General features: G+C 41.0%; 1 protein-coding gene across 2 annotated transcripts; it reads right to left on the bottom strand.

Annotated features, from left to right (window-relative positions):
* Nucleotides 1-3,369: 3,369 nt before the first annotated feature.
* On the bottom strand, nt 3,370-41,917 carry fah (fumarylacetoacetate hydrolase (fumarylacetoacetase)). 2 transcript variants are annotated; one of them, XM_031726266.2, is made up of 14 exons: nt 41,728-41,917; nt 41,030-41,140; nt 39,812-39,933; nt 36,520-36,569; nt 21,400-21,490; nt 20,148-20,245; nt 19,373-19,425; nt 19,085-19,184; nt 11,875-12,005; nt 9,634-9,709; nt 8,547-8,593; nt 5,729-5,830; nt 5,423-5,540; nt 3,370-4,169 (listed from the first exon to the last, which is right to left on the bottom strand). In XM_031726266.2, the coding sequence occupies exons 1-14, from the start codon at nt 41,806-41,808 to the stop codon at nt 4,093-4,095; spliced, it is 1,257 nt and encodes a 418-aa protein (XP_031582126.1). In that variant the 5' UTR covers nt 41,809-41,917; the 3' UTR covers nt 3,370-4,092. The 2 variants fall into 2 exon arrangements, with proteins under 2 accessions (XP_031582126.1, XP_031582134.1); XM_031726274.2 differs by having other exon boundaries at nt 41,030-41,135; nt 41,728-41,885.
* Between the last annotated feature and the right edge of the window lie 30,172 nt (nt 41,918-72,089).

The following is a 72,089-nucleotide window of genomic DNA, read 5'->3' on the forward strand; positions in this document are numbered from 1 at the left end:
TGTATTTCTGTTAAATCAAAGTACTTTTACTACATCTTAGTACTTCTGCTCAATCATAGTATTTTGCCAAATCATGGTTTTTGTGCCAAATCATAATATTTGTGTTATGTTATAGTATTACTACTAAGTGGAGGAATTTCTGTCATGTTACAGTATATGTGCTGATTACAGTATTTCTGTATAATAGAATTTTGGCAAATCTCCTCAGACCAACAGAAAGTCTGGAAACTCTGCATAGAAAGTCAATGGAGAGCTTGTTCAAAATCACCGCTGGATTTCTCTAATGAGAGGCATTTTCAAATCGTCATATCTCCTTAACGAAGCGAAGTTAAGACATGAGGCTTGTGCCAATATATCTTCAGACACTCCTGACGCTCACAATTCAAGAATTTCTTTCTCACCTATTACCATTTGGCCATGAATGGGGTTTGTTTGAGGGTAGGAAATTCGTCCCTCGCTCAGATTTCTTCAGATTTCAAACTTTGGAAATGAGGCAATTTTTTCTCTCGTCATATCTTTTTGATGGATTTCCACACAGACCTGAAAATTTCCATGACTGTTCACCACAGCCTGCTGTCTCTTACGGTGAAAGAACGATATCGATACTCCAAATAGATTTAGAGTTAGAAAGCGTTGTTTGAGGGCAAGTCAAGGCAGTTTTTGCTTTGCCTCTACTCAGTTATGGTGCATTAGAAGTCAAATATCTTCAATAATTCATATTTTCAAGATAAATTGTCAACACCTTTAGATTCCCCCATCTCGTCTGAACAAAACGGTGTAAGAATGACTGTTCTAGCCCCTACGGTTAGGAAATTATAGCCATTTGTTTGAGGGGAATCCTGACTATGAAAAATAGACAGCACAAATCCTGTCTCTGTGCTGCATGTGTGTAAAAACAGGTGCACCTGTTTTGGCGGGAAAAAGTACACAGCCTCTCTGATTGGTGGATTCAAATTCAGGAGGTCCCAGGCTGTTTGGCTGCTGCTGCTGCTAGTGTGTGTGTGTGTGTGTGTGTGTGTGTGTGTGTGTGTGTGTGTGTGTGTGTGTGTGTGTGTGTGTGACAGAGAGAGAAAAGAGAGGCGAGAGAGAGTTTTTATGGGAGCATCTTATTGTATGATTTAAATTCAATATATTTAGACTGGTTGACTGAATTTGATCCTGTGTGTCTCTCTGTGCTTATGTGTTTCCATATGTGTCCATATTTGTGATTGTGTGACTGTTATACTTTTTTTTGCTGATTTTTTTTTCATTTAACAATTACATTTGAGGGACCCTTAGAATGTTCAGCATTTTTTCAGCTGTTCATTTTGCTTTTCCAATTTTTCTATGTAAGTTATTACTATTGTGCTAAGTCATAGCATTTCTGCTGCTTTTTAGTATTTGTGCTAAATACAGTATTTGTGCTAAATCATACTATTTCTGCCATTTTATAGTATTTGTGCTAAAACATATTTCTACTAAACGCAGTATTTCTGGGTAATCATAGTATTTCTATGTATTCCTGCCAGCTCCTCCGGGAGCCAATCCTCTGTGAGGACTGTAATTTTCAAATTGACATATCAAGTCATGCACGACTTCCCAACCAGCCAATCAAATCTGAGGGCTGAGACATTCAAATTTGCATATTGAGGCCTTCATGCCTTCCCAGCCAGCCAATCACATCTGAGGGCTTACACATTCAGATTTGCATATTGAGGCCTTCATGCCTTCCCAGCCAGCCAATCATATCTGAGGGCTGAGACATTCAAATTTGCATATTGGGGCTTTCATGGCTTCTAAGACAACCAATCATCTATGTCATATATCTATAATTATTCATATTTTCTTTTAAAAGACAACACTTGATGATTCCCCATGTCTTCTGAACAATAGAATGTTACACCTGAGACCTGAAAATTTCCATGACTGTTCACCAAAGCCTGCTGTGTCTTACGGTGAAACAATGATATCGATACTCCATATAGATTTAGAGTTACAAAGCGTTGTTTGAGCGCAAGTCAAGGCAGTTTTTGCTTTGCCTCTACTCAGTTATGGTGCATTAGAAGTCAAATATCTTCAATAATTCATATTTTAATGATAAATTGTCAACACTTTAAGATTCCCCCATCTCTTCTGAACAAAACGGTGTGAGAATGAGTAGTCAGCACAAATCCTGTCTCTGTGCTGCGTGTGTGTAAAAAACAGGTGCACCTGTTTTGGTGGGAAAAAAGTACACAGCCTCTCTGATTGGTGGATTCAAATTTAGCAGGTCCCAGGCTGCTTGACTGACCTAGAAACTTGCTTGTCTCTCCCTATATGTGTGTGTGTGTGTGTGTGTGTGTGTGTGTGTGTGTGTGTGTGTGTGTGTGTGTGTGAAAGAGAGAGAGAGAAAGGGAGGGCGAGAGAGAGTTTTTATGGGAGCATCTTATTGTATGATTTTAATTCAATATATTTAGACTGGTTGACTGAATTTGATCCTGTGTGTGTCTCTCTGTGCTTGTGTGTTTCAATATGTGTCCATATTTGTGATTGTGTGACTGTTATACTTTTTTTTTTGATTTTTTTTTTCATTTAACAATTACATTTGAGGGACCCTTAGCATGTTCAGGATTTTTTCAGCTGTCCATTTTGCTTTTCCAATTTTTCTATTTAAGTTATTACTATTGTGCTAAGTCATAGCATTTCTGCTGCTTTTCAGTATTTGTGCTAAATACAGCATTTCTGCTAAATCATACTATTTCTGCTATTTTATAAGATTTGTGCTAAATATAGTATTTCTGCCAGATATAGTATTTCTGTCAAATTACAGCATTTCTGCTATGTTGTACTGTTTCTCTAAATCATAGTATTTCTGTAATGTTTAAGAATGTTTGGCTAAATATATTCTTTGTGTTATCTTATACTATTTCTCCTGAATTCTTGTATTTTTCGAGAAGTTATCGTCTTTCTGGTAAGTTACAATTTTTCTGCTACGTTCTGCTATGCTGTTGTATTTCTGCCAAGTATTATGTTTCCTCTAAGATATTACAGTTCTGCTAAGTTACTACATTTTAGCAAAGTTCCTTTGCTTCTGCAAAGTTTTTACAATTTCTGCAACTTTTCAGCTTTTTCAGCTAGTTTCAGCAGACAGCTTCAGCTTTAAAGCATCCACACTGCATTTTCGCAGGAAATGCAAATTTTTCTAGTTTATTTAAATGTCAGAAGTCTTCTTCCTAAACTGGATTGAGTGTAACTTTGGGTGAACAAATCTGAGTCTGATATTCTTATATTACCTGAAACCTTGCTTACAAAATCAATTACTGACAAAGCAATAATGAGACAGTATGCCATGACGCCCTTTCTTCTTCACTGCACACTGATGCAAATACAGAATCACCACTTCCAGACAGCTTTTTTTTTTTTTTTACATCATTTTTTATTCAGCTTTTCAGAAATGATTGTCAGATTTTTGGAAGCATTCATTCTTGCATCATCATCTTTAATCTGTATTCAAGTTTACCAATTCATCTTTTTCCTGTTTTTTGTCATATACACATCCTGTTCCACTGGAGTTTCAGATAATAAGGTCAAAATGTTTACAAGTCCTGAGCGCCAAAAAAATCACAGTGACCTGAACATTTACGTTTAACTATTTTTTAAGTTGCTGCTCTGTAAGGTGACATAGAGAGATAATATATTCATCTCAGATCAACTCCTATTGAAGTGGGGAGTGGAAGAGCTCCAGTTGGATAATTGGATGTATTCATTCTGAATGCAGCTGTGTTCCTGAGGTGGCAGAGTAAGTCAGCATGAAAACAAGACAATAACAGAACCAAATTTAAAATGGATGATTTCATCAGAGGAGATACAAAACATCAGTAACACTGATCCTGGTACAGCAGCAACATTGTGATATGATACGGGACAATCTCTCTGCTGGATGGATATTTCATTATATATCAGTAACAAGGTCAGAGATTACATTGAGAGAAATCTGCATTCATTATTTACTAAAGCCCATAGCACCTCTTTTAAAGAGAAGAGGAGAGTGAGGGGAAAGGAGTTGTCCATGTTGCAGTTTTTCATTGTTGTCATCAAAGCCAAGTGAAATACTTCTGTAAGTAGACATCTGTTTTAGAGCGGCAAAGCTGCAAGGATTGTTCCCTGGCACGTCCCAAAGCCCACCCTGTAGCCATCTCCTTCACAGTAACCTAAGCAGAGGAAGCCATTGGACACGTGTATGATCAGTGTCATGATACTGTGTAATACTGTGTAAGCTTGAAAGCTGAATTTCTGTCAGGCAATATAAAAGTAAAACTTTAGATCTCTTCTTTAGTGAGCCATCTGTTTGTAGTCATACATTTGTTTAGGGCTGTGCGATATGACCAAAATCTCATATCCCGATATAAGACATTTATTGTCGATATATACGATATAGATCACAAAAAATTTTAGATTTTCTGCTAATTCTGTGAAGCTCGGGCAACTCGACTTGCATGAAATGTTTTCAGCTGGGTGCCGTGTACCTGGAGTCGAGTGTTTTGACCAATGCATGAAACTATACATTTTTAGACATAAGTTGTAACGACCACTTATGTCTAAAAAAAGCGAGAACTTTAGGAAATTAATAGAGCCACTACAGTGACCGTCACAACGCTGATAAAATACAGTTTATTTGCGACACCAGAAAACAAACGATAGCGTAATGTGAAACGATAGATGTTTTCATATCATCATCAGATATATATTGTTATCTCGAACAGCCCTACATTTGTTTATGTATTCTTTTATTGGTTTTTAAATGTCTTAATGGTCTTGGGCCTTCTTATCTTTCAGATCTACTTTTACCATATGAACCCTCGCGGACCCTGAGGTCCTCTGGTACTGGCCTTTTGATTGTCCCTAAAGTCAGGACACATACTGTGTGTGTGTATTCATGATCGTTTCTGTTAATGAGAGTGTGGGGAGTGAGTGGGAGGGTGGGGTGGGCTGCTTTTAACCATGTAAGGCACTTTGTGCTACAGTTTTTTTTTTGTATGAAAAGTGCTTTATAAATAAAGATTGATTGATTGATTGATTATTATTATTTAACTATTTATTTTTAACAATAATAATAAAATATTGAAATACACTTTGAAACTGAACAGATTCCTTTCATAATGTCAGCCAAATTAAATTTTCAAGTTCAACAAGTCCAAACTTCAGCTGCAAAATTAAGGTAAGAGTTTATCTGGAAATTCGGATGCCTGAAGCACACCAAGAGTCTGATAGTGCACCAGCATGTACTAGAACAGTTTTATTCTAATTCTTCAATCCTTATGTTTTGTCTGTTGTAGTTAACCTTATCTTTATGTCCATGTTGGCATTATGTAAAAGTGCAAAAATGTTATTGCTACTTCTAAAAATATTGTCACATAAATCCAAATGGTATGAAGTGGAAAGCTTACTTTTTAAACACACCAACCTGATATAGTGACTTCATCTCCATCATTCAAGAAGGTTCTAGTTTCTTCTCCTCCCAGGTCAATGTTCTTAGATCCATTCCACGACAGCTCAAGCATGGAGCCAAAGCTCTCTGGATCCTGCCATGAAACAAACCAGTTGCAATAAGGACAATGGAAAAGCAACGACTCTCAGTGTGAAAAGCCCACAAGAGAATTTGCTAATGAGTGATGTTATGTAATCTAGCTTAAAAACTAAGAACTGACAGACAAAAAGGTACACATTACAGTCATCAAGTCCTAAGCATATTGTGCATGTGGACACTCACAGGTCCACTGATGGTGCCTGAAGCGAGCAGATCTCCTGGTTTGACATTGCAACCATTGACCGTGTGATGGGTAAGCTGCTGCTTCATGGTCCAGTACATGTACTTGAGTCAGAGAGAGAGAAATAAAAATAAAACATTAGTGAATGCTGATTCAAGATGGGGACACTCATGGTATGCAGTGGCACAGCGCGCTTTTCTACTGTGCACCTTATTTTGTGTTTTTTATGCCTTTTTACTGCAGCTTCCTGCAACACACTGGTCACTTTCAGTCATCAGACATCGGCCTCAGCCTGAACCTGGACTTTACTTCAGATTCGACCGACATTATCCCACCTGAGATTGTGAGACCACCCGGTGCTCTGTGGTACATTGTTAGAAACGGCAAGAAATGCAGACAGCGGAGGGAGAGGAAACAAAAGTGGGGATGGAGAGCTGATTATCATATCCAGCTGTCAAAATAACAACACAAACCCCTCCCTTCCAGCCATCCTCATCCTCCTCATTAATGACAGATCCCTCACAAACATCCCTGATCCCTCAGTGGAGTTACCTGGCCAGACATTACACTGCCAGGACCGCAACAAAGACTCCTGTAAAGGAAGGGGGGTGCTCTGTGCTTATGTGCTTCAGCACTGGTACCATAACAATAGAATTATGGACAGTCACTACTCACTGGACTTGGAGGCCATGTCAAATTAGTGCAGGCCCTTTAATTTACTTCACAAGTAAATTAAAGGAGCAAACAGCAGAGAGAGCACCCGGAGAGTGTCCATAATCTTGCTTGGGACTTTAAAAAGTCATGTTTAAATCGGTACTCTGTACCAAATTCCAACAACATGTTAAATGTCCTTGAACTTGTCCTGCCAGTGCTCAGAATATAGCCTGAAGCTGAATGTCTATAAAACAAAAGAACTCATTATGGACTTCAGGAGGTACAGACTTCCACTCCCCTCTCATAATAAATGGAGAACGGGTGGAATCTGTCTCCACCGTCAAGTTTCTGAGCACCCACATCTCTGCTCATCTCACCTGGACCCGCAACACAAACCCATTGTTAAAGAAGGCCCAAATTGGCTGTACTTCCTCTGTGTCCTGAGAAAGAATAACCTGGACTGAAAGCTGCTGCTGGCCTTCTACAGCTCCTCAGTGGAGAGCATGTTGCACAGATGGTAATTAACACAGCCCCAAAAATCATTGGCTTTCCTCTGCCACCCCTGGAGGCCATTATCAGATCCTCCTGTCTCAGAAAAACTTGGCCCATCACAGGTGACTCCTTGCACCCCACCCACCACCTGTTTGACCCACTGCCCTGGTTGGCACCACAGTCAATCAGGTTCCACATCTCCAGACTCACAAACAGCTTCTTCCCCAGAGACATTTGGACGGTTAACAAACACTATCTGGGCAACCCTTATAACTCACGCCACACAAATATTGGCTCTATACTCAGAGCAAATCCTTTGCACTACTTCCAAGCACACGGTTCTCCAGTGTGTGCCTTCCTATTGTATGCCTTTTTCTTGTTTTGTATATATTCCTGTTGACTGTATATATTTCACCTGTTTGTTATTTATTCCTGCTGTTTTTCTATTTACCTTTTATTCCTATACAGTTAGCATCGAGCACCCATAATTTTGTTGTAGATGTACATTGGCAATAAAGGGCTATTCTATTCTATTCTATTCTATTCTATTCTATTCTATTCTATTCTAAAGGAGAGCGACTGAAACTTTATACTGATTCGCCATTCTCCTAACGAATAAAGGTCAATCCTTCCTCTGCAGTCTTCTGACCAGCTGAGAGAAACGAAGAAGTCAACAATGTCAAAATTGCTACAGCTACACTAAATAGATAAAAATGTCAGAAAACACATTTTACATTGCCATAAGTATATAAATTCCGGCACTTAGCCATACAGTGGGCCTTTATAAACATTTACAAGAGAATGGGTCTTTCTAAAGAACTCACTGACTTTGAATGTGGTATTGTAATAGGATTCCAAGTCAGTTCATAAAATTGCTTCCCTTATTCCATGTCTGGGAAGGTTCTCAGCCATCCAGGTCATTGTAGTCTAAGAGGCTTGGTAAGAACAGCGTCTGAACTTCTTTAAGTTTCCTTGAAGACGTTTCACCTCTCACCCGAGAAGCTTCTTTAGTTCTAAGAACAATTGGTGCAGAGTCACAGATTTTAAGCCCCATGGGAGTGTCCCCCCAAGAGAGACATGGACCCCCTCGGATGAGAGGTGAAACGTCTTGAAGGAAACTTGAAGTAGTCCAGACGCTTTTCTTACCAAGCTCCTTAGACTTCCCTTATTCCATGGCCAATTTTATGTCATTTCTTTGCTGCAACAATTCAAAAAAATGGAGCAATCCATGTCAGGTTAAATCAAAGGATTGCTGAGAGTCAAGGCTTTAAATGACTCAATAACTTCAAAATTCCTCTGCCATTAACATCAGCACAAAAACTGTGTGCTGAGTGCTTCACAGCATGGATTTCCATGACTGAGCATCTGTTGCATATATAATGTGTAGATGGCTTACTACATTTGTTTATACATGCTGTTTTTCTTTAGTGGTGATCACGTGCAGCCAAAAATTATAATATAATATAATCATTTAGGAAGGAATAAAAGCAACCATAAAACGCAGGCAAAACAGGCATAGCTGAGACAGCAACATGTCAAGTCCTCCAAACAGACAAAAACAGAGATCAGAGAACATCCCTTTTTTTCTTTAATCATATTTTATATAATAAGGTTTTTTTTGTTTAAAAACATGCATTAATATAGTGGGTCTGGCTCTACAACCATGAATCTTACCTTAAAATTTGATCTGCAGATGTTCACAGCTTCAGCCATGCCTTTGCCTTTAGCAACAAAACAGATATTCATTTCAAAACAAGGGTAATAAAACCAAGGGTATTATTATAGTGAACTAAAACTAAACTAAAAATGAGGGGGAAAAAATGGTTAACTGAAATAAAATCGCATCCTTCCATCCATCTTCTTCTATTTAGTAGAAATAAGAACTATACTTTAAAAAGTATACTTTATACTTTTAAAATAACTAAGTTCAAATGAAAGTATATAATAAATGAGCTTATTTTAGGGTTGTGACAGTTTGGTCAATTGTGTTACTGCATAAGGCTTTGTTGCCTGACCTGGAATGTCAATGTGTCTTTGAGCCAACAAAAGTGCTTTGTTGCAGGTTCAATTCTGAACCTCTGAAAAATTGGCCTCTGACAACTTCCTTTATGTTATAATAAGCAGAGTAGCACTGACACTTTTAAAAAGAAAACTAAAATTCATTTGGAGATTTTGTTTTCAGGCAACCACCAGTTTACAGTAAATACAGAAATAATGCTTTACACCAGCCATTCCCAAAGTCAAGAGTCCTGTGGCCCACTTAAAAACCAGAAAATCCAGTGGGGCCAACCCAATCTTAAACTTTTAAGGCCAGAAAATTCTATTTTTTTTTTTGAAAAAAATCTGATCAAACTACAAGAAAAAAATTTCTTTGAATATTTTATTCCCAAACCAAACAGCAGAAGACTGTTGTCTATTAAGTGCTAATGCTACCCAGTCATATGCAAAGTGTTTAGGCCAGTATGTGTCTCACCAGCCACTGGGACAGACTTCAGCTATACATAAACACACCCAACGACAGTAAATTTTACAACCCTGTTATGAGCATTCATTAAAGTATCTACCCAACAGTATGTAAAAGGTTGAATTAGACTCACTTAACCAGCTGCATTAGAATGCTGCCTACATATTGAAACATCACAAAAACTCTACTCTATAACTATATATTACTTAACACTGGCAGGGACAGTGCTACTCCTCATGAGAGAACTTGACCATGACTATATGTACAATTGATATCATGATAGTTTGTGGATGGTACCTTTTAGTGAAACAAACAGATTAATATTGAAAGTATACGCATCATTGTGTTGCAGGTATGGGAGGGGTTCTGGATCCTGTTGGAAGACACAAAGTACAAAGCTGAAAAGGAAAAGTGACCAAAAAAAGATGAAAAAGAACACATTTTCATTTCACAGGTTAGAATGATGAAAGAAAAGGGTTGTGAGGTGATGTTAGATGGGAAGGTCTGGCTTGTAGTCTTTGCTCTAATTCATCACAAAGGTGTTCAATCAGGTTGAGATGAGGACTCTGTGCAGGTCAAGTTCTTTCTCGTCAATCTCACTAGTCAATCCCATCGTTATGGACCTTGATTTGTGCACTGGTGCACAGTCACGTAAGAAGGGATCAAGTTGGGAACATGAAACTGAATGAAATTGAACATGAATATGTTGGAAGGTTGAAGCATTAAGAGTTCCTTTCGCTGGAAGTAAGGGGCTGATCCCAACTCCTGAAAAACAACCCCACACCATAATCCTCCCTCCTTTAAGAAAATTACACTTGGCACAATGGCAGTGAAGTACCACTCTTGTGGCAACAACCAAACCCAGACTCCTCTATCAGATTGACAGTGGGAGAATCATTATTCGTTACTTCAGAGAACACATCTCCACTGTTCTAGAGTTCACAGGAAGAACAGGACAAGCTCCTGTTCTGCTGATGGGTTAAGGACCTTTACAGCCCTGTCCAGCATTATTTTAATTATTTTTTTTTTTTGCCTGTCTGTAGCGATCAGAATTATTGTTTGAAGGCCAAGAAAAATGCCCAATCGATTTATTTTCCCTAGTGGACCATTGTGTATTTGCTATACTGGTCCACTTCATTATATTTTTCTTTATTTTAAGTTATTACGATTACAATGGACAGCACCAGGGGATGAGAAAGAAGAGAAAGAAGAAGGAAAGTGAAGTTGGGAAGAGAGTTAAACGAATGAGAGGGGAAAAAAATAAAGGAGAAGAGGGGTAGAGAGAAAGGACACTGAAAATATGCTTGACCACCTGCGGGAAAAAAAAAGAAAAAAAAAGAAAAAAACACAGCAGGGAAACCACAGCAACAACCAACATAAGCATAAGTAACAGTAAATAATAAATACTGAATGTTGAGTACCTGTTTCTACACCTGTATGAACACTTGTGCGTACACCTGTGTCAAAAAGTGGATGTGGGAAGTCATAGCCCCCCCCCAAGAAGCAGGCATTGAGGAGATCCGGGCCCTGGACATCTGGAGGCCGCCCAGAGCATGAGGACCACCGCAGGGGCAATCACTCCACCCACCCAGAAAAGAGCTGAGAAGTGTCCCAGAAAGAGGTCACCCAGCAGCACTGTACAGAAGCCACAGGGGGCCGCAGCGACGAGCCCAGAGGCTCCACTGACAGCGGGCTATGCCACCAGGAGTGAGCCAGTACACACCTGAGCACCCAGCTGTAGGCATAACCACCAATGCACCCGCAGCTGGGGGCACCAGCCACTGGCAGGGTGTGTGGTGGGAGGGGCCTGAGATGTTCCGAGAGAGGTGGAATCTGAGACCTGACCTAACACCTAGATATAGACGAACAAGCACACACAGACACAACGATCCGTTCCCACCCTCATGCACACATATACAAATACTCAGCACTTGCCCAACATGGACACACACAGAAATAAATGTAGTGCACACACTCACACTCCCCTCTAAATACTCTATACTCCCCGGTCCAGGCACAAGCACCCCCAGAGGAGTAATCCCAGACCATGGACATGGTTCCCTTTACGCTGGGATGGAGAAAAGAAGACCACCCCTGGTCCTGCAGCAGCAGGGAAGCCCACCAGCCCAGACTCAGACCAGCTCCTCCTCCCAACCCTCCACCCCAGATGGCAAACAGAGAATGGGGTGTGTGAAGAAAGGAAGCCCCTTCCTGGAGTCAGCTCAGCCCCTGACCCCCATGGGTGCCCTGTTCCCTGATATCCACCAAGGACAGTGGGTGCCTGGGCCCATCCAGACGGAGGCCCACAGCAGCAGCAGCACCAAGCTCCACAGCGCATGAGGCAGCCCCACCCGACCCAACAGCAAACTACACCCATTCAGTTAACTCCCAGACTACATAAGACAATAGACACCCAAGTTGAGTTCATCTGTTGACTTGATGCTATAGTCTGATTCAAATGTGCTCCTTAATTATTTTTGAGCAATGCACTACATGCCCCTTGTCTTTGTTGTTGTTAATTGAGAACCTTGTGTTAACCTGAATGGGGTTAGGCTCAGCAAAGGGTAACAGTGCCTCCATGGGGACGACCCAAGGTGAAATAGTTGTCCCAAAATTCTTCCCCAGGAAAGGTCCCAATGGAACATACTCCCAGGCCTGGATGTCCCTAGCTGAGAATAAACACAAGTGAGAGAAGAGAGAGTAATTAGGTAGGTTATTCTTTTTTCTTTCCAAATTACCTTGCAGATTATTCAATCCACTCTTGTGGCAAGCATTTAATTTAATAAGTTGTGTTCCTGGACACAAATTTCCAAAGTGCATAATTATCGGTTAATACAAGCTATGAGTTAAAATATGGTTTTCCATTTATAAAACATTGTGTTCTTCATTGCCAGATTGACAAGTGTATAGTGAGAATTCTTTAGAATCTATACGTTGGTCGCACATAATATACTTCCAGATTAAATATCTTTGTTTCAAAATCATGCAGAGTGTAATGATTTGTGTATTTATGTCAATGAACACAAACAAATATGTTTTGCCATTAGAATTGGTAGTAAGGGATAATTCATCAATATACCATCCTATTTATTAATGAATCAATTTGTCAAGGGACATCTCTAAAATACATGCACAAGCACATGTTTAGTCTAAGTAATGTTTTATATTTACTAAAACAAACTGTTGAGTTAAATTTAATCTTGATCTTGAAAGGTTAGTATATACAGTTCATACCTTGTACCATAATTCATTGTTGTAATCCAGAGTTTCATATTCATTTTATTTTATTCAATTTGCTGTTCCTCAGATTCCACTTCATTTAGAAACTGATTCCTTTTGATCTCATAACATTTTAATGTTTAAAATTACATCTATAACAAATCAGTGATTAGAAAATATATTTTTAATTAAATTAAGAAGACATTTTCTACGATTTAAAGCTGCAGTGGAGACTGTCTAATTAATTCGCCTAGATCTATGATCATTTGGTTCAAAGTTGCATTGGCTACTGTGGTACCAGCATGGCCGCCTACAGGTTTAGTTTTAATGAAAATGGTTCCTCTCATGAAATCTAGCTGCAGTTCATAATTAGACAGTATATATTGTTTAAGTATATTATACAACAGTATTGTGTAAGTATATATTTTCACAAACAAAGACTCAAATGGAGCTATGGTAGTGTAACAGGACTGTTACTGACAAAGAGTAACTCTCTACTTTGGGGGTGACTGTAGCTCAGGAGGTAGAGCAGGTCTGCTAACTGAAAGGCTGGTGGTTTGATCCCTGGTTGCTCCAGTCTGCATAGCAAATATCCTGTGGCAAGATACTAACCCCAATTTGCTCTCTGATGCATCTATCAGATTATAAATGTGTGTGAATGAAAGTACCTTCTTTCTCTTTTGGGGTAACTTATTCTTTAATGTTCAAAAAATGTATGGGTCCAGTTTGAAATGTTTGTTTCTTGCTGGTTTAACTCAAACAGTACTTTGACTGCAGGCATTCTTGGTTCCTGGGAGAAGTGCCTATCGTACATTTGCATTCATTTTTTCCCCCCATTGCACTATTTAGTTGTAAGTATAAGTTTGACAGTGAGTTCCATAGGAGTCAGCACCGTTCCTTTGTTTGGGGAAGGATAGAGTGCAAGCATGAGGAGGGAGGGATAGGTGATCTTTCAGGTGATGAGAAAAATATTTTCACATCTAAAGCATCTAAACCCGGATATAGTATTTTTACAAGACACACACCTGCAGGATACACATCATTTCAAGCTCAAGTACTCATGGGTTGGGGAGATCTTTCATTCAGCCTTTAAAGCCAGAGGAGTAGCTATTTTAATTAGTAAGAAGGTTCATTTTACTGTATCCAAAACAATATAAAATAAAAATGGTAGATTTCTTATAATTGCTGGATGTTTATTTTACACCCCGGTTTATTAGTTAACATTTATGCTGCAAATTTTGATAACCTAGGTTTTACAAATAACCTATTTAGCACTCTTCCTTTTCTTGATACCCATCATCTAATTCTCGCTGGGTACATACTGTGTAATGAGCCTGACATTAGACTGCTCCTCACCTCGTGTCTTTACTCAGTCCTCAATGTCAAATTCAGTCTCACACTTCATGGGTTTGTAGGACACATAATCCGTAAACAAAAACATATTCTTTTTTCTCCCAGGTACACCAATCCTATTCCTATATAGTAGATTATTTCTTTTGTTGATGGCTCTCTAACGCCTAAAGTCATGTAGCACTCAGTCATGTCTGAGTACTACCCAATCGTTATTTCAGACTATGCTCCACTAAATTTACCTAACTTGATTTGGTGTAAACTTGAAATTCAATTTCTCCACATTTTTCACCCCCCTCGGTTATCTATCTCTTATATATTCACTGCCTATTAACCCTTTCACACATAGTGGTCACTACAGTAGACAGCTATTCAAAGGCTGTTTTCTTGTATTTGTGTCAGTGTTGATGGTATACTTGCACATAAACCACTATATTGGACACTGATGTGTCACTCCATACCCTGCCACCCACTGGTCGTTTAATGTTACAATAGATGTATGACGTGTTTGATTGTAATTATTGTTATTTAACCCTGTCATGCATGAATTATAACAACCTCAATCAGGATTTTTTTCATCTTTTCATGCCTAAAGATGAATAAAAATAGTTAAGAAAAAAATCCTGATTGAGGTTGTCATAATTCATGCATGACAGGGTTAAACCATCTTCTGTTACTGACACTGACAATGACACTGACAATGAAGGCTCGTTCCAAAAACTCTACCCATAAGTGTACACCCTTTGTGGAATATCTCAAATCTTTACCTTCTCGGTACCTAGAAAAATGCAATTTACCCACGCTTTGACTGGGTTGAAAAGATGTGTTAATAATTCTTATTTAATTTAGTCACAGGATTTAAGCACCTTCCCCTTCCACTCTTTTCTTTAATTTAATTTAAAATAATTTTTTTTTAAATTTCTTTTTCTTTTTCTTATTACTTTGTTCTATATTTTAATTTGCTCTTTGTTTTAAAACAAAAGTTGGTTGGAGAAATCTAATGTCATGTAAGATGCATATAATGTGTATAAGTTTGTATAATCTCTTGATGAAAAAAAAAAAAAGCACTTAGACAGGAAAAGTGCTTGTGTGAAGTGCTATGAGTGCTCAGAGTAGAAAAGTGCTATATAAGAACCAGTCCATTGACCATTCCTCTTCCAACTTCACCAGTATAACTGCAGATATTTTTTTTTCCTCACAGATCATTTTTCAGATCAGTGAACAGGCTGACGGTTAGAAGCACTTCTGCTCAGCGAGCCTTCCGGACCACATCTGTGTTACCACAAACTGACACACAAGTATTAGTTTGAAGTACAAAGTTGAATGAATTAAAAAGTGTTAATTTTACCCAGCAGTGATCTGTGTACATCTGTGAGACTTCAAACACTAAATTAGAGCCAATTTTAATTAAACCAAAATGTTACACAGCCACGATACTGGAAGAAGTATAAAAATCCTGTGGATAAGTCAAAGTAACACTGCAAAATATCCATAATGTGAATTAGTGAATGAATTCTGCAACATTTATGAATGCAGGCCTAACCAAATGAGTGAAAAGGAATGCAAACAAATGAAAACTAAACTGCACAATGTCTATATGCATACTTTCAAACAGTACTTCTAACTGTTGGTGCCCATACTACCAGTATTGAGCCACTGATGCCAAAGGACACCTTGTGTGTACCATTTCATCCCAGCACCTTTAGACTTGCAGTATTTGACGCTCTAGGAATAACTTTGCCAAAAAAGTGTTGTTTGGCAGCACACGCAGAAGCAAAACAGTGCGCGGAGAACACAGACTTCAGCTAGCAGATGTGTTCGGATAATGTACTGCATTGCTCAAGTTCATACACCAATGGAATGCTTCAGAACTTCAGAATGCACATTACGCCATGTTGTATCGGAAAGTGATAAAATAGGGAAAACAATGTCTAGAAAAGGTCTAGAAATCCAAAGAGCAGAAACTCATTGGGGAGACATACAGGAAAAAAACAATATGACACAACAAAAAACTAAAGCAAAGACTTAAAATAAACTCAGAGATAACGAGAGAAGGGGAAGCAGGCAGGGGAAACAAACACAGCTGAAACTAATGAGACAAAGGAAGCAAATCTAAATAGAAAGCATAGGCAAAAAAGGTAATTAACAGAGACAAGCAATACAAAAGGGACCTAAGGTTATTTGTAACTAAAACTAAGAACTGAAAGGCACAAATAATTAAAACAATAAGAAACCAATACAAAGCATTGGAGGATAAACTTATAAAAGCACAAGGAAAAGAATAAATAATGACCCATCAAGGACTGAACAGAAAATGTCATGAAGCCTATCCATAGGTTCAGTAAGGAAGATCTGTAGTTGTTTGTCTGCCTGCTTTCCTGGGACTTTGGTTGCTAGTCCATTATTTACTTCACTACCCGTTTCCCTCGCTGTCAAACTCAATACTGTCATCATTACTCTATCCAGTCATCTTCTCTGAGTCAATCAGCCTCCTGGATGGTTTAAATCTGTGCTCTCCGTCATTCAGCCTCTCATTCCACCCATGAAGGTCAGTGGTTCCTTGGCTCCCCCTAGTCTGCTTGCCAAATATCCTTAGGCAAGATATTAACCCTAAGTTGCTCTCAGATGCATCCATCGGAGTAGGAATATATGTGAACGGTAGTTAGTAAGCACTTAAAATCACAGAAGAAAGTGCTTGTGTGAATGTTGCATGTTGTATTAAGCGCTTTGAGTGCGCCAGGGGAGTAGAAAAACGCTATAGAAGAATCATTCAATTTATCTTTAGCGTTCGTGCAACCCACCACCTCCCAATCTCCAACTCACAGGCACCTCAGTCAGAGCTCCAGCTAAGCCTCGGTCCTCATCTTCACCAAAACCAGGATCTAGAGTCCCGGGGTGGGGGGAGGTTTCCCTAAATCACTGGAGTCTAATTGCCAAATACATTTATTTCTCTATGTCAATAAATCATGTTCACTTCTGTCAAATCATCTCTTCTTATTGAAATAATTTCCAAAACCTAAAACCCAGAAGCATGACACAGTAACAGCAGTGTTCCTAGAGCTATCCTCTGTGAAGCTAACAAAACAACATATTGTGGCATGCAGAGGACTCTTAACAAGGAAGCTCAACACAGAGATTGAGCTTGCTGTTTGACCCCAAGCTGGTAGGAGGAGCTCTTTATTAATCACTTGCTGATGTTACACTGTGCTTCGAGTGTCAATAACAGCATAACAGAACTCACTTATGGTACTGCGTTCTTTCTATAAAACAATAACTGTCAGTGACTTTGTAATGCAGTATAAACACAACATTTAAGATAACAGTTAAAAGTAACGTAACCATAAACAATGAAACAAGGACATCTAAATAGCAGCACATGTCCCAAGGCATGATGGGAGAGAACTAGCTGCTCCCCCAACACGCCACAATATGCATGGTAATAGTTTTAATGCCAATCTTCTTTCAGAATTTTTTTCTCATCTTGCACACAGATACAATTCATTGCCTGAGCTTTCTCTACTTAAAAAATACTTTAAATAAACAAACAAGAAGAAAGCATTGAATTTAGCTTATTGTGCAGTTCTATGGGAGAAATTTTAGATGGCAAATATTCATAGAAAGTCTGTGGTGAAGTCTGTAGTCTGATCTCCTGAGGGCATCAGCAGTCATGTATAAAGTAAAAGTGACACCAGTTCACCTTCAAGCTGCATATTCAGCAGAAATGTCACAGGCTGAAAAATCTCTTACCACTGTACTGTTAGGAGGAAAACCTGGGGACTAAAGTGAAGAGTTCAGTATACACTAGTAAGACAGGATGTGCTTGAAATATCAAAAGTCCAGAGAATATGTTCCCTAACTTAAAAGACAACTCCCTACTTACTGGATATTTTAAGAGTAAATTAAAGTCAAATTCAAAGGTTTTGTACATTTAGCTTTTTATTTTTTCTAGGGCTTGTATCTCTCTGACACTCAGACACGAGAAGGCCTGGCTTACAATCTCCACTCTAATTCATCACAAATGTGTTGTATCAAGTTGAGAGGAGGACTCTGTGCAGGCTAGTCAAGTGCTTCCTCAGCAATGTCACTCAATCTCAGCATCCACTGACCTGTGATTTCACATGGCCTACCTGTCAGGGGCTGGGTCTCTGAGCCAGCATTTTGAGTTTCTTGTGTAAGGTTTGTGATTATAAGTTATAAGATTATAAGTTCTTGTGTTATTCTTATTCTTATTTAGGGTCTAGTTGAGTTTAGTTTAGCCATTACTACCATCTGTCTCCTTGGTTTTTGTGTCTTGTTTCTTGTCTAGTCTGTCATGTGTTTTAGGTCTGTGTGTTCCATACTGTCAAGCTTGTGTTGTCATGTCTATGTCTCTCCATGTTTCCTGTTTTATTTTGAAAGTCTTGTGTTTCTATGTTCAATGAACGTACTTTGAGAGAGGCTACATGAATCCCATGTGTCTAAAGTACAGGAGCAGATATTGCTGCTTTGCTTTCCAAGATGTTCATTGTTCAAGAACTACAGTAGTAGTTGTGTTGAAAAGGCACAACCTGTACTCCCTGAATAGGCCTTTGGAGTTGACGTCACAGCCGGGCAGGGCAGAAGTAACTCACCCAGTGTTGTGCAGAGGATTACAGAGTGCATACATATTAAACTAAACAGCAGACTCGGTTTGTTGCGACCGTAAAGATGTGGAGGGTGGAAGTTCATGACTTATTTTTTCACTTTACTTTAACCGGAAATAAAAAGAACTTTAAGTTACACTTTTAGTAGCTATAGCTATGAAAATATGAAAACACCTTGCAGCATTCATAGCATGTAAAATTTCATTCTATGAATATAAAAGGACAATTAGCTTTTACAACCAGATACAATGTGTCATTTGAACATAAATTATTTGAGTCTCATAGGTGTTCTTATTGAATAGCGTCACAACCATATGTGAAATGTAAAATTCTGTGAAAACCTCAGGTGTGTAGATAATTTCAGAATGAAGACAGTTTGACTATGGCATTGCAGTTAGTGGCGTACCAATATGATCTATCAACGTTTTGGGAGTCTCCCCTTCTTCTCCTGCAGATTATCTACTATAAACATGCCCATTTCTGTTGCATAGTAAAACCATCTTCAAGCATTTACAACATGAAAATGTTGGTGTGATGTATTGTTTAGAGACTCTTACCACTCCAGTCATTCATGAGTACCATTCCAAAGATGTGTTCATGGGCTTTTTGGATAGGAATTGGTTCCCCTAGCGGATTACCTCCTCCAACAAAGAATGCCTGATCACAAAGAGAAGCAGTTGTGAATATGAAAGCAACTAAATACTGATGTACCTAGACTGAAGTACAATACTGAATATTCTGACCAGAGACTGACCAGAGAAACTCATTCAGATGTTGAAATTAAATTAATACAATTACAAATAAAATACACATGGGCTGTTAGATTAAATAAACACATTAATCACCATCTCCAGTTCAATGTCCAGCTTCTTAGATGGGCCAAACACTGGAGGTTTTGCTAAGAAGAAGAACAAAGGCAACAGCTATCGTCAGCTATACGAGGTGAGACTGTGCCAAAGCTGCTCAAAGTCACAAGTACATCACGCAGAGTCATATTTGTGGACAAGTAAATGGTTTATATACAGCATATGATTGAATTTAGAGGCTAAAGATGCATTAATTGATATTCTGATTACTAATAAAACACAAATTAGTTAAGCAATATACAAACCAAAATAAAATAAAGTTCTTGAAAGTAGATCAGGAAAAGCCTTGAGGATTTTTAGCACTTATATGATGAATGTAATTTGGATCCTTTACCTCTGATTTGGTTCATCAGGGTAATATAGATCTATCTAATTTAGTTCACTTACTAGTCTCTAACTTTGCGTCTTGCTGAGCATATAGTGTAAAGTGATTTATCAAAACTTTTTTACTATTTGCTGCTGCTGTAAATTCCTTAGCATTAGATATCACTGCTGATTCATTAAATCCGCATTGATTTAATTTACTTATCCTATTTGATGAGTAAAGGTTTACATGAAATCTTAAGATGTAAATGGTTTGATTTCACAAGACTTGAGACTACTTTATTACTTATTACTTGTTATTTTGTTCTCTTTTTTATTCTGTTTCTTTCGCTGCGGGACCATGTGGACGTAATTTCATTCCACCTCATGTAAACATGTGATGCGAATGACAATAAAGAATCCTCTAATCCTTGAATTATAAGGATCTTACTCTGATCAGGCCTCATCTGGCCTGAAGGGCGGCGGATGGGAGTCCCAGAAACAACCACTGATGATGCCCGACCATGGTATCCCACAGGAAGCCTCAACCTGTATAATACAGAACCCAAGTTACTACAACAAGCTGCTGTGCCACTTTAAGTCTTCAATGTGTAAAATGGATAGGAAATTGATTTCTGCAATGACTGGCAAATAAGCTGCATTATTTCCAGTTATCTTCGAAATGTACAGTTAGTGACAACAAGAAGAAGAAGGGTAAAGGCATAAACTACAGAAATGAGACAAAGGTAGTTGAAGATGAAATATTAACCATAGTAAATAATGACTCATTTAATTATGTAGAAAAGCTCAATGTATGCAAGTGTGTGGGTAATTCTTCAAAAAATATTCCAAAAACAAGCATTTTTAGGCATGTAAATAATGTTGAATACTAAGAAATTTCAAATCACATATGTTGCCAAAAAGTGCCAAATAGCAAAACGTCTGACTTTGAGATTATAAAACCCACTGTAACATTTCTGTTTCAGTTCAGCAGCATCGTTGGTCATGTTCATATTTTGATTGCTGGTTTTCTGGACTTAAATGTCTTCCAAATCATATTTTCAAAGTGTTTATATGCAATAAAATCCAAAAATAAATTATGCGAGGAAAAAATCAACTTTTTCTATGTTTCAGCCTCGGTAACTTTTACACAGTGACATCTGCTGTAATATTTACACAGATTACTGTGGTTTACAGAAATACTCTATTCATTTTGGGCATGTCATATTACTGTATGGGTGTTTAGTTTGGCAGGTCTTTTGGTAGCAACCAGGGACCCTATACAATATATGACATGTTGTGGTTTACCATTTGCCCTTTGGAGCTTTTAAATTGCTTCATTTTATAAATGAACTGTTAAAATGAAGGTTAGTGCAACCTTCACTGCCTGAGATTAAATTATCCAATATCCAGTACAGTGTGTCAGATTCAGAGGGGCACACACTTATACTTAGCATTATTCCCATGAGAGCTCACTTTATGACTGAGGGATTCAGTGGGGATTCCTGCAAGTCCACACCAATGCTCTGAAGTACAAATTAATTAGGCGAACCTTGTAGTGGCCCTGAGTATACCACAGTTTGTGAACAGTTTGAAATGATCTCTTTCAGCCTATCTTTTAATATTACTACACATTAAGGCCTCCCAGTCAGCATTTTCTTCATTGTATGAAGTGTTTACTGTTGGTTGGATTCACAGTGTACCAGTTTGGCATGAGAGCGTTCTCCTTTCCCCGGAACATGATCCCAACATTATTGGCATGATCTCTGGAGGAGTAGAAGTCCGTGTAGTCGCCTATAAAAAACAGACAGTTCATGAATGGCATGGATGTGTTCTTTAACAAATATTTGAGTGGTCTGCATGCCTAGGCACTTGATTCAGTGTACCATTTCGAGATCAAGTATAAAAAAGCTTATTTTTGTTTGTACTCTCTGCCTCCTGCATTCTGGGTCCACTATATGATTCTCCACACAGTTACATTTGCTCTGTCACAGCTGACGTAGGCTCATTATTTTCAGCACAGTAAAAATGTGTTGTGCTGAATTTTGAAAGTGTCTTGAGCCACTCCTATAGAACGCAATGTCCTTGTCAAAGAAAAACCATTATTTGATGTGTGTGTGGCGGGGGATGGTTTACGATTGATCGACCTGCGCGGCATCTGCAATCACGCCTCTCCTGCTTAAAAGTTTGGAGATTTGGTTAACAATGTGGTTGGCGGTGTGTTGAGCTGTCAGCGGGCTAGCTGCAGCTGTGTGTGGATGTACAGCAACCGTGTGAGTGTTAATAAAGTATGTTGAAAAGCATGTTTATGCCATCGGATCTGCTGTGGTCATTTACACTGTTGCCGAAACCCAGGATGGGGGGCACGGCAGACCCACAACCAGGCCGGCACGGCGAGGAGCTGGCCCGAATGGTGGCCGAACTGGCGACCACCCAGCGGGAGCAGGCGGTGGTGGCATGCCGCAGGCAGGAAGAAGTGCGGGCCTGGCTGCCCAGCTCCGGACCTGGCTGTTACCACCGCCAACCCCACCAGTGTGCTCCGACGGCGCGGGAGTGGTGGAAGACTGGATCCGGCCCCTGTGCCAGCACGCAGCCTGCCTCAGCGCCCATTCCCACCCCTCGCGTGGGAGCCGGTGGGGCTCGGCAGGGACCGGTGCCTGTTCCTGCGCACCAGAAGAAGGCTGAGGAACAACCGCGGAGCCCACCAACTCAGCCCGAGCCGAAGTGCAGAGCGGCGGAGGCACCGTGTGGGGAGCTGCTTCAGGCGGAAGCGGCGGGGGGTGCCGCGGGAGGAGGTGCCGCAATCGTCTGAGGCGGCGGAGGCGCAGTGCAGGGAGCTGCTCCAGCCGGGAGCGCCGGAGGCGGTGGAGGAGTCGTGTGGGGAGCTGCTCCAGCCGGGAGCGGTGGAGAAGCCACGGGATAAGTCGGAGGTTCCCGTGCTAGGGGAGTCCGCACGACCGAAGCCTGAGGTCTGCGGGCTGAGCAGAGCAGCCTCCCCTCCACCAGAGGCCGGCGCGTGGAGTGGTCCGGCATGCTGGATGCCTGCCCAGCCGCCCGTCACCCCCGGCTCACTGCCACGCCTGCTGCGCCGCTGCTTGCCACATGGGTGGCCCTCGGTCCAGCGCCGGGGCTGCCATTGGATGCGCGGGCGACCCCTGGACGCACCTTATCACTGGTGCCGCTGGATGCATGGGGGCCGCCAGAACGGACACCTCCCTGCTGCTGGCCCAGGGGCTGGGGGCGCTGACGGGGTGGGCCGGTTCCCGCTCCTGGGGGAAGGGGAGGATTAGGTTCGGCCGTGTGGTGTCCCCGGAAACCACACGGCCGGAAACTGTCCCGCGGCCTCAGTCAGGCGATGGGGGTGTGTGGTGGGGCGTGGTTTACGATACTGCTGCAGGTGCGATTGATCCACCTGCGCGGCATCTGCAATCACGCCTCGCTTGCTTAAAAGTTTGGAGATTTGGTTAACAGTGTGGTTGTTAACCAAATCTCTAAGCAAAGTGCAGGTGTGCAGAGCTGGCAGCGGGCTAGCTGCAGCTGTGTGTGGATGTACAGCAACCGTGTGAGTGTTAGTAAAGTATGCTGAAAAGCATGTTTATGCTATCGGCCATGTTCATTTACAGTGTGAAATTAATCAAAAAAGGCTTTATACACAGGTATATGTATATATATATGTGTGTGTGTGTGTGTGTGTGTGTGTGTGTGTGTGTGTGTATATATGTATTATATATATATATATGTGTATATATATAGGTATATAAATAATGCAGTGGTTCTTAACCTTGTCGGAGGTACCGAACCCCACCAGTTTCATATGCGCATTCACTGAACCCCTCTTTAGTGAAAAATAAAATATGATTTTTTTCAAATTCAAGACCTAGATATGTTTTTTTACTGGTGCACAAAATGAGCCGTGCATGTCACGGCAGAGGCTCTACTGAACCCCTGAGACCGACTCACCGAATCCCTAGGGTTTGATCGAACCCAGGTTAAGAACCACTGATATATATATATATATATACATATATATATATATATACATATATATATATATATATATACATATATATATATATATATATATATATATATATATATATATATATATATATATATATATATATATATATATATATATATATATATATATATATATATATATATATATATATATATATATATATATATATATATATATATATATATATATATATATATATATATATATACATATATATATATATATATATATATATATATATATATATATATATATATATATATATATATGTATACATACATATTAGGGGTGCAACAATACCGTATTGATATTGAACCGCTTTGATACAGTGCTTTCGGTTCGGTACGCATATGTATCGAACAATACAAAATTTTTAATTTATTTTATCAACTTTTCTTCTAACGATGCTGTCTGTGTTGAGGGCTCAGTGGATCTGCGTTCGACTACTCCGCCTAGGCTGCACTGTCGAGTGCAGATCCACTGAGCGCAGCGCAAGCTAGCAAGACAGAAGCTAAGCTTGTTGCAACATGGCAACTGCCTCAACGCTACCCGAAATTGAACCTCCCCCACCCTCATTCAGATCCGGCGTTTGGAACTATTTTGGTTTTCATGTGAAGCATGACCCTGATGGTAAGCGCGTCATGGACAAAAGTAAAACGGTATGTCGGATGTGCCACGCGATCCTCAATTACATTGATGGGAACTAGTGCGTTAGCGCAGTTAGCTCGTTAACGTGTTGACGCCGTCCAGCCTCAGGCACGGGCGATCTGCTGTGTAACTCGTTAACGGAGATTTGCCGCGTTATGGCGTTAGTGTCATTTTAACGAGATTAACGCTGACAGCACTAGTGGGAATACAACAAATATGACTGCATATTAGCGCCGACATCATCCTAGTGCAAAGACAAGTGGAAGCAGACAAAAACAACAAACACGCATGCTACAAACTTTACCCGAGTCATTTAGACAGCCGTTAGCACATGATTCTACTTATATATGTATGTTATATATATATATGTTTAATGTGCTGCTGAGACTATACCCCAGAAGAAGCGTATAGTATAGCTTTTATTTTGGAAAGAGCCCTTTCTCTGTAATAAACTCTCTTTTCCAAAGATGAGTGATTTCTCGATCTGATAGATTTATTTATGTTTTTTTATTATTTTGTTGTTTCAGCAACATTAAATTTAAAAACTGTACTTTTGAGTTAAAATATATATTTATAATTTTAATAAATGACAAATTAAAAAGGCATGAACATTTTTTTGTATCGAAGAAATATCGAACCGTGACACCAAAGTATCGAACCGAACCGTGAATTTTGTGTGTCATTGCACCCCTAATACACACACACACACACATATATATGTATATATATATATATACATATACATATACATATATATATATATACATGTCGAAGCGGTTAACACGTGAGGAGCGGATCGAAATCGTGTTGATATCTGATGAACGCAGTAACCGGGTCATTGCAGCAGATTTCAATGCAAGACACCCTACGAGACCACCCATCTCCCATGCTACAATCAGCAAACTGCTTGCTAAGTTTTGTGGAACTGGTTCAGTGTTGGATTTGCCAAAATGTGGATGCAAGAAAACTGTCACTAATGAAAAAACATCAGTGGCTGTCCTAGCTTCATTCACCAAGAGCCCACAGCGTAGCAAGAGCCCACAGCGTAGCACTCACCGCATGTCACTGGAGAGTGGCATTAGTCGAACATCCCTTCGGCGGATATTAGCTACTCACAAATGGCACCCTTACAAACTCCAGCTACTGCAGCATCTCAACGAGGATGACCCAGATCGGCGCACAGAATTTGCAGAATGGGCAAAACAAAAATTGGAACAGGACCCTCAGTTCATGCAGAAGATTTTGTTCAGTGATGAGGCAAACTTTTATGCCTTTTAAGTTAACTTTTAAGTTAACAAACAAAACCACCGCTATTGGTCTGACACTAACCCACACTGGATGGATCCCTCCAAGACTGTTGGAACAACAAAAGTGATAGTTTGGTGTGGTATATTGGGTACAACCTTAGTGGGTCCATTCTTCATCAATGGAAACCTCAAGGCCACTGGATGTTTGAAATTGCTACATGATGATGTGTTTCCCTCTTTATGCACTGAAGCTGGCACGTTCCCTGAGTTTTTCCAACAAGATGGTGCACCACCACATTATGGGTGCCAGGTCCGAGCATTCCTAGATGAACAGTTTCCTGGAAAGTGGATTGGTCGTCGTGGGCCAGCTGAATGGCCCCCAAGGTCTCCCGATCTGACCCCCTTAGACTTTTATCTTTGGGGTCATCTGAAGGCAATTGTCTATGGTGTGAAGTTACGAGATGTGCAGCACCTGAAACTACGGATACCGGATGCCTGTGCTGGCATTTCTCCTGCGGTGTTGCTATCAGTGTGTGAAGAGTGGGAGAAGAGGGTTGCATTGACAATCCAACACAATGGGCAGCACATTGAACACATTTTATAAGTGGTCAGAAACTTGTAAATAACTCATGAAAGAATAAAGTTACGTTGAAACCAAGCACACCATTGTTTTTCTTGTGACATTACCAATAAGTTTGATGTGTCACATGGCCCTCTTCCTATTGAAAAAACAAAGTTGTATCCAAGATGGCCGACTTCCAAATGGCCACCATGGTCACCACCATCTTGAGGAGTTTGCCCCTCACATATACTAATGTGCCACAAACAGGACTTTAATATCACCAACCATTCCCATGTTATTACAGTGTATCCATATAAATGGCCCACCCTGTCTGCATATATATATATATATATATATATATATATATATGTATCGATATATACAGTGTTGGGCAAGTTACTTTGAAATAGTAATTCAATTATAGTTACTAGTTACTTCTTCAAAAAAGTAACCGAGTTAGTAACTGAGTTACAATATTCTAAAAGTAATTAATTACTTGGAAAAGTAACTATTATGCGTTACTTAAAAAAAACAAACAAAGAACGTTTAACCTCTGGCGTCCAGGGTATAATTGGCCATTTTTTACTACTCTTGATTTTCTCTCCACATTTTACCTTTAAAAACTATTTACTTTGCCTTGTTTGGTATCATTCCTTTTAGCGCAACCTCACGTGCCTGAATTTACAGTTATGTTCTCATTTTGTCATACTGTATAACCAGAATTGATCTAAAATCAGACAAAAAACATAAAATCACAGTAGAAAAAGTTATATTTTTACTGTGACAACCATAAACATGTTTAATGAATCATATTTCATAACTTCAAATGCAAATATTAATTGTCAATTTTAAAATCCTATGCACAAGTTTTGCAAACAACAAAGTTATTTGCATCCATTTACCTTTTACCCTTTTTTAAAATAACCATTTCAAACTATTTAAAGAACAATCAGCTGTTCTTTAATAAGATGCCACACAAATTATTTGTGCCACTCCAAAAAAATCATTTCCCAGTCTTACTTGTTATCATATATCGTCCACCTGGGCCTTACACAGAGTTTCTCTCTGATTTCTCAGACTATCTGATTTAGTGCTCAGCTCAGATAAAAAAATTATTGTGGGTGATTTTAACATCCATGTAGATGCTAAAAATGACAGCCTCAACATCGCATTTAATCTGTTATTAGACTCAATTGGCTTCTCTCAAAATGTAAAAGAACCCACCCACCACTTTAATCACACTCTAGATCTTGTTTTAACATATGGCATACAGGGAGTGCAGAATTATTAGGCAAGTTGTATTTTTGAGGAATAATTTTATTATTGAACAACAACCATGTTCTCAATGAACCCAAAAGACACATTAATATCAAAGCTGAATGTTTTTGGAAGTAGTTTTCAGTTTGTTTTTAGTTTTAGCTATTTTAGGGGGATATCTGTGTGTGCAAGTGACTATTACTGTGCATAATTATTAGGCAACTTAACAAAAAAACAAATATATACCCATTTCAATTATTTATTTTTACCAGTGAAACCAATATAACATCTCCACATTCACAAATATACATTTCTGACATTCAAAAACAAAACAAAAACAAATCAGCGACCAATATAGCCACCTTTCTTTGCAAGGACACTCAAAAGCCTGCCATCCATGGATTCTGTCAGTGTTTTGATCTGTTCACCATCAACATTGCGTGCAGCAGCAACCACAGCCTCCCAGACACTGTTCAGAGAGGTGTACTGTTTTCCTCCTTGTAAATCTCACATTTGATGATGGACCACAGGTTCTCAATGGGGTTCAGATCAGGTGAACAAGGAGGCCATGTCATTAGTTTTTCTTCTTTTATACCCTTTCTTGCCAGCCACGCTGTGGAGTACTTGGACGCGTGTGATGGAGCATTGTCCTGCATGAAAATCATGTTTTTCTTGAAGGATGCAGACTTCTTCCTGTACCACTGCTTGAAGAAGGTGTCTTCCAGAAACTGGCAGTAGGACTGGGAGTTGAGCTTGACTCCATCCTCAACCCGAAAAGGCCCCACAAGCTCATCTTTGATGATACCAGCCCAAACCAGTACTCCACCTCCACCTTGCTGGCGTCTGAGTCGGACTGGAGCTCTCTGCCCTTTACCAATCCAGCCACGGGCCCATCCATCTGGCCCATAAAGACTCACTCTCATTTCATCAGTCCATAAAACCTTAGCAAAATCAGTCTTGAGATATTTCTTGGCCCAGTCTTGACGTTTCAGCTTGTGTGTCTTGTTCAGTGGTGGTCGTCTTTCAGCCTTTCTTTCTTGGCCATGTCTCTGAGTATTGCACACCTTGTGCTTTTGGGCACTCCAGTGATGTTGCAGCTCTAAAATATGGCCAAACTGGTGGCAAGTGGCATCTTGGCAGCTGCACGCTTGACTTTTCTCAGTTCATGGGCAGTTATTTTGCGCCTTGGTTTTTCCACACGCTTCTTGCGACCCTGTTGACTATTTTGAATGAAACACTTGATTGTTCGATGATCACGCTTCAGAAGCTTTGCAATTTTAAGACTGCTGCATCCCTCTGCAAGATATCTCACTATTTTTGACTTTTCTGAGCCTGTCAAGTCCTTCTTTTGACCCATTTTGCCAAAGGAAAGGAAGTTGCCTAATAATTATGCACACCTGAAATAGGGTGTTGATGTCATTAGACCACACCCCTTCTCATTACAGAGATGCACATCACCTAATATGCTTAATTGGTAGTGGGCTTTCGAGCCTATACAGCTTGGAGTAAGACAACATGCATGAAGAAGATGATGTGGACAAAATACTCATTTGCCTAATAATTCTGCACTCCCTGTAGAAACTGGACATTTAACAGTGTTTCCTGAAAACCCTCTGCTGTCTGATCATTTCCTGATAACATTCACATTTACAATAATTGATTACACAGCAGTGGAGAGTAGACTTTATCAAAGTAGATGTCTTTCTGAAAGTGCTGTAACTAAGTTTAAGAATATAATCCACCCACTGTTATCATCTTCAATGCCCTGTACCAACATAGAGCAGAGCAGCTATCTGAACGCTACTCCAACAGAGGTCGATTATCTTGTTAATAATTTTACCTCCTCACTACGTACGACTCTGGATACTGTAGCTCCTGTGAAAACTAAGGTCTCAAATCAGAAGTACCTGACTCCGTGGTATAATTCTCAAACACGTAGCCTAAAGCAGATAACTCGTAAGCTGGAGAGGAAATGGCGTGTCACAAATTTAGAGGATCATCATTTAGCCTGGAGAAATAGTTTGCTGCTTTATAAGAAAGCCCTCCATAAAAGCCAGAACATCTTACTATTCGTCACTGATTGAAGAAAATAAGAACAACCCCAGGTTTCTCTTCAGCACTGTAGCCAGGCTGACAAAAGTCAGAGCTCTACTGAGCCAACAATCCCTTTAACGTTAACTAGTAATGACTTCATGAACTTCTTCACAAATAAAATTTTTATCATTAGAGAAAAAATTACCAGTAATCATCCCACAGATGTAATATTATCTACAGCTACTTTTAGTACCATTGATGTTAAGTTAGACTCTTTTTCTCCAATTGATCTTTCTGAGTTAACTTCAATAATTAATTCCTCCAAACCATCAACGTGTCTTTTAGACCCCATTCCTACAAAACTGCTCAAAGAAGTCCTGCCATTAATTAATTCTTCGATCTTAAATATGATCAACCTATCTCTAATAATCGGCTATGTACCACAGGCCTTCAAGGTGGCTGTAGTTAAACCTTTACTCAAAAAGCCATCTCTAGACCCAACTGTCTTAGCTAATTATAGGCCAATCTCCAACCTTCCTTTCATATCAGAAATCCTTGAAAGAGTAGTTGTCAAACAGCTAACAGATCATCTGCAGAGGAATGGCTTATTTGAAGAGTTTCAGTCAGGTTTCAGAGCTCATCACAGCACAGAAACAGCTTTAGTGAAGGTTACAAATGATCTTCTTATGGCCTCTGACAGTGGACTCATCTCTGTGCTTGTCCTGCTAGACCTTAGTGCTGCGTTTGATACTGTTGACCATAATATCCTATTAGAGCGATTAGAACATGCTGTAGGTATTACAGGTACTGCACTGCAGTGGTTTGTATCATATCTATCTAATAGACTCCAATTTGTTCAAGTAAATGGAGAGTCCTCTTCACACACCAAGGTCAATTATGGTGTTCCACAGGGTTCAGTGCTAGGACCAATTCTATATACACTAGAAAAATTTGCATTTCCTGCGAAAATGCTGTGTGGATGCCTTAACGCTGAAGCTGTCTGCTGAAAAGCTGAAAAAGCTGAAAAGTTGCATGGTGGTGAAAAAAAACATGTCACCCTGAGCAGGATTCGAACCTGGCCCTCCTGGTCTCAAGACAGCTACTCATCTCACTGAGCCAAACTCATTCTCTCAAGAAGAGGAGGAGAGACCGACAATTCTGCTAAAATGAGCAGAAGCTGCTGAGAAGAGGTGAAAAGGCTGAAAATTTTGCAGAAAAGAGGTAAATCAGCAGAATTTCTGCAGAAAAGAGGCAAAGGAGCAGAAACTTGCGCTGAAAAGAGATGAATCAGCAGAGTTTCTGCTGAAAAGAGTTTTTTTTCTGAAAACAGCCCAAAAAATGGAATTTGTGCTGAAAAGGGTGAAAGAAATGAAAATTTTGCTGAAAAGGGGTGAAGAAGCTAAAGTATACCAAATCAAAGTATTTGTGCCAAAACATAGTGTTTCTGCCATATTGTGGTATTTGTGCCACAAAAGTTACTACATTACAACATGAATACGGATTAAAGATGAAAGAAACTGGCAACAAATTCCTCCACTACAAACCAGTCTGATACCACTTCTTTGCAGTGTTCACGTTTAAAAGGCACTACCCAAAAGCGCCACAAGAGGGCACTCCAACACAAGAGAAGAGGTGAATGAGCAGAATTTCTGCTGAAAAGAGGCAGAAGGTTCTGTATGTAGAAAAAGAAACACTGTTGAACCATGTGTGAAATAAATAAAGAAATGAAATGAAAGAACAACCTGGTTCTGCTCAAATTCACCAATCAGAGGTACTGCCTCAGTCTGCTTCATCAGGCTGTGTACTTGTTTCTGCCATGGAGCGTTAACAAGAATCTGAGGTCCATATTAGAAAAGCTGCTAAAATCATAAAACTTTGCAGAATTGTAATAAATTAGCAATATAAATTACAGGTCTGTGATAGTGTATAAATTTGTAGTGAAAAAAAAAACGTGGACCAAGGTGGGATTGAACCCACGACCTTTGAGCTGCAGAGCCGTGTCATTACTGATTGCGCCACCAGGAAAGGGGGCGGCGGCGGTCTGAAAGACAGATACTTGGGCAGTCAGAAAATAGATCGCGGTGAGAGGCGAAAAACGCCGTTTTTTGGAGTTACAAAACGTCGTGTAACTCAAAAACTAGGAGGGCTAGCAGCATAATTCTTGTACTGGGTGAATCAGCGGACTTTGGTGTATTTTGACAGCGATTTTCATAGCTCGTTCTACCTCCGTCGCGGAGATATGACGAGAGAAGAAACGGCTTCATTTCCAGAGTTTGAAGACTGAGAGAAGGACAGATTTCCACCCCTCAAACAAACGTAATTCATTGCTCAACGGTAAGATAATTGTAAAAACTGCTTGCACTGTGAGTGTCAGCAGTGTCTGAAGATATATTGGCACAAGCCTCATGTCCTAACTTTGCTTTGTTAAAGAGATATGGCGATTTTAAAATGCCTCCCGTTACAGAATTTCAGCTCTGAATTTCAAAACCTCCCCATAGACTTTGAATGGGGAGTATTGAGACCTTGTGTCACTCCAAGGCAAATTGCGAAAAAACGGTAAATCTCACAATAAACATAGTGACATTGTCTGAAAGCCAGCAAAAATACCTACGTTTTGATGTATAATTTGTGGGGGTTGAGTGCAAATTGAGCCAGTAGCAAGAAGTTGTTTAGACATGAAGAGAAAATTCAGAAAGGACCAGCCCTCACTCTGACTTAATTGCATAGCAACCATAGCAACGCATGTATTTTGTGAAAAATCACAATGTTGCAACTGAAAACTTAAAGAGGTATAAGATTAAAACGGCAGAAGATCTGAAAAAGCTGAATCAGACAGGAATAGCCCAATAATCTGAGAACATTTTAAAGTTTGAATGGAGTTTCTAGGTGAAAGTATGACAAAGTAGTTGAGTTTCAAAGACAAGCAAGTTTTAGCAGAATTGTGGAAGTTTTCCATTCATTTCAATGGGACAAATTAAAGGAAAAAAGTGTAATATTTTAAAAAGTATAACAGTAATAAACACCAAAAGATATAGCCGGCATTAGCAGAAAGAGCAGAACAGTTTAGAGTTTGAACGGAGAAAATCGGCTGAAAACTGTGGGAGTAGATCCACGGCGAAAAACGTACGGAAGCGACAGGAATAATAAAGAATAAAGAGAAACAGGAACTCAATAGTGTGGAAGCCCTTGAGGGCATCCACACAATTACGCAAGTAACCCTGGCGGAAGGGGTTACATGAATAGGATGAATAGGATGAGGGACCTATGGATTCTTCGATACCCAACATCCACAATGACGGCGAAACAACTAGTAGCTCAGTGTTCCAACATTCGAAAGAAGGGACTGCTCTCACAGCTAGAGATTGACGAGGTACAACATAAATGCTACGGCAAGGAGGAGTCAGGACGCCAGGTCAGGGGGGAGATATCATCACCCCCACACAGATTGGGTACATAGCCCCAAGTGCGATAGGAGAAGGATCGTTGAGTGCATAGGAGAAGGATCGTTGAGTGCGAGAGGAACTGACCTGAAAGATAGGATCATGGCCAAGCTTGAAACCTGGATCCCCGTGAAGTACCCTCAGAAGGTCTGCTAGATGATGTTAATGCAGCACTACGGACGATACCTACAACCACGATTACCGACACTAACAAGCTGATCTACACTACAGCAGCAGTGATCAGTGAGATGCTTGGCTACAAGTTGAACAGCCACAAGGGGCAGTACCCTCCATGGAGAAGGAGGCTAGAGGGCAAGATCAAAGTAGCACGGAGGGAGGTTAGCCAACTAACGGAGTTGCAGAAAGGTGCGACAAAGAAGAAATACAAGAAGAAGAAATACAGCAAGCTATACCTGAGGCCTTGGAAACTGCCAAGCAAAGACTCACAGCCTTGGCTTGGCCACCCGCTTGAGGAGGTACACCAGAGAGAGAGAAGGCAGGAGAATAAACCAGCTGTTCTCCACAGAACCAGCAAAGGTGTACTCTCAGTGGCAAGGGAACAATAACAGAACAGCACCACCAAGGCTGGAGACGGAGCAATACTGGAAGAGCATATGGGAGAAGGACGCAACCCATAACGGCAATGCTCAGTGGCTAGTGGATCTGAGGGCAGACCATAGCGACCTGAACAGGGTCCAGTAACCATCACAGTGGCAGATATCCAAGAAAGGGTCTCCAGTATGAAGAGTTGGACAGCACCAGGGCCTGACATGGTTCACGCCTACTGGCTGAAGAAGTTGACTGCACTCCACGAGCGTCTTGCAGCACAAATGAACCAGCTGCTAGTTAACGAGAGACACCCGGAATGGCTAACCGAAGGTCGGACGGTCCTGATCCCCAAGGACCCCAAGAAGGGACCGGTCCCATCCAACTACCGACCAATAACCTGCCTCAGTACTACATGGAAGCTCCTGTCAGGCATCATATCGGCTAAGATGAACAGGCACATGGGTCAATACATGAGCGGGGCACAGAAAGGGATTGGCAAGAATACCAGAGGCGCAAAACACCAGCTACTGGTAGACAGAACAGTCAGCCGAGACTGCAAGACCAGACTGACCAACCTGTGCACTGCCTGGATTGATTACAAGAAGGCCTATGACTCAATGGCCCACAGCTGGATACTGGAATGCCTAGAATTGTACAAGATCAACAGGACCCTAAGAGCCTTCATCAGGAACTCAATGAGGATGTGGCGTACAACACTAGAGGCCAACTCCAAGCCCATAGCACAAGTCACCATCAAGTGCGGGATCTACCAAGGAGATGCTCTGTCCCCACTGCTGTTCTGCATAGGCCTGAACCCCTCAGTGAGATCATTAACAAGACTGGCTACGGATACCGACTACGAACGGAGCGGTTGTCAGCCACCTCCTGTACATGGATGACATCAAGCTGTATGCCAAGAGTGAACGAGACATCGATTCACTGATACACACTACCAGGCTATACAGCAATGACATTGGAATGTCGTTCGGACTGGAGAAGTGTAGTCGGATGGTAACAAAGAGAGGGAAGGTAGTCAGAACTGAGGGGATTGAACTACCAGAAGGCAACATTTGAGACATAGAGGACAGCTACAAGTACTTGGGGATCCCCCAGGCGAATGGGAACCATGTAACGGTGGTCCCCGTGGTAATCGGAGCACTAGGTGCAGTGACTCCCAAGCTAGGCGAGTGGCTCCAGCAGATCCCGGGAACAACATCGGAGATCTCTGTCCAGAAGAGCGCAGTCCTGGGAACAGCTAAGATACTCTGGGAACAGCTAAGATACTGCGCAGGACCCTCAAGCTCCCAGGCCTCTGGTAGAGGACCCGAGCTTGAAGGATAAACCGCCCGCAGGGGCGAGATGGGTGTTTTTTTTTTTTTAGATATATATATATATGAATGACATCAGAACAATGCAGGAGGTTCTTACAGGCACCATTCTTGCCATTTTCTTTGGAAATAATGATATTTCTACATGACCTTGAGATTTTGAGTGGAAGTTTATATAAATTCGTCAGACACACCATTAAAATCAGACAGGTCAAGTACAATGACATTAAATCACATTAACTCAAGTTTGATAAGTGTTAAGAAAATGTATTTATGAATTACTGGTATATACAAGTGTGTTTGTGTAGTCTGAAGTTCTTTGGGCAGTCAGTAAGATTTAAAGACTAGAAAAGTGCTACAGTCAAGAAATTCTAAATAACAATAATAATAATAAAAATAATACATTTTATTTATAGGCGCCTTTCAGACCCTCAAGGTCACCTTACAGTAGCACATAAACAATACCATAAAAAACATTTAAAAAAATGTATATATAGCAAACATGGTAGATAAAATTTAGACATAAACAATCATAAAAGCAAATATAAAAACTGAGCAAGGTAAAAATGGCCTAAGACAGATCAGGTGTATGCAATTCTGAACAGATGGGTTTTGAGTAGTGATTTAAAAGAGGTGAGACAGTGTGTGGTCTGTAGAGCAAGTGGAAGTGCATTCCAAAGTCTCGGGGCAGAACAACTAAAGGCTCTGAGTCCCATGGTAGTCAGGCGAGCAGGTGGAACTGACAGAAGGGAAGCTGAAGAAGAGCGGAGTGTATGAAGGGGTGAGTATGTATGGAGAAGATCGGATAGATATGGAGGAGCGAGGTTATGAAGTGCTTTGAAAGTGAGAAGCAGGATCTTGAAATTGACACGGAGGTGAATTGGGAGCCAATGGAGCTGTTTAAGAACAGGTGTTATATGTTCAGTGGATCTAGTTCTGGAAATAATACAAGCAGCTGTATTTTGAACCAACTGCAGTTTATGGAGGGATTTATGAAGTAGACCATAGAGAAGACAGTTACAGTAATCCAGACGAGATGTGACAAGAGCATTGACAAGTATGGCGGTACTGTGTGGTGTGAGTGAGGGACGAAGACGGTTAATATTAGGGAGATGAAAGTAGGAAGACCGAGTGATATTATTTATATGTGCTGTGAAGGACAGAGTGCTATCGAGAATGACACCAAGACTCTTAACCTGAGGGGAGGATGTGACAACAGAGTTATCAATGGATAATGAAGGACTGGTTGGAACTGTAGTCAGTTTTGATCTGGTGCCTATTAATGACTCTCTTACTGCGTCCAAACTCAGCAGCTATGGCACGCTGCAAGAGACCCTGCTTATGCAGTTTAACAACCGGTTTTTTGCCTTTGCTATTAGAACATCATGATAGTGTGATTACCTGACAGAAAATGACAATGAATCCACATTTTTGCACAGATTTGGCATGTGGTCCTAAACTTTTGATCAGCTGTAAAACAGCCTGTTTCAATTAAATGGGTTGTTTTCAATAAATTGCATGCTCAAAAAATGTTTTGTCTCACTCCCATTTGTTCTTGTTGCATGTTGAAGCTCTACTTGGAAACTTGTTTTACAATTCCATCTCTTCAATAATCATGCAAAATATCGGGGCGGCATTTTTCAAGTGGTCTTTAACTTTTAATCGTGACTGTATATAAAAGCAAGTCCATTTTCACACAACAAAATCTCCGATAAGAGAAGTTTAGGTGAGGCTTACCAATGTTTGCAGGAAGGTGCATGGTGACTGCACTTTGATGGATAAATGCTCTGCACAGACAAAGGAAAGAGGTAGATATTAGCAAAATAAGCTTTCTCAAAAGAGGATACACACACTTATGGACATAAAATCTCCTGAAGACTAAATAATACAAAGATAAGAACATTTCAAGGGCATTTCCAGCAACTTTATATGTGGCTCAAAGGGGATTAAACAATACAAAACTGCATTTACAAATACAGAGACACTTGTAGAGTGCTAAAAAAAATCCAGGAAAAAAACCCCTTAATATTCTGGCAGCTTGGGCACCAGAAAAATATCTGAAAATAACAAAATTTACCATCACATAAAACTATGGAAGTTTTCTGTAATTTAAATACAATAAATGTGTGTGACCTTGTGGGATACTAAATTAGATTGCAGTTGTTTTAGCTTTAAATTTACTAGAATCACAGACTTTGTATATTAAAAATAAATGTAGTAGTAATAATAAATAATGTAGTAGTAGTATTAAAAACAATGACATTACCTATTAATATGGTAAAACACTGTTCTAATACAATTAATCAGCCCTCTAACAGCAGAAAAGTATTGTTATTAGTTGGGCTTTATTATGTAATTTTATGTGAACATTTTTGTACTTTTTATCCATAATTAATGCAATAATATTCTGTATCGCCCATTAAACAAAAGTCACAATATTTTTATTAAACTGGTACATTGGGTTTAAAAACACAGCAATCTACTGTTTATTTTTATATGGACTGTATAATAGGTTTTTACAAGTATTCTAGCATAAAGTTAATGGATTTACCCTTTAAAAAATATCAAAAAATTGTTATTGTAATTATAATATATTGTTAATTACGGATATTATAATACACATACTGATTGATATGAATATCGAAAGAGCTTAAACAAACACTAGCTTTACTTTGTGTAATAATATTTGGTCTTAAAACATTTTAAAGTAAAAGACAAAACTCAAAAAAGAAGAAATTTGCTGCTGTAAGACCATTTCATCACCTTATATAATTTTTTCAAAAATTAGAGAATGATGAGATTTTGTTTTACAATGCCATCTCTTCAATAATTAGGACACAATTACTTGCTTTGCCTCAGCACTTAATTCTGTTAACAAACAGACCACAACAGAAAACTTCTAACAACCATGTCATAAAAAAACAAAAGTGCTTTGTTCAAATGGCTGTTAATGAGCCATAAAAAACAGCAAGCAATTAAACCAAGGGTACACTAAATTTAGAATCACACTGAACATGGCAAGTTTTCCTGGTGCTGCAGACACCTAAAGATATTTAGACACTTGCAGACAGCAAAATTATTTTTCAGTCTAGTTGACAACAGGCATAGTTTCTATGCTTGCTGTGAAACAGTGCAGAGGTAGTCTAGCTCTATCACTAGAAATAAACCACTACAAACTTCACTGGTGGTGGATAGCTATATTCTGAGTACACCACATCTCCAACTTCCTCACCTAAACTGTTGAAACTGGAGGGCAAATATTCTAAATATCATTAGCCACATTATATTATCTCTATATATCTCTATATAGCTCTAGATAGATAGATAGATGCATGAGTGGGGCACAGAAAGGAATGGGCAAGAATACCAGAGGCACAAAACAACAGCTCCTGGTAGACAGAGTAGTGGCCCAAGACTGCAAGACCAGGCTGACCAACCTGTACATTGCCTCGATTGAATACAAGAAGGCCAATGACTCGATGCCCCACACCTGGATCCTGGGATGCATCGAACTGTACAATATCAACAGGACCCTAAGAGCCTTCATCAGGAACTCAGGTTTTTAGAACACGGTAGTTTACTTGATCATACTAACTTTAGCTACTTACCTACCTTTACCTACTCTGTCAGGGGTATTAATAGTTAGTCATAGTTAATAGTATGTGGTATAAGTTAATATCTACAAGAGACAGTCCTAAATATAATGTATGAAATAAAAAAGGTTTTAGCTACCTTGCAGTCCTTAGCAGTAGCTAGAATGTGAGGTTTGCTGCTGTTAAAATCCATTGGTTTATGTAAGCATGGTTCTATGAGGCAAGCCAAAAAGGAGGAAAATGGTGGCTAAAGTCAACTGTTGGTGCCTCAATTCTTTTCCTTCATGCTGGGCTATAATAGAAAATGCAGACTCCCAATAAGCAGCAGTCTGCCACCTACTGGCAGCTGGGTCTTTGCTACAGTGTCTAGTATTGAAGTGGCAATTTAAAGGGATGCACACTGACTGTTGCCCTAATTAACATAATTTCATCTTAATGTTAATAAACCAAAATAATCTGTGTCCTTTCTTTTTTACTGCCGCAGAAGACGGTGGTGTTGCAAACCCCACAACCCTGAATTGGACAACTGGGAAAACATGGATGGTATCTTATTTTTGTGTACTGGAAATTTTAAACAGGTGTTCCCCCTTCTTTCCTACCTGAAATACTTTTACCATATTATGTATTGTCATCCAGATGCTGTGAAAGAGGGTCCTCAACATGCCTATGCAAATCTAATATATTCATGTGTATAATTCTTTTAAACCTAATTATTAGCATTTTGCACGTGTTTCCAGTTTATTCCAGACTTCCTGATTCTTTCTGATTCGTGTTTTATTCAGTTATCATTGCCATGGTATTAAATTGCTGCTTGTTACACCAAAACTGCCACAGTTGTTTCCTGGTCATCACTATCTTTAAGTTTGTTTTAAAAGCTTATTAAAATGGATATTAATATGTTATTAAATAGAAACAGGCAGTTTTGGATTTTGTAACTGTTTCCGACTTGTTACATAGAAACTACCACAGTTGTTTCCAGGTAATAATCGCACACTTTTCAAGTTTGTTTTAACACGTTATTAAAACGGCAGTTTTGCGGTTTCTTTCATTTTGTTACTTAACTATTACCACTTTATCACCGAGCTGTATTTCCACATTGTTACCCCCAGTTTTTGGGCACTTATTATCCAGTTACATAAATTTATGTGTAATATTACTCAACTGTAACCACTGTTGCTACCATTATATTACTTGGATATTAAGTGGTTATTACTTTGGTAATTAAGTGGTAATAACTTAGAAATCACCACATTATTACGTTCATGTTTCTGCCTTGTTACCCTACTATTACTACTTCATTACAGAGCTGTAATAGAAAGTGCTACCAAAAATATATGTATTTTCTAAGAGAAAAATAACACAGTAGCCTGAGAACGAAGATGCAATGTACACTATGCTTTGTACTGTACACTCCTGTAAACTGTAAACAGACTGACCTGCTCCGAAGGCTCATATCATCTCTCAGTGTGCTCTCATTGGCTGACAGCAGCATTTGCACTGTCCTTCTGGCTTCCCTCCAGGCCTCATAACCAAGAGCCATGAATGCATTCAGTGTAGGCTTATAGGGGACACAGATAAACGTTAGTATATGATCCACCAAGTAGCCTTTCCCACTAAGTTTTGGTACATTTCTTCAATGGAAAATGAAACAAATAAAACTTTGGCTGATGCACAATACATTAGAAGGCTAGATCACAATCCAAGTGTAGGGGTTCTGTGTGACTAAATGTACACAGGAACCACTTGATCACTTCCAGCTTTGTCTATTGTACTGTGAACATATCAAAAAGTAGAACAAGTAATGACAATCCTTTTGTTCTAATGAAAGCTGCTTAATAAATGAATATACTTAAAAATATTTCTACTGTCCTGTAATTTAGGATATGTAAACTATATCATCAACAGAGTTCAGAATGTGATTCTTCCTGACTGATCTGTATACATGAAAAGATAAATATTTACATTGCTTTGAAAAAATATTTGCTCCCCTTTCTGTTTGTCATATTTGTCCCACTAACATGTTTCAGATCAAATAGATTTTAATATTTTAATAAATTTTAATATTATAGAAAGACAACCCTAGTAAATACAAAATAGTTTTTAAATGATGATTTAACTTATTTAAGAACTGCCACCAATGGCAGCATTTAAAAAACACCATCACCATTTGAAAGGTCCATTAACAAATTTCATTATTAGACAAAGATATCCTATCAAAGAAAACATGAAGGGGGAAAATGTTTTCAAGAGCACTGTATAAATCTTTTTTTTTTTTTTTTTTTTACTTTTTTCAAAATTTAGTAGAGGTACTATTTAAAATTATTAGGTTTAAAGAATGCATATTTGTCTTTCTAAAGGATGTTTAGACAGAGACTTGCAGTCTGTCATGTTACAGAGAATGCCAAATTTGTAAATTTTGTAGCTGCACTATTCCTGGAATCTTTATTTTCATGCCTTTTTTAAGGCATAAGATTGTCAATTAAAGATCTAATCTTTAACTGACACAAAAAATTAACTCGCTGGACTGTATTGATATTCTACTGTATGATGAAGAGACATGTAGTATGGCAGTAATATTTCGTTTACTGAAATTTTGTTTAGCTAATGTCAGATTAAACAGGTAACCTGTGTTATTGGTTAATGTTTAGACTCACCTGGTCAAAGACACCTTGATATTTGGAAAGCACAGGTCCTTTAAACAGAGACTTCACTGCACTGAGGTCTAGGATCTGGTCCCCAATCGCAACACCAATGCGATGTCTGGGCTTGGGAAGTACATACATCCACAGAAATACACGTGACTAAATATTATCTACTATGCTTTCACATACACCATACTTCCACCACCAGTTTTCCAGTGCTATGTACATCAGGGCAAAAGGCTCCCTTTAATGCAAATAATAATTCCCTACTAATACCACTGTTCTCTCTTCACATTAATTTAATTCTCATTGTGTCCTGTAGATGGAAGCATTGTCATCCAACCACCCCATCAGGCCAAAAACATTTCTTTATAGGATAAAAGTGATCACACAGTACTAGTTTGTATTAATTTGCAGTGATCATTATTTGTAAAGGGACAAGTGGACCCATACCAGGCAAGAAAACAAAGACATTGAATGTATGTATGTATGTGTGTATGTACGTATGGGGGGAAGGGTTGAGGTTTTTCATTCAATTTTAATCAACTCTCTTTGTCTGTGTGATTAAACTAGTGTTGGTGAGCAGAAAATTCCCATGGATAAGGTTTTTACTTAGAGAAAAAGAGGCTCTGCTGTCATCTCTATCTGTTACTGAAAAGTTATGCAATATTCCTTCATTATAATAATAGTAAAAAGCAAACTACACTTACATTGTCAGATGTAGAGAATATTCCATAAGGAAGGTTGTGGAAGGAGAAGTCAGAAGTTGGATCTACTGTTATAAAGGACATCTTCTCTTTGGCAGCTGGATTCAACTGAAGCTTACTGACTAACCAAAAGACTGAGCAGTAAGCTCTTCCAGATGTTTAACTTTAGAAAGGCCCCACCTTCTACTGGACAGCCAATCACATGTTGCCTAGAGTATCCACCTCTAGCTAAGGTCTCTGGAAGTTAATGCAAAACAGCCACATAAATGACTCAGCAAAACTGTAGCCTCATCTCTTGGCGGAGTATGGAGAGAGGGAAAGTTTATGCACCTTAGTAGAAAATGTTAAAGAATGTCAAAAAAGGGCGATGGTCATTTTAAAAAGAGAATTACCGCTTGCTCCAAAAGGTAGCATGTGAAAGATAAACTAAGTGGGATGACGTGAAAGCCAGACAAGCAAAATCCTGTTAAGAAACAATCAAAATAATTAATGCTGCCAATGATCACAGTGATAATTATGATATCAGTGTAGTCACTGGCAGTCTTTTTAGGAGTCAAGATATGTATCTTATGTACATGTTAGCTTCAGGTATTATCAGGTTTTTACCATTATATTACCATTACACATTTTGGCTCACAATGGCTGACATTCATGATTATGGTGTGCATCTAGCCATTTCACCATTTTCAGGTGTTAACGTTAAAAATTACCTAATTAACTTTGAATGAAAAAGCCACAAGTAAGTAAGTAACACTTGTATGATTGTGACAGATGCCATCGTTATGATATTGTTTTAGTATTATTGATAGAAAATGTGCTGTCAGTCTTATAGAATTTAACTAAAGTGTTACCAAATTTTTTTAGTTCAATAAAGTTCAACACATAATTTGCCTTTGATGTCTATGCTTTCCATCAGGAAGATAAATGAATGAGTTTGAATGAGTGGCACTTCACAGAGGCAATTACTTTTTGTGTTTAAAAAATCTAGTCCCAAAAATTGATAGAAGTGATGTGTGTAGTTCTGTGATGTAGTGGGTCAAAAAATATACTGAAACACACAATGATAGTCTAATACAGTGAAAATATAACAGATAACAGATAACACCAAATCCATTCTTACCCTTATTAAAACTGAGGTTTTGTGTAATCATACGTGCATTTTGATTTTTCTTCTCCATGAACTCTCCCTTTCACTCATCTGTTGTATTTATTGCTGAACTATCATGAGTTTCAGCCCAAAGGGAAGCAAACATTTTGGGCTTCATCACAGCCTGTGGATACAGGCTGTTGGCCATTCTGGACGTTCTGGCCTGTATGGACCTGTACCTTCTCCCTGAGGGCAGCAGGTGGAAAAGGTGGTGCGCAGGGTGATGTTGGTCCCGCAGGATACTGTGCACCCTCCTCAGACAGCGAGTGGGGAAGATGTTGCTAATCTCTGGCAGAGTCGTTCCAATAATTCTGCCAGCTTCTTTCATCACCCGCTGGAGTGCTTGCTGGTCGGCCTTGGTGCAGCTGGGGAACCACACTAGAAATCCGTACGTCAGAACGCTGCTGATGGCACAGTTGCAGAAGTTCAACATCAGAGGTCTGGGAATGTGTGTGCTCCGCAGTCTCCTCAGGTAGTAGAGGCGCTGTTGGGCCTTCCGTACAGCTGAGGTGATGTGGTTGCCCCAGGACAAGTCCTCAGTCACAGTTACCCCCAAGAATTTAAAACTGCTCACCCTCTCCACCGCCTCACTGCCAATGAAGAGAGGCAGGTGGTTGTTGTGACCTTTCCTCCGAAATCTACAATAATCTCCTTGGTCTTTTGGTGTTTAAGACCAAGTTATTGTCGCGCACCATGACTCTAGTTGTTGCACCTCTGTCCTGTAGTTTGTCTCATCGTTGTTGGATATGAGTCCGAGCACTGTAGTGTCGTCGGCAAACTTAACAATGAGATTAGACGCGCAGGAGGAAATACAGTCATGAGTGAAGAGAGTGTATAGCAGAGGGCTCAGAACACACCCCTGAGGGGCACCGGTGTTGACCACAAGGGTGGAAGAGGTGTTCTTACCCACTCTGACGCTCTGTCTACGGTTAGTGAGGAAGTCCACAATCCAGTTGCACAGGGAGGAGTTGAGTCCCAGTTGATGGAGTTTGGGACGGAGTTTGTATGGCCGGATGGTATTAAAAGCTGAGCTGTAGTCTACAAAGAGGAGCCGTGCATAGGTGTTCTTGTGCTCCAGGTGCTCCAGTAGTGTATGCAGCACTATGGCGATCGCGTCCTCAGTTGACCGGTTCTCCCTGTATGCAAACTGGTGCGGGTCCAGAGGTGGTGGAAGGGCAGCTCTGATGTGTTTAATGACCAGTCTCTCCAGGCATTTGGCGGAATGGGGTGAGTGCCACAGGTCTGAAATCGTTCAGACATGTGACATTTGACTGTTTGGGGATGGGAACGATGGTTGCTGCTTTGAAACAGGATGGTACCAGTGAACAGGACAGCGAGGTGTTATATATAGAGGTGAAGACATCCGCCAGGTCCGCAGCACAGTCCTTTAGCACCCGGCCCAGCACTCCATCTGGTCCGGCCGCCTTCCTGGTGTTAATGCTGCGGAACACCCGCCTCAGCTCATGAGCGCTCAGGACTGGAGCAGGGTCGGTTGAGGGGAGTGGGGACAGGACAGGGTCGGTGTTATCCCTATCAAAACGGGCATAAAAGAGGTTTAGGTCCTCAGCCAGAGTAGGACTGTCGGCTGAGGGTGGTGGTGTTCTCCTCTTGTAGTCCGTGATAGCCCTGATGCCCTCCCAGACCTGTCTTGGGTTTGTGCTGTTCTCAAACCTGGCCTCGATGCGCCTCCTGTGCTGCTGCTTGGCAGTCTTGATGCCTCTTCTCAGGTTAGCCCTGGCAGCACTGTATGGCTCCAGGTCCCCGGAATGGAAAGCGTTGTTCCTCGTTCGGATAAGTTGTTGAACTCCGTGTGTCATCCAGGGTGGATTATTAGGGAACACACGGAGTCGTTTCCAGGTTGTTACATTGTCCACACAGAAACAGATGTAGTCCAAGACAGTGGAGGTGTAACTGTCCAATGCGACATGATTGTCAGTGTCCTGCTCCTTGAATACTTCCCAGTCTGTGCGGTAGAAACAGTCCTGGAGCATCGGAATAGCATCCTGCGGCCATGTTCTCACGGTTTTGGTTGTAATCCCAGTGCTCTTGATCTTTGGTGTGTATATTGGGTGTAGCAGAAGAGAGAGATGGTCTGACAGACCCAGGTGGGGATAGGCCTGGGCTCTGTATGCGTTCGCCATGTTGGTGTACACCTGGTCCAAAGTTCTATCTCCTCTGGTAGCACACTTCACATTTCGGTGGAAATTGTGAAGTACAGATTTCAGGTCCGTGTGGTTAAAATCCCCAGCCACAATGAAGACACTGTCCGGGTGTGCTACCAGGCTGTTATTGATGCTGCTGCTCAATTGTGCTAACGCTAGCTTAGCATTAGCATCTGGTGGAATGTAAACAGCGCAGATGTAAACGGCAGAAAATTCCCGAGGGAGATAGAATGGACGGCACTTTAACACCAACAGTTCTGCCTCTGTACTGCACAGTCTGTCCGTTACCGTGACATTCGTGCACCAAAAGTTGTTGATATAGATGCACAGCCCCCCGCCGGTCTTCTTACCAGAGTCCGCAGACCTGTCGGCTCGGTAGGCGGTGCGGCCTGCTAGCTCAATAGCCGCGTCGGGAATGGCGCTGTCCAGCCAGGTTTCAGTGAAGAGCATGCACGAACAGTTGTTGAAAGTCCGTCGAGTGGCGATCTGCAGTCGTATTTCATCCAGTTTGTAACGAATTGAGCGAGCATTGGAGAGGAATATGGTCGGGAGTGGTGGTTTGAACGGACTAGCCTTTAGCCGTGCCCACAGGCCTCCCCGCCTGCCTCTCTTCTGCCTCCGCTCGCAGCGTCTCCTCCTGGGGCTCGCTGTTGCGGGTAGCCCCGGGGGTTGCTTGACGATCTCCGGGGGGATGAGATACTCGGATGTTAGTTGAAGATCTCCACGGCTTAGTTGTAATAGTTGTAGTAGATCATCTCTGTTGTACTGAAGTAAACCCAGACTGTGTGAAATGATACACAGTGCCACCAAAAGTGCAAAAATGTAGGAGCTCCGGGCCGCTGCGTCTGTGCGCGCCGCCATCTCTGGTGGTCAAGACTTCTGCTCTTAAACCTTTCAATTCCCCCTTCCTCTCACAAACACACTGTCACACATTTCCCTTTTAAGGGTTTGACAAATTAATTGACACACTCAAACAGAGAGCCTTTTCTTAATGATGAATTGAAAACAAAGTGAAATTTATACTAATACAGTACATTTGCTGATGAAAGACTGAAGCGAGGAGTAGTAAAAAATTCAATTCAATTTCTCTACAAACAAAAACACATTGGTTTGATTGCTGAATCAAAACACCTGATACGCTGTGGACAAAGGCATGCCTGAGGTTGACTTTGACAATATACCATGCTTTATGTTCTTTGGGTGCAACATTTTTCACTGAGCGTATTAGGTGACTTAAAACAAAAACCATGTTTCTTAAAACGGACCCAGGTTGTAACAATGATCATAAAAAATTAATTAAAAAAACAGTGAAGGGAATTTCATAACCCTTTCATGCATAGTGGTCACTACAGTGGACAGCTATTCAAAAGCTGTTTTCTTGTATTTGTGTCAGTGCTGATTGAATACTTGCACATAAACCACTACATTGGACGCTGTGTGTCACTCCATACCCTGCCTCCCACTGGTCGTTTAATGTTACTATAGATGTATAGTAGAGGACCACATGACCTGCTAAAAGCCTCCAATCCCTGACTACACTCACGGGCAGAATATATGAAATCAGAAATCAGTATCATTAGATTACTTTTGTGCTCAGCAGCACTTTTCAGAGAATTCCTTTTGCTGTCTGAATGTGCGCTCTTATCACTGAGCAGAGCATCTGAGACTGTCAAAGAAGGCAAGATGGCGAACGCAGCTACAGCCAGATTGGCGTCTCAGAATAGGTTGTGTGATTAATTCTAAGTCAAATATATTTAGCTTGAAACAAAACACAAACAAACAAAAAGGAGAAAATGGCAAAGATGAGAAAAACTGAAGAAGATTTGGAGGAGATTAAGCTGTCGCTTAAATCGTTGTCAACAGATGTCAAAAGAATAGTTAAGCAACAAGGAATGTTAACGACTTTAATGGACCAAATCAAAGAATTAAAAAGCTTGATTAAGGAAAAGGATAAAACAATCCAGCTCTTAGAAAGGAGAGTGGAGGATTTAGAACAGCATGCATGACTGGAGGACGTGATTATTACCGGTTTGGAAACCAAACACAGGAGCTACGCAAGAGTTACTGAGACTGGGATATGGGCAGAAATCTGTGCCATCAGAAACTGAATTTGAATAAGTTAAATTTGAATTTGAATTGCTCAGATTGAATCTGAATTGTAACTTGAATAAAAGCTTTTGAAAACTGAATTTGAATTAGTCTAATTTGAAATTGAATTTATGGTTTGAAAATGATCATCACTAAATTGAAATTGAATTTTAGATATTGAAAATGAATTCATTTGCTTTGAAACTGCATTTTATCCTTTAAAAATTCAGCTCTCGAATAATGTCAGTTTCACTCTCACCATTCAATTTCAGTTCCAAAATTCAGTTTTTTGGAACTTACATCCGGTTCCGGTTCAAGAGTAAACGAGCGCAGATTAATAGAACTACGTTTTACTAGCGGACCGAAAGTGTTACTGACGGGAATCTACAGCGTCTTGAGCTGAATTAAGACTTCAGAAGTCATTCGTCATGTCGAATGACCAGCGGATAAACTCTCAGGTTGGTAATAAATCTATTACATGTATAAGAACAAGCGTCATGTTAACAATTGATAGCCGTACAGTAACTTTTATGCTTATTGTAGCTGTTAGCTAAAAACGCTAATTTAACCTAGTTTGCCCTGGATTCAGCTTTGACAAACAAATATGATCGACTGTTTCTAGTAGAATTCCAAAGTTGTCATCTTGTACCCTGTCAGAGCCCTGTATGCTTGCAGAGACCCCTACAGTAGGGAAACATGCAAAACAGTGTCCAAACCTTTGTATTTTAGCTTTATTTATGTCTTACACAGCATCCCAACTCTTTAGCTAACTTAATAACTTTAGCTAAAGTGAATAGTTAGTCTAATTCATTAGTGCAGCATTACTGGATCACGAAGTGATATAACATGATATACAACTATCACTGAAACAGCAAACTTTGTAAATAAACAACACTAATCATTCTCTAAACGTTTGGCCACAGCTGTAGATTACACTATCAGTGCTTTTTCACTCTTGACAATAATTACATTTCTAAATTCTCTTTGTGCATTTACAGGTAAACAATATCTAATATTTTATCTAAATGACTGCTTTGTCCTTGAAAAGGTGAAGAGCCTGAGGCCGGTGACAGTCCAGTTCTACTCCAAGTACATCCTTACGGTGGCTCACAGGACAAGGCTACATACCTGTCCTGCCAGAAGAGAAGAGAAACTTCAGCGTCTTCATGCAGTTCAACCACACCTGTCATATTCCGTATGACAGGGGTCTCAAACTCAGTCCTCGAGGGCGGTGTCATGCAACTTTTCCATGTGTCCCTGGTGCAACACACCTGAATACAATTAGTAGGTTATTAGCAAGAGTATAGAACTTGACTGCATGCTGAGGTGGCAACCCCTAACCCTACCTACTCAAGTAAATTTAAGTAAATATATGTATTTGGAAACATATACTTCTAAAATACTTTTATTGCACCATGTTCATTCACTCATGAGCTGCTGTAACGTGAATCAAATGGCTGAATTGCCAACTCAGCATGCAGTCAAGTTCTATACTCTTGCTAATGACCTACTAGGTGTGTTGCAACAGGGACACATGGAAAAGTTGCAGGACAGCGGCCCTCGAGGACTGGAGTTTGAGACCCCTTCCATATGGTGTTCATGCAGTTTTCTACCCCACAGTTACAGCATGTCTGACTGCCTGTTCAGCATATGCAAAAATACATGAGTTTAAGCATGTGATGACAAAGGCCTTCCATTATGGTGTTTGTCATCACATGTCACAGACATCTGGATGATCATTTGGAATAAACAAAAACTAAAAACTTGTTACTTCATCTTTTATCTTTATTATTATTATTGTTCTTATTTTACATTTTTTCATTGTTAGGCATTAGGTTTATTTATAGTAGTCCTTTCCAACTTCTTTCCTCTTCCATGTTACTGTGTCAGCATCTATTTGGGGTTGGGAGTGGAAAAGAAAGTAAGGAAATCCAAAGTGCCATTAAAACCAGGAGAGGTTCTTATATTTCAGAAGAAGGATTAATTCAAAAGAAATGACCTCAATGCCATATTTTATTTAGGAACCCTAGAGAGCACTTTGCAAAATAACACATTCTTATAATTTCACCCTCAGATGAGCCAAGCTACGACTGTCAGGGAAGGTGATGTAGGTACAGAGCATGTGAGAGTGGTTAAGTTGATGTCTCTTGTCTAGATGAAGGCACAAGAGGGATCAATGGCAAGGCGTAGAGATTCAGTATCTTCAGTCTTCAGTGGACACTCCATTTCTGGCACAAAACACCTGTAAAAGACGGTTGATTTAGGAGGTGACCCGACAACTTCAGCCTGTCAAACATAGCAATGGAGCAGTATGTTAAAAAAAAACAACTAATTAAGCATGCACTCAGTACCCTAAGAATTATTATGATAGTTAAACACAGTGATAGTCACATATCATATCACTTCAAATGGAGGTGATCCAGTAATGCTGTACTAATGAATTAGACTAACTATTCACTTTAGCTAAAGTTATTAAGTTAGCTAAAGAGTTGGGATGCTGTGTAAGACATAAATAAAGCTAAAATACAAAGGTTTGGACACTGTTTTGCATGTTTCCCTACTGTAGGGTCTCTGCAAGCATACAGGGCTCTGACAGGGTACAAGATGACAACTTTGGAATTCTACTAGAAACAGTCGATCATATTTGTTTGTCAAAGCTGAATCCAGGGCAAACTAGGCTAAATTAGCGTTTTTAGCTAACAGCTACAATAAGCTTAAAAGTTACTGTACGGCTATCAATTGTTAACATGACGCTTGTTCTTATACATGTAATAGATTTATTACCAACCTGAGAGTTTATCCGCTGGTCATTCGACATGACGAATGACTTCTGAAGTCTTAATTCAGCTCAAGACGCTGTAGATTCCGTCAGTAACACTTTCGGTCCGCTAGTAAAACGTAGTTCTATTAATCTGCGCTCGTTTACTCTTGAACCGGAACCGGATGTAAGTTCCAAAAAACTGAATTTTGGAACTGAAATTGAATTGTAGAACTGAAACTGAATGGTGAGAGTGAAACTGACATTATTCGAGAGCTGAATTTTTAAAGGATAAAATGCAGTTTCAAAGCAAATGAATTCATTTTCAATATCTAAAATTCAATTTCAATTTAGTGATGATCATTTTCAAACCATAAATTCAATTTCAAATTAGACTAATTCAAATTCAGTTTTCAAAAGCATTTATTCAAGTTACAATTCAGATTCAATCCGAGCAATTCAAATTCAAATTTAACTTATTCAAATTCAGTTTCTGATGGCACAGATTTCTGCCCATACTGGGAGTGGTGTAAGATCTGGCGGAGATGAGCCCCTGGTGGAGGAGCAACAAACACTAGAGCGTCAGGTAGTGGAGTTTTTTGCGTATTCCAAGATGGCGCCGGTGTCTATGGCTGGCCGTCTTTACTCTCGCTCTCGCCTGCATCTGCCCCTTTGCTCTTTACCCTCTCTATCCCGGCTTCTGGATTTTGGCATAGTACTTTTTATTTTCTTAATATTATGCTCATCAGGTGGCTGTGCATTATTAACATACGACCAGCAAACACTCCTAGACCTCCGTTTCTCCTATTCACATCGCTTCGATCCACACTGGACTTTGGGACTTGCTGCCCCGCCACTACGACCAGACCCCCCCCACTAGCTTTCCCTGCCTACCCCCTTTTAATCTGTATAAGAAACGATACAGGAGACGCGGTAAAAGGAGTGGCTTCCATGTGCGTATGAAAGCTTACCTTGAAGCACAGGCTACGGTTTACCCATATGCCTCTGGGGACTCGCTACGCTCTCTCCATGCAGTCTCCAGTGATCGCCCCGTCGCTAAACTGCTTGGCCACCGGTGGATTTGCTCCGTCTCACAGCAAGCTTACCCAGCCCTTCCAGCGGCATGCCTCCCTGCCCGGACCTGGATCGCCTCGTACAGACGTGGTGTCAACCACAGCAACCTCAGAGCCCTGCGACGTGCTACTCGTGCGGATGCTGCGCCCTGGACACGGATGGCTCTTTTCAACGTCAGGTCGCTGGTAAATAAGACCTTTGTGTTAAACGACTTTTTCTCCACCACGAGCCTCGATGCTCTCTTTCTGACGGAGACCTGGATTCGCCCTGGTGAGTCGCTTCCTTTTTCTGAGCTTCTCCCCCCGGACTGTGTCTTTTTTAGCTCTCCGAGGCTTACCGGTAGAGGCGGCGGCTTAGCCTCGGTCTCTAAATGTAAATACAAAGTCCGACAGCTACTCTGTTCTTCCTATATCAGTTACAAGGCTCAACTTCTGGAGATGACCGCCTCGCGAACTTCTCTGATTGTCTTGGTTTACCGGCCACCTAAATATAATAAGACTTTTATTCACGAATTTGCTGACCGTCTTGGTTCAATTATTTTTAAATATGACTGTGTGCTTATTATGGGTGATTTTAACATTCATATCTGCTGTAATGAAGATCCGTTAGCCAAAGACTTCCTTGCATTAACGGACTCTTTTAATCTTGCCCAGTGGGTTAACCAACCAACCCACGCTAGGGGCCACACCCTTGACCTGGTAATTTCATATGGCTTGGACATTAGCATTAAGGATATAAGCAATGTTGGGATTTCTGATCACTTTCCTGTTATCTTTGATGTTAACTTATGTACTTCTGAACTTCACCCTGATGCTCTCCTACGCCCTACACGTATAATTAATTCTGGAACTGTGGAGAATTTTTCAGTGTCTTTTTTGAAACTTGCCTCTTCCATTCCTGACTGGTCCCTGGCTTCCACGATTGATGACTTTGCTAGCACCTTTTTTTCCACATGCTCCTCCATCCTCAATACTGTTGCCCCTGTTAAAATGAAGCACCCTAGATCCTTTTCCCGATGCTGGCTAAACGATTCTACACGTGCCTTGCGACGTGTGTGCCGCCGGGATGAGAGAAGATGGAAGAAAGATGGACTCCAGGTTTCTTATGATATCTTGCGTGCCAGCCGGTTGCAATTTCAACTTGCTGCTAAAATGGCCAAAGCTGCCTTCCTATCTAAAATTATTCTTACTCATGGTCACAACCCCCGATCTCTCTTTAATGTTTTCAATTCATTGGTTAACCCCTGTCCTGAAATGCCACTGGCGTGCTCTCCTTCTCTCTGTGAAAATTTTTTAACTCATTTTATTCGTAAAGTTTCACATCTTAAGTCCTCGCTCCCTTCAGTGTCGAGTTTTACTCCCACCCCTGGTTGTTCATCATCATTTCAACAGTTTGAGCCGGTGTCACTCCATACTCTCAAGCGATTTATTGACCAATCAAAGAACACCTCTCCTGCTCATGATATCCTTCCATCTAGTTTAGTTAAGGATTGCTTCAGCGTAATTGGACCCAGCGTCCTATCTCTAATGAATATATCTCTACTTGCAGGCTCTGTTCCTTTAGCCTTGAAACACGCTGTTGTCCAGCCCGTTCTTAAAAAAAGGAACCTTGATCATAACGATCTTGGGAACTATAGGCCGATTTCTAAGCTTCCATTCCTGTCCAAAATACTGGAGGGGATCGTTCTTTCACAACTCCAGCCGTATTTGGATACGAATGCCATCTATGATAAATTTCAGTCTGCTTACAAACCCTGTTAAAGTACTGAAACGGCCTTGCTCAGAGTCCTCAATGATCTCCTTCTGATTGCTGACTCCGGACGCTCTTCAGTCTTGGTCCTACTAGATCTATCCTCGGCCTTTGATATGGTAGATCATAACATCCTATTAGCGAGGCTTGAACACACAGTTGGCATTGGAGGTGCCGCCCTAGATTGGTTTAAGTCATACCTCTCTAATAGGTCCTTCTCGATCAATTTTGGCCCTTATTTCTCCTCTGCTGCACCTGTCTCCTGCGGCATGCCTCAAGGATCTGTCCTTGACCCCTTGCTCTTCTCACTGTATATGCTCCCCTTAGGCACAATCTTTGAGAAGTATAACATTGCACATCATTGTTATGCCGACGACATACAGATGTATTTCGAGCTAACTGATGATCCCTCTACGTCTTTGTACGGCTTTCGCGAGTGCATGCGTGAGGTCAAAAATTGGCTCGCAGGTAACTTTCTTATTCTAAACGACAGGAAAACGGAAATTATCGTGCTTGACAGTAGAGTCCCCGTGGCCAACTCCGTGACACCCTCGGTTCCTTTAACAGTTTCCTCACTGACACTCTGAGTGACCTGGGTGTATTTTTGGATAGCTCTTTTAAGTTCGATAAACAAGTGTCTTCTGTTGTTAAATCTTGTTTCCATCAATTGCGTCTTATTAGCAAGGCCAGACATTATGTTCCACATAAGGACCTTGGAAAGCTTATCCACGCCTTTGTGACATCTAGGTTGGATTATTGCAACTCACTTTACCTCGGTCTTAACTCTACTCTGATCCATAGACTCCAAATTGTTCAGAATGCAGCTGCTCGTCTCCTTACTGGTAGTGGGTGGCGTGTCTCTATTACCCCTGTCCTTGCTGATCTGCATTGGCTTCCCGTTAAGTACCGCATTCAATTCAAAATCTTGCTGTTTACCTTCCGAATTATTAACAATATAGCGCCAAGCTACCTCATTGAGCTACTTAGATCATACACCCCTACTAGAGCATTAAGATCATCTTCCCAGTCACTCTTGGTACTGCCGAGATCTCGGCTGAAGACTAGAGGTGACCGCGCTGCGTTGTTTGGCTGCACCCGATTTATGGAATAACCTCCCCATCGCTATACGCGAGTCTGATTCCATCCATTCCTTCAAATCGCGGTTAAAAACCCACTTATTTAGCCTTGCCTTTTCTACCAGTTAACGCCTGCTTGATAGTTAGCTTAACGCTTATTCTTATCTTCGGCTTATTCTTAATTACTTTTAATTCATTTTTAATTTTTTTTGACTGTTTTATCCTCTACGCTTAGCTTTCTTTTATGCTTTTATATGCAATTCTTTTGCCTTCGTGTATTTTAATGCCATTCAACCTGCTAGCACGTTTTGGTACCTTGCCATAGCCCTCATCCTTCCCTGTTACTTCATCTCATCCTCTTGAATGTTAAGCACTTTGGTACACCACTGGTTTTTAAATGTGCTATATAAATAAAGTTTGTTGTTGTTGTTGTAAAAAACTTACCCTGCATAGCAACAACATCGCGGCGTGTTATACCCTCCCCAGAAAGAATGCCAGGGCACCTCCAGCAGTAAAATTTGTGAATCGAAAACACAAAATTGAGCTACTGAGGCAATCCAGACAACTGAAAGGGAGTGGAGTATATGTGAATGAACATCTCACGAAAAAGAACGCCGATATTGCCAGACAAGCCCGTATCATGCGTAAAGAAAAAAAAATCCAAGCAACATGGACAAGAAATTGCAAAGTGATGATAAAGCTCAACGGAACACCAGAAGAAGCCAAGGTTGTAATGATCAGGGATCTTCATGATTTGGACAACTACGGGGGATGATTACACTGTTGCGGTCGGACGGCAGAAGGTCTGTTATGATGTGTTTGCTAACAACTAGCCGAACTTATTCAATGAAAGACACTATTTCCGACTGTCGGAGGGGGAAAATGGCAGGGTATGAGACAGTCGACTGGAAGAGTATTAGTGTGAAGCTGCAGGTGGATATGGAACTGGGATCGATGGTGTTACCATTATATGCGGAGACGACATATAGATCTGAGCCGCAGTTATGTATGGGTCAGAAAGAACTGTATAGGTATGAGTGGTATCTCAAAATATGTTGTGAAATACTTGTACGGATGTTAATGGGTATTTCATAAGGATAACAGACATTTAAAGAATATCCAATCACAATGACTGAAGATTCGGATTACAAATTACGTGATTTTGAAAATAATATCAATCCAGAAAGGAATGTGCTTAATGCAATTAATGTTACATGCGAGTATTATACTGAGAATCAATTTAGGGATAATGTTGACATAGGCAATACATTTTCATTAATCCAATTCAACTGTAGAAGCATCTATAAAAGTTTTGTTCTGATCAAGGATTTTTTGAATAATCTGAAAGGCAAGTTTAAAGTGATAGCACTATCAGAAACATGGATAGATGAGGAAAGAGGTTGGAACTTTCACATTGATGGGTATGAATTATATCATATAAATAGATCTAATAAGAAGGCAGGAGGTGTGGCACTTTTTGTTGATAGTGATTTGAAATGTAAACAGGTTGAATATATGTCTGTGGCTATTGATGATTTAATGGAGTGTGTGACAGTAGAAATGGAAAGAAACAGTAATATAATTGTTACTTGTATGTATAGGAGGCCTGGGACACTGATAGAAACATTCACAGGTGTAGTAGAAGATTTACTGAGCAAGGTAAAGGGAAATAAGACATTCTGTATTTGCAGTGATTATAATATTGATTTTTTAAAAAAAATATCCAATCATAAGGTATCATCAGATTTTTTTGAGTTATTATTTGGAAGAGGGCTTTACCCTCTGATTACTAAACCTAGTAGAATAACTGAAAAGTCAGCTACTTTAATTGATCATATTTTCATTAATTGCTTGGAAAGCAACATTATAAGTGGTCTTGTCATAAATGACATAAATGATCATTTACCTGTTTTTGTTACTTTAGATTATAAAATGACACGAAAGGAGGAAGTGTGTGTGGACAGATATATAAGAATTATATAAATATAAGAATAAAAAATGATGATGCAATAAATGAGTTCAGGCAAGATCTTATGAAAGAAGATTGGAATGAGGTTTATGTAAATGACGTCAATGCTGCATACGAGGCATTCTTAAATACTTATTTGGTTTTGTATGAAAAGCACTGTCCACTGGTATTATATAAGAAAAAGAAAAAGAAAACTACTGGTAAACCATGGATAACAAAAGGACTAGAAAATGCATGAAAAAAGAAAAAGAAACTGTATAGAGATTATATAAAACTTAGAATAAAGCCTGCTGAAATGAAATATAAAGTTTATAAAAATAAGTTAGTATTAATTATCAGAAAGGCTAAGAAAGAGTATTATAATAAATTATTTTACAAAAACAAAAATAATATTAAGGGTACGTGGAATATCTTAAAAAACGTATTGGGTAATAAATATACATCCTTAAATTTACCTACTTACTTTAATAAGAAAAATAAGGTTGTAAGTGATATGAATGAAGTGGTAAATGAATTTAATTATTTTTTTGTAAATATTGGGCCTAACCTGGCAAACTTAATTAGAAAACAGGATGATTCAGAATGGAATGACGAATGGAAAGGAGATAGCAGAGTGGTACAGTCTATGTTTTTAGGGGAAATCACTGAAAAAGAAATCGTAGCTATTGTAGCAAAATCTAAAAACAAGACATCCACTGACTGTGATGGGTTAGACATGGTCATCGTAAAAAAGACCTTGGATTGTATAATCAAACCTCTCTGTTATATTTTTAATTTCTCATTTTATACGGGTGTATTTCCTGACCGAATGAAAGTGGCAAAAGTTATCCCTCTTTATAAATCAGGAGACAGACATAGTTTTAATAATTATAGACCAGTATCATTGCTATCCCAGTTTTCTAAAGTGCTTGAAAAACTCTTTGCACAAAGATTTGATAGTTTCATTGAAAAACATCAACTGTTAAGCGAAAGTCAGTACGGATTTCGACGGAACAGATCAACAGCAATAGCATTAATGAATACTATTGAAGACATTTCATCAGCAACACATCATAATAAATATACTATAGGGGTATTCATTGATTTAAAAAAAGCTTTCGACACTCTGCAACACTCCATCTTGATTTCTAAGTTAACCCTTGTATGGTGTTCGGGTCTGTGAGACCCATGCCATTTAGAGGCCGTTGCCCCTTTAGGCAGTATATAGGCAGTATATACCATCAAAACCTGCAAAATATGGTATAAGGATATGTACACTTGATTAGAACTGATTTTATTTTTTTTATAACATTTTATTGACAAAAAACTAGAAGCACATTAATTCATAAATGTGATCGAACAAAGGTAAAAGGAAAAAATTAACCATGTTTGCTGTTCACATGGCTCGTAATTGGGATAAAGTAAACATCTGTTGAGTAATTTAACATAAAATTGTTTGATAGTGTTAATTGGAAAGCCATAACTCTAGCGGGTCCACCAGACCCATGAACACTGGCTGAGTAACAAAAATACGAACACCATACAAGGGTTAAGTACTTATGGTGTGAGAGGAATAGTACTGAACTGGTTAAGCAGTTATTTAGATAATTAAAGCTGCAAGCAGCGATATGAGGGCCCTCGCACCCCCGGCGCGTCGAGCCAAGCCCAACACCTAAAACCAGCGCTTCCGATCTGATGTCACATTGATGGAATTCATACATTTAACCACCAGCTAAAATTTCATCTCATTCAACCATTATTATAGTCGTCCCACTAGGTGGCGCTCTAACCATTACTGACAAATGGCATAACAAACATTTCCGAGCTCGAGTCTCATCACGCCTGCGACCTTTGGGAGAGATTGGACATTGTGTGTTTTGAGCGACAGCAGATTACTGCTTTTGGCGAGTGATTGAAACTCCACGTGCCGCCATGACCACCCCGTTTCCCTGAACGTAAAAAGCTTCGCAATTTAACATCACAAAGGTCTTTACATTCCACACACAGGAGATCGCGTAAATCTAATGAAATCCCTTGGAGGAGTTCGTAAAAGTATGAGGCCTGAAAAGAGGGAAAATGTCGCCAAATTTACACATTAATTTTAAAATGGCTGACTTCCTGTTGGATTTGGGATATTGCTCCAAGAGACTTTTTGTACATCTTGATATCTCCAATAAGCTTGCCAGGTTTCAAACTCATACATAAAACACAGAGCAGGGGCTGTTGTTTTGAAATATTGTAGGGGGCGCTGTGGAGCCATTTTGCGCTATTCAAGGAAAATGATCACATAACAACAAAGCCTTCATGACATTGGAGGTGTGTGCCAAATTTCAAGACTTTTTAAACTTTCCAAGCCCCTTAAAAGCCACTTCATTGTTCATGGTGAACTGCGTTGCCACCAGGGTGCGCCGTTCAGTTTAAACTCACAATTTTCTCACTGAAGCATCATGAGGGACTGATGGTGATATTCACCGCTTTTGAGGGTGGCCACGATGAACCTGTGAAAATCAGTAGAAGAAAATGAAAGCCATGGCATTTCCTGGTGCCACTAGGTGGCGCTCTACCTATTCCTGACAATGGGCACATCATTCTGTTCAGGGCGGGTGTGACATCATTCCTGTAAAGTCTGGTACTGATCAGACCAGATTTCATTGAGTTATACTAATTTGTTTCTTAATGGCGAGACATCAATAATCGCCATGCTGCTGGGGTCACACCCTTTCGCGAAAACTCACAGTTTTCACTGTAACCCAAGACCAACTCCTTAAGGCTTTCCTGGAGAAATTTGAGGCTGCAGATGTCAACCATAACAATACTGTACACCAAAGTGTAAAACATGACATTTCCTGTTCCCACTAGGTGGCGCTGTCCCTGGTGTCAAATATGGCAGTTGAAATATGTTCAGGGGTGGAGCCTTATCGTATGTGTTCTCTTTGGTCCAGGTCAGAACATGTATGACAGAATGAGAGGCAATAAGATTTTCATGGCGAGTCATCGAAATTCGCCATGGCGCCACGGCCTCACTGTATCCCGAAAACTCAAAAGCTCCGCAATTTAACATGGCCCAGGTGTGTAGTTGACACTGACCAAATATGAAGCTTATGCAATCAAATCCCAAGGAGGAGTTCGCAAAAGTTCGAGGCATGGAAATGGCAAAATTAGAGCCAAAATGTCACGTTCACTTCCAAATGGCGGACTTCCTGTTGGGTTGAGGACATGGCCATAATAGACTTTTTTGTGCGTCTCCAAACGTTAGATATGTGTTCCGAGTTTCATACATGTAGGTCATACCCATCTCGGGGGCTCGCGTTTCCCATTTTCTAGGTGGCGCTACTGAGCCAATTTTCCCTGGACATGTCTACGGACATTAAAATACGTAAATTTTCACCAGACCTGATGCGTGTGCAAAATTTCATGAGTTTTTGAGCATGTTTAGGCCCTCAAAAGGCCGATTCATTTGCCGTAATAATAATAATAATAATAATAACTAGAAAGCGAAAATTTCAGAAGAAATTTTATGTGTGCCTATGCCGCTGCTAATCACTGTAGTTTGCCATTCATACGGCTACAGAGAGCAAAACTCAGAAGAGCAGCCATTCTCCACCATGAACTATGGTAAAACAAACACCGCTCACGCTTCACAGATGACAGCTTACAGTTTTGTGTAAAGATGAAGTTACTTTGTACAGCGCCGATTTGCAGACGCTGTGCACACAGGTTCATGAGCAGAAGTCCCATTGTACCACGGCAGACCCGACAATGTTTGCATGAACACACTTTGAAGCATTACATTATAGACCACTTTTCACACATGCATTCACTTTTTGTTTTTGTTATTTTTACACAGTGTTCTGAATTATGAACAATGGTCTACAGCAGGGGTGGGCAATTCCAGGCCCGAGGGCGGTGTCCTGCAGGTTTTAGATCTCACCTTGGGTCAACACACCTGAATCACATGATTAGTTCGTTATCAGGCCTTTGGAGAACAGGACATGTTGAGGAGCTAATTTAGCCATTTAAATCAGCTGTGTTGGTTCAAGGACACATCTAAAACCTGCAGGGACACCGCCCTCGGGCCTGGAATTGCCCACCCTGGTCTACAGCCAATCCTGTGTATTATTATACAAACTTTGGTTGTGAGATTCAGATAACTATTTAATAAAAGCTAAATATTTTATATGAGAGTAAGAAAAGAAAAGTATATCTTTGTGTCCACCTTTCTCTGTTAATGCCCCCCTAAAAGCTTTGCTAGATCCGCCCCTGCACAGTTACCAGCTGTCAGCTACACAAAAAGGAGCTTGGTCTTTGTCTCTCAGAAACAACTCATAACTTCCCTTCAACTCATTCATGTCACCTAAAGTGTAAACCTGTTTCTCCATCACCAGTTCAGCTCTGATGATTCAGTAAGGACATCTCCTGATTTCATCTTCATGCTCCAGCAAACATCAGCTGATACTAGAAATTAAAATCAAAAGAATTCTAACAACAGCTGATCAAGCTTAAACGTGCTGCTGTTGTTTAGCGCGATAAATAAGAGCGAACAGCCGATCATTGATCAGTTTCATGATTGACGTTTCAACACGCGAGAATGACAGGGAGGCTTCAGTAACGACAGAATAAATCATAATGTTTTCTCTGAATGTGGGACGATTCCGTTTGTACAGCACGGCAACTCTATGAACTAACCCTAATGAATAAAATAAAGTCCAACGTCAGTAACTTAGTGCGCACACAGCTGTATATAAACTCCCGTGGCATTACGATTGTAAAAGGTCAACGAAAATAAATTACACCTAAACTCGGTTTATATCTGACCCAAATAGAGAGCGACCGGTGCTGACACGAGTTTCACCCGCCTCAATATAAGCCAAGCCTGGGTGCTTTTTCACGAAGGGTTGCTAGCGGCGCGAGCTAACTATGCTAGCGGCGCTAGCTAGCTAGCCGACTATCAGCAACACATAAGAGAACTGCTGCTAAATAAACTACACCTAAACTCGGTTTATATCTGACCCAAATAGAGAGCGACCGGTGCTGACACGAGTTTCACCCGCCTCAATATAAGCCAAGCCTGGGTGCTTTTTCACCAAGGGTTGCTAGCGGCGCTAGCTAACTATGCTAGCGGCGCTAGCTAGCTAGCCGGCTATCAGCAACACATAAGAGAACTGCTGCTAAATAAACTACACCTAAACTCGGTTTATATCTGACCCAAATAGAGTGCAGGTCATAACTTCTTACCTGAAATTCAGTTCACCTCACGCTCCTGCCTTCGCTTTCCCTGATCCACGATTGACCTCCGCGTTAGCAAACACGGTCGATCGGCGGTAGCCTCACCGCCTTTTATGTCTCGTTCAGCGGCATGTCCTTTCTGTCACACACCGGTGGATAGCTGCCCTCTGTTGTAGCTCCACCACCAAACAACTCAGTTATTTTTTCCACATCGACATCAGCTGATACTAGAATTTAGAAGCAAATGAATTCTAACAACAGCTGATCAAGCTTAAACGTGCAGCTGTTGTTTAGGCGATAAACAAACAAGAGCGAAAAGCCGATCATTGATCAGTTTCATGATTGAAGTTGCAACAGGCAGAGAATGACAGGGAGGCTTCAGTAGCGACAGAATAAATCGTAATATTTTCTCTGAATGTGGCACGATTCCGTTTGTACGGCAACTCTACGAACTAACCATTATGAATAAAATAAAGTCCAACGTCAGTAACTTAGCGCGCACACAGCTGTATATAAACTCCCGTCGTGCTAGCTAGCACGCAGTACGATTATAAAAAGTCAGCACAACGAAAATAAACTACACCTAAACTCAGTTTATATCTGACCCAAATAGAGTGCAGTTCATAACTTCTTACCTGAAATTCAGTTCACCTCACGCTCCTGCCTTCGCTTTCCCTGATCCATGATTGACCACCGCGTTAGCAATCGCCTGCCCGGCCTCATATGTCTCGTTGGCGGCATGTCCTTTCTGTCACACACCGGTGGGTAGCTGCCCTCTGTAGCTCCACCACCAAACAACTCAGTTATTTTTTCCACATCCAGCTGTAACTCCGATTCTATGCGAGCATTTGCGAGAGACCGGGGAGGTGAAAGGAGAGAGAGAGAGTCCCCTCGCTATCCATTTGCAGCCAAGTGCGGCAGCTAGCTAGGTAGCCGGCTAGCTGTCAGGCAGGACCGACGTAGTCAGAGCACTGTCGCTAAATATGGGATGTCTTGATAAAACAAGCAGATATTTGAAGTTTACACACCTACATTCTCGCCTGAAAATATCTTAAAAGCTTATTTTGTGACCTAGAAACACGAATAAAAGACATATAAAACGAAGTGGTGGCCGCCATTGTTCACTCTGTAGAGGCGTGCTATGAATTGTGGATATTGAGTTTTCCACCAAGCATTACCGTAACTTTTGAATGATTTGCGCAACCTTAAAAATTCCAATGGCTCCTGAAAGCAGCGACGCTGTGCGCACCGTTGAAATTGTCATCATTACGGTAATCCAAATAAGGGTAGACAGGCTGTACCACTCCCGGCATACCACTAGAGAGAGCCAACACACCACAAATGAAGTCTGTTTATTTGGCGCCAAAAGATGAATTGGCCCAAATTTGCACTAAAATCTAAATATTTCAAAACTATATAAAGTTATAAACACCAAAAGTCAGACCATACTAGTCCAGCTTCAGCCGCACAAAATGATGTAACATATGTAACCCTATTGTCAAAGCTGTTTGGCAGAGGAGCGCGGGAAAATTTTCACTAAAATATTAATATTTAAAAAACTATAAAATTCATAAACACCAAAAGTCATAGCACACCATTCCAGATCCAGCCGCACAAAATGAGGTAACATATATGAAGCTTGTCTCAAAACTGCGGGTCGAGATACACTGAAAAATTTCAGGCGGAAAAAGGAAAATAATAATAATAATAAGAACTAGAAAGCGAAAATTTCAGAAGAAATTTTATGTGTGCCTATGCCGCTGCTAATCACTGTAGTTTGCCATTCATACGGCTACAGAGAGCAAAACTCAGAAGAGCAGCCATTCTCCACCATGAACTATGGTAAAAACAAACACCGCTCACGCTTCACAGATGACAGCTTACAGTTTTGTGTAAAGATGAAGTTACTTCGTACAGCGCCGATTTGCAGACGCTGTGCACACAGGTTCATGAGCAGAAGTCCCATTGTACCACGGCAGACCCGACAATGTTTGCATGAACACGCTTTGAAGCATTACATTATGGCCCACTTTTCACACATGCATTCACTTTTTGTTTTTTGTTATTTTTAGACAGTGTTCTGAATTATGAACAATGGTCTACAGCCAATCTTGTGTATTATTATACAAACTTTGGTTGTGAGATTCAGATAACTATTTAATAAAAGCTAAATATTTTATATGAGAGTAAGAAAGAAAAGTATATCTTTGTGTCCACCTTTCTCTGTTAATGCCCTAGCTGCCCCTGCACAGTTACCAGCTGTCAGCTACACAAAAAAGGAGCTTGGTCTTTGTCTCTCAGAAACAACTCATAACTTCCCTTCAACTCATTCATGTCACCTAAAGTGTAAACCTGTTTCTCCATCACCAGTTCAGCTCTGATGATTCAGTAAGGACATCTCCTGATTTCATCTTCATGCTCCAGCAAACATCAGCTGATACTAGAAATTAAAATCAAAAGAATTCTAACAACAGCTGATCAAGCTTAAACGTGCTGCTGTTGTTTAGCGCGATAAATAAGAGCGAACAGCCGATCATTGATCAGTTTCATGATTGACGTTTCAACACGCGAGAGAATGACAGGGAGGCTTCGTAACGACAGAATAAATCATAATGTTTTCTCTGAATGTGGGGACGATTCCGTTTTTACGGCACGGCAACTCTATGAACTAACCCTAATGAATAAAATAAAGTCCAACGTCAGTAACTTAGTGCGCACACAGCTGTATATAAACTCCGTGGCAGTACGATTGTAAAGGTCAACGAAAATAAATTACACCTAAACTCGGTTTATATCTGACCCACATAGAGAGCGACCGGTGCTGACACGAGTTTCACCCGCCTCAATATAAGCCAAGCCTGGGTGCTTTTTCACGAAGGGTTGCTAGCAGCGAGCTAACTATGCTAGCGGCGCGAGCTAACTATGCTAGCGGCGCTAGCTAGCTAGCTAGCCGACTATCAGCAACACATAAGAGAACTGCTGCTAAATAAACTACACCTAAACTCGGTTTATATCTGACCCAAATAGAGTGCAGTTCATAACTTCTTACCTGAAATTCAGTTCACCTCACGCTCCTGCCTTCGCTTTCCCTGATCCATGATTGACCACCGCGTTAGCAATCGCCTGCCCGGCCTCATATGTCTCGTTGGCGGCATGTCCTTTCTGTCACACACCGGTGGGTAGCTGCCCTCTGTTGTAGCTCCACCACCAAACAACTCAGTTATTTTTCCACATCCAGCTGTAACTCCGATTCTATGCGAGCATTTGCGAGAGACCGGGAGGTGAAACGACAGAGAGTCCCTCGCTATCCATTTGCAGCCAAGTGCGGCAGCTAGCTAGGTAGCCGGCTAGCTGTCAGGCAGGAGCGACGTAGTCAGAGCACTGTCGCTAAATATGGGATGTCTTGATAAAACAAGCAGATATTTGAAGTTTACACACCTACATTCTCGCCTGAAAATATCTTAAAAGCTTATTTTGTGACCTAGAAACAAGAATAAAAGACATATAAAACGAAGTGGTGGCCGCCATTGTTCACTCTGTAGAGGCGTGCTATGAATTGTGGGATATTGAGTTTTCCACCAAGCATTACCGTAACTTTTGAATGATTTGCGCAACCTTAAAAATTCCAATGGCTCCTGAAAGCAGCGACGCTGTGCGCACCGTTGAAATTGTCATCATTACGGTAATCCAAACAAGGGTACACAGGCTGTACCACTCCCGGCATACCACTAGAGAGAGCCAACACACCACAAATGAAGTCTGTTTATTTGGCGCCAAAAGATGAATTGGCCTAAATTTGCACTAAAATATTAATATTTAAAAAACTATAAAAGTTATGAACACCAAAAGTCATGACATAATAGTCCAGCTCCAGCCGCACAAAATGATCTAACATATGTAACCCTAATGTCAAAACTGTTCGGCAGAGGAGCGCGGGAAAATTTTCACTAAAATATTAATATTTAAAAAACTATAAAATTCATAAAGACCAAAAGTCATAGCACACCATTCCAGATCCGGCCGCACAAAATGAGGTAACATATATGAAGCTTGTCTCAAAACTGCGGGGCGAGATTCGCTGCAAAATTTCAGGCGGAAACTGGAGAATAATAATAATAATAATAATAATAATAATAATAATAAATCCGAGGAATAGTAATATGTGTGCCTCTTGGCATAGGCACACATAATAATAAATCCGAGGAATAGTAATATGTGTGCCTCTTGGCATAGGCACACATAATAAGAAGAAGAAGAAGAAGAAGAAGAAACGGAGCAGATACAATAGGGCCTTCGCACTCTCAGTGCTCGGGCCCTAATAAGTTTCAGTATGTGCAGTGTTTAGGCAATTCATCTCATAGAATGAAAATAGAATGTGGGGTCCCTCAAGGTTCTGTTTTAGGACCAAAACTTTTAAATTTATATATAAACGACATTTGTGATGTGTCAAAAATGTTAAATTTTGTTTTGTTTGCAGACGATACAAATTTTTATTGTTCCGGAGAAAACTTGAAAGAATTGGCTAAAATTATGGTTATTGAAATGAAAAAAATAAAAAAATGATTTGATGTAAATAAGTTATCGCTGAATTTGGAAAAAACAAAGTTTATGATATTCGGAAACCGTGTAAAGGAGGAAGAGATAGTATTATCTATAGAGGGAGTATTAATTGAAAGAGTGAGAGAATTCCGTTTTCTGGGTGTAATAGTGGATGACAAGTTAACATGGAAATCTCATATTGAACATGTTAAAAAAAAGTTGGCTAAAAGTATTTATATCCTGGGTAATGTATGATATATATTAGATTACAAGACAATGAGAATATTATATTTTTCACTGTTTCTACCCTATCTGAGTTATTGTGTTGAAGTATGGGGGAATACCATCCATCCATCCATCCTCATCCGCTTTATCCAAGGTCGGGTCGCGGGGGCAGCAGCCTAAGCAGAGAAGCCCAGACCTCCCTCTCCCCAGCCACCTCCTCCAGCTCATCCGGGGAACACCAAGCGTTCCCAGGCCAGCCGAGAGATATAATCTCTCCAGCGCGTCCTGGGTCTGCCCTGGGGCCTCCTCCCGTGGGACATGCCCGAACACCTCACCCAGGAGGCGCCCAGGGGCATCCTTGTCAGATGCCCGAACCACCTCAACTGGCTCCTTTCGAGTGGAGGAGCAGCGGCTCTACTCTGAGCCCCTCCCGGATGGCCGAACTTCTCACCCTATCTCTAAGGGAGAGGCCAGCCACCCTTCGCAGGAAGCTCATTTCTGCCGCTTGTATCCGCGATCTCGTTCTTTTCGGTCACTACCCACAGCTCGTGGCCATAGGTGAGGGTCGGGACGTAGATCGACCGGTAAATTGAGAGCTTAAGCTTTTACACTCAGCTCCCTCTTCACCACGACGGACCGGTGCAGCGTCCGCATCACTGCAGCCGCAGCACCAATCCGTCTGTCGATCTCCGGCTCCCTTCTCCCATCACTCGCGAACAAGACCCCGAGATACTTAAACTCCTCCACTTGGGGCAGGAACTCATCCCGACCCGGAGTGGGCACTCCACCCTTTTTCCGGCTGAGGACCATGGCCTCAGATTTGGAGGTGCTGATCCTCATTCCCGCCGCTTCACACTCGGCTGCGAACCGTTCCAGTGCGAGCTGGAGGCCTTCACCCGACGAAGCCAACAGAACCACATCATCCGCAAAAAGCAGAGATGAGATTCTGAGGCCACTGAAGTGAAAGCCCTCCGCCACTTGGCTGCGCCTAGAAATCCTGTCCATAAAAATTATGAACAGAATCGGTGATAAAGGGCAGCCCTGGCGGAGCCCATCACCCACCGGAAACAAGTCCGACTTATTGCCGGCAATGCGAACCAAACTCTTACAATGGTTGTATAGGGATCGAATGGCCCGTAGCAATGGGCCAGACACCCCATACTCCCAAACACACCTCCCACAGGACACCCGAGGGACACGGTCGAATGCCTTCTCCAAGTCCACAAAACACATGTAGACTGGTTGGGCAAACTCCCATGCACCCTCAAGTATCCTTGAGAGGATAAAGAGCTGGTCCAGTGTTCCGCGACCAGGACGAAAACCGCATTGTTCCTACTGTATCCGAGGTTCGACTAACGGACGAACTCTCCTTTCCAGCACCCTGGCATAGACTTTCCCAGGAGGCTGAGGAGTGTGATCCCCTGTAGTTGGAACACACCCTCTGGTCTCCCTTCTTAAAGATGGGGACCACCATCCCGGTCTGCCAGTCCAGGGTACTGCCCTGATCTCCACGCAACATTGCAGAGGCGTGTCAACCAGGACAGCCCTACAACGTCCAGAGCCTTCAGGAACTCGGGCGGACCTCATCAACACCAGGGGCTCTGCCACCGAGGAGTTGTTTAACTGCCTCAGTGACCTCGACCCCAGAGATTGGCGGGTCATTCCCCTCATCCCCAGACTCTGCTTCCGTGTCAGTGGGATTAAGGAGGTCCTCGAAGTATTCCTTCCACCGCCTGACAATTTTCTCAGTCGACGTCAGCAGCGCACCGCCAGCACTATACACAGTGCAGGTAGAGCACCGCTTTCCCCTCCTGAGACGCCTGACGGTTTGCCAGAATCTCTTCGAGGCAGTCCGAAAGTCTTTTTCCATGGCCTCTCCGAACTCCTCCCACACCCGAGTTTTTGCTTCAGCCACTGCCCGAGCCGCATTCTGCTTGGCCTGTCGATACCTGTTAGCTGCCTCTGGAGTCCCACAGGCTAACCAAGCCCGATAGGACTCCTTCTTCAGCCTGGTGGCTCCCTTCACCTCTGGGGTCCACCATTTGGTTCGGGATTACCACCACGGCAGGCACCAACCACCTTGCGGCGCAGCTCAATGCAGCAACCCGGCAATGGAGACGCTGAACATGGTCCATTCGGACTCAATGTCCCCAGTCTCCCTCGGAATGCTGTTGAAGCTGTGCCGGAGGTGTGCGTTGAAGATCTCGCGGACTGGGGCCTCTGCTAGACGTTCCCAACACACCCTCACTACGCGTTTAGGTGCACCGGGTCTGTCCAGCGTCCTCCCCCGCCACCTGATCCAACTCACCACCAGGTGGTGATCAGTTGACAGCTCAGCCCCTCTCTTTACCCGAGTGTCCAGAACATATGGTCGCAGGTCTGGTGATACGATTACAAAATCGATCATCGACCTGCGGCCTAGAGCATCCTGGTGCCACGTGCACTTATGGACACTCTTATGTTCGAACAAGGTGTTCGTTATGGCCAAACTGTGATTTGCACAGAAGTCCAATAACAAAACACCACTGGGTTCAGATCAGGAGGCCGTTCCTCCCAATCACGCCCCTCCAGGTCTCGCTGTCGTTGCCCACGTGAGCATTGAAGTCTCCCAGCAGGACAACAGAGTCTCCAGGTGGGGCACCTTCCAGCACCCCGCCCAGGGACTCTAAGAAGGCTGGGTACTCTGAACTGCCACTCGGCGCATAAGCGCAGATGACAGTCAGGACCCGTTCCCCGACCCTAAGGTGCAGGGAACAAACCCTCTCATCCACCGGGAAAAACCCCAACGTACCGGCAGCAAGCCGAGGGGATATTAGAATACCCACCCCAGCCCGCCGCCTCTCACCAGGGGCAACTCCAGACTGAGACAGAGTCCAGCCCCTCTCCAGGAGACTAGTTCCAGAGCCCAAGCCATGCGCAGAGGTGAGCCCGACTATATCTAGCCGGTACCTCTCAACCTCACGCACTAACTCAGGCTCCTTCCCCACCAGAGAGGTGACATTCCATGTCCCTATTGCCAGTCTTGGCAGCCGGGGATCGGTCCACCAGGGCCTCCGCTCCTGGCCGCCGCCCGACACACAATGCACCCGACCCCTATGACGCCTCCTGCGGGTGGTGGGCCTGCGGGAGGATGGGCCCATGTCTCCTCTTCGGGCTGTGCCCGGCCGGGCCCCATGGACTAAGGCCCGCCACCAGGCGCTCGCCCTGGGCACCCTCCCGGGCCTGGCTCCAGGCGGGGCCCCGTAACCCTATCCCGGGCAGGGTAAACTGTTCCCTCGATGTTCTTTTCATAAGGGTCTTCTGAATCGCTCTTTGTCTGGTCCCTCACCCAGGACCAATTTGCCATGGGAGACCCTACCAGGGGGCAAAAGCCCCCAGACAACATAGCCCCTGGGATCCCTGTGACACACAAACCCCTCCACCACGATATGGTAGCGATTCACGGAGAGGGGGGAATACATATGTGACTAATATGAAACCATTATATTTATTACAGAAGAGAGCGATTCGAATTATGCATAATGTTAAATATAGAGAACACACTAATAGTTTGTTTATAAAATCGAAATTATTAAAACTAGAAGATATAGTGAAATTACAGACATTAATTATTATGTTTAGGGGAAAAAATAAAACACTACCTCTTAAGTTACAAAGTTTATTTGTATTGTGTTCAGAAAATGGGGATGGCAGAAGGAAGTTTTATTTTAAGCTCCGGTTTGCTCGAACCACACAAAGGCAAATGTGTCCAACAGTCATAGGCATAAGAAACTGGAATTCTCTCAGTGATCATCTTAAGTGTTGTACAAATGTTTCTCAATTTAAAATCTGCTATAAGAATAAAATGATAAACCAATATGAAGAAGTTGAAAATAACAGAATTTAATTGTAGAAAAATTATCCTTTTAGTTTGATATTTAGTGGTATTGCTCATTGTTGAGTATATTGTTCTGTTTGGTTTGTTTTGTTTCGTTATGTGCAGAATATGTCAGAGTGTAATTTTGGTTGCCTACTTGTATTATCACAGATAGGGGGCAGGTGTCAATAAGAATTTATTTTTCTTCCTGCTCCTTTTCATACATGGAAACAGTGTTACTTTAATTGAAAGGAAGGTTGTGTATGGGAAATGAATTACTGCTGTACCATGTGTGAAACACAAAATAAATAAATAAATTGTAATGATTGTTATTTAACCCTTTCATGCATGAATTATGACAACCTCAATCAGGTTTTTTTTTCTTAAGTATTTTTTATTAATCTTTTCATGCCTAAAGATGAATAAAAATACTTAAGAAAAAATCCTGATTGAGGTTGTCATAGTTCATGCATGAAAGGGTTAAGATTCATGTACGTAGGAATCTCTGTATAACTGTCTAAAAAAATCAACAACAAAAAACAAAAACAACATCAGTCCAGCAAACAAGTACTGCATACTCCAGTGCTCAAAATCTTTAGTCCAGCGGCTGTTTTGAAGCCTAATCTCTTCTCTCTGTAACAGCCAAACCCACAGCTGACTAGCAGATACCTTCAGGTATGCTCCACCAGCGACTCTTGGACAAGGACAAAAATTCTGGTTCAAAGGCAGTCTGGCTGCTCTAAAGCCGGTACAGCCATAACCAGTATTTAATGCCCCTCTGGAACTCAGGCTACTCACAGGATTGGGCCCAATTGTCATCATAAGTAGCAATGTCAACTTGTGTCCTTTCCTGGACAGTAATATATAACAGGTAGTAGTGGTGACAGCAGCACAGCTCCTGATCTAGCGTTTCCCACATATGTGCTTCCTGTTCTCCCGTCACCAGTCCTGTGCAGGCCTATAACTATATTAACAAACATGTAGCTCCACATAAAGACTGCTTATTGGCCCTCAGCAACCTGCTCCCAAGCACTGACTCTTCCAGTTTCCCATCAGACTACTCAATTGTGTCTATTAATCACAGTTGTCTTGTCACTCAATTGTCTCGACAAAATCTGTTTTGCATTTATGGTAAACTAGTTGGAAAAGATGGTATGAGTTTACAGTCATGTACAACATGGTACATGTTGTACCATGTTGCTCTGGTACAACATGGTGGTATAAGTCCAAAAAATATCTGCCCCAGAGCAGATACTGTATTTATCCCATTGAAAAAAGACTGAGCACTCGCTTCAAAATCAGCTTAAAAGTTGTGTAAGTGCCAAGAACTCAACAAATTTACTACAATAATGGTCAAACATCCAGCCAGAATTATGAAAGAAAGTGGTGTGTGGATGAGGTGCAACTTACTAAGAGGCATTTAACCAAGTATTAGTGAGGAGGTAGGTATATATTCAACCTGCATGTATAATTTTGACCCTTGGGACTAGAGAAAAACTCAAATAAATTTTAATTTGTGCACCCAATTCTTGTTTTTTTCCCTAAGTCATTAAAGATGTATGCTGTACAATCATTCCAACATGGAAAGATTCAACATGGAAAATGATTCAAAGAAATTATTAAAACCCTCAAATTACCATGAATGTCGTGGTCCTGAGTCTTCTGACTCAGTGTTTCTGGTTTTTGAGTATTTATATTCTTTCTTTCCATTTATTAGACTAGGTTAGGTTTTGCACTGTGCCTCCATGTGTCATGACTAGTCAGTTATGTTTTCTTGTCTACGTTCATGTGTCTCCCCAGTGAGTCGTGTCTCCACGTCACAGTTTGTCACTCTTGTCACTGTTCACACCGTTTTCCCTGTCAGATGTATCCCTTTGTCAAGTCCGTGTCTCTGTTTTGCTTCCTGTTTTACTTTGACAGTCTATGTCCTGTGTCAAATGTATTCTGCTTTATTTCCTTTGTCTCGTTATGTCAAATTAGCCCCAGCTGTGCTTACTTCCTGTTTTCCATTCTCTTGTTACTCCCTGGTGTATTTTAGCCCTGCGTCTTCCGCCATTTGTTGCTTGTTCGTCTGTGTTTTATCCATGTCATTTCTCCATGTTATATATACCCTTTCAGGTTTTTGGTTGTATTACTTTCTGTAATTTAGTTTTGGCACGTTCTGCTTCTGTTTGTATCTCATCCACTGTAAATAAAGCTCACTCGGAGTAAAGGCAGTGCTTGCACTTGGTCCTTTTTTCACCACTCCGCACACCTGCCACCGCAGCCGTGAAAATGACATTCATGCTCATGATGAGTGTATTTAAACTTTTGATCACAAATAGTTCCATTAGTCTCTGATTTAACTTTCAGTCTAACAGGCAGAAAGATCTTCCTGATTTCTCTCATTGTGAAATGACGATCAGAACAGCAGCTCCCTGCACACAAATGACAGCATGTGTTGTATGCAGAGATGCTGATGTGAACGTTTAATGAGACAGATAATATTTCATATGAATCTCATAACAATAAAAATAA

This window comes from Oreochromis aureus, linkage group 1 (assembly GCF_013358895.1).
Source record: "Oreochromis aureus strain Israel breed Guangdong linkage group 1, ZZ_aureus, whole genome shotgun sequence".
Taxonomy (NCBI): Eukaryota; Metazoa; Chordata; class Actinopteri; order Cichliformes; family Cichlidae; genus Oreochromis; species Oreochromis aureus.

Coding starts and splice junctions, on each gene's coding strand:
- fah (XM_031726266.2), bottom strand. CDS start 41,808: ATGTCCTTTATAACAGTAGATCCAACTTCTGACTTCTCCTTCCACAAC. Junction 19,185..19,372: donor TGGACATTGAACTGGAGATG/GTGATTAATGTG, acceptor CTTTGTGATCAG/GCATTCTTTGTTGGAGGAGG. Junction 5,541..5,728: donor CAGGCACCATCAGTGGACCT/GTGAGTGTCCAC, acceptor GTTTCATGGCAG/GATCCAGAGAGCTTTGGCTC.